The sequence below is a fragment of the Cottoperca gobio genome, chromosome 15, assembly GCF_900634415.1.
Source record: "Cottoperca gobio chromosome 15, fCotGob3.1, whole genome shotgun sequence".
NCBI classification, from domain to species: domain Eukaryota; kingdom Metazoa; phylum Chordata; class Actinopteri; order Perciformes; family Bovichtidae; genus Cottoperca; species Cottoperca gobio.
In genome coordinates, this window is record NC_041369.1 from 4,253,386 (window position 1) to 4,325,474 (window position 72,089).

Below are 72,089 nucleotides of genomic sequence, written 5' to 3' on the forward strand. Positions count from 1 at the left end.
TGGTCAAGTTTAAAAAATGTTGGATTTGCTGTTCATGCTGAGTATCATGTAGCTGGAGGTGTGTAATTAAAAAAGGTTGCATAAGATCTTTATAATTAAGGTTTGTTGCCTTGTTAAAACTGTAAGTGCTGCTCAAATCAAATCTACTCTTCAGCAGAGTGCTGCATTTAAAACAATCATTTTCTACTGAACATTTACTATGTGTTGCTGCCATGACTCAGTGAAGCATGTAAGCATTCATCTCATTTTTCTGTTGTTTTTCCCCCTCCTGAGTGTGCCAGGAACACCCCTCCAGCTCTGTCTCACTGCGTGAGCTCGTTGAGGCCTTTCAGCACAATCTTGATATCCACGCAAGCTCGCCATTTATCTGATACAACAGACTCTAATAGCTACTTCTGAGAGATTCTTCATTAGATATTGCACTGTGCTGCGAATCCTCCCCTCCCTCGCTCGATCTTTTCGTGAGAAGAGTTGTCAGGGCAGAGCCACCGCACGTGATTATTGCACTGTAACAATAACTCGTCGACAGCTCATCTTACCTCTGAACACCCTCATCTGCTCCCGTCTACTGAGCAGCCAAGGCCAAGTCCTGCTATTCATAAATCATGCGTACGGTTGGAAAAGTAAGCTCTTAGTATTGACAACAATCAATGCAACATATATGCATTTTAATTGTCGATCTTTACAAAATTCAACCCAAAATGTACATGCAAATTTCTGAGGCATTTGAATGAGTTTGAGGCTGCAGAGCAAATATCCCAGCAGGTGTGTTTGCGTGCATATATGCGTGCGTGCCTGCAAGAGTCTGAAGGTTACAGAGCGTTGCGTGTTTCTGCCACTTCAACCTCGTCCATCCAGTTTGATGTGTTCCATTCAGCCTGACACACATACACGCACACTTTCATTACCTGGTTACAAACAGGATTGTATACTACAGAGAATGTCAATGCAAAAAAAAAAAGACACTCAACACACACACAAGTTAGAACACAGAGACTTTTATGAATGGAAAAAGCCTTTCTCACATACCATTCATAAATCCAGCTGAATGTATATGCTTCATGTGTGCCTGAGTAAACGGCCGGCAGAGAGGGAGTAATACAACAATGTTAATTAACTTCATTTTGTTATTTTGGCCACTTGCGTCTCTAAAGCTAAGACATGTACATATCTCACACAGACAATAAGCTGAAGTTGCAATAGCTTTCCTTCCTAGAAAAGTGCAAAGCTCATGCACTGCAAATGCACTTGCCAGTTGAAGTGTCCTTTCCATGGGAGCCAATCCAAACACAGAGAGGAAGCGTATGTTCCTCCAGCTTGTAAAAGTTATCTGAGGCTGTCAGTGCACATCAAAGCTCTGCTGAGACAGAAGTAATCCAGAGTGACAGGCCAGCCTCTCACCTCTCTGCCAGAGTACCAAAGCCATGACAGCACTGCTTTTTTCCCCCAATCTTAAATCAGAAAAACAAAACAATCCCACACGATCCTGGCAGTGCTTTGTACACCTTGTTCGCACCTTGGCAACCATGGCGCCTGCAGTTAACACTGGGTGTGTATATGAAGTGTTGGTGTCATGGTAAAGCTGCAGATGACCCCAAAAGAAGGGACTGTGTGTTTGAAGGCCTCAGCGGATTGACCATGATGCATCAGTGTCATGAGAGTATGAGGTCAAGAGGATCCAGACAAGAGGATGGGACTGAATCCGACCAAATGGAGACCAACCAACGCTAGGATCTAATTAGGGTTCAGTCTGAGTTATTAGAGCATGTCTGTCTTTGTGCCGTCGACCGTTAGACACACCCAAACAGTGGCTGAGGACTGGCACCTACATACGTTTGACCTGAATCAGACATTATTTACACAAATAGGAGTACTTGTTTTTTAAATGCTAAATAAAATAAATATACAATCATAACTAAAATATATATTTATTAAGTTTGATAAACCACATTTTATACTCAATATTCCTATGTTCAATGCGATCATTAACTACCGTAAACTGTCAACTGCCACAACAAGCGCAACGTTACTTAAATATACTTAAATAATAGTTAAAATATTTCAAAAGATTGTACGTTATTGAAAAAAGTTGAGAACCACTAATTTAGATTTTAATGACAGTCAAAGAAATGCATTTTGTTTTTTCAATTATCGCAGGATGGAAACATGGCTTTTGAGAGGAAAGGATTCATTTGTTGTTTCTTTCTAAAACTGTAACAGTTCCAAAAAAGTGAAATACATTTAGAAGACTGTATTTGTACAGTACAAACACAGAACAAACATTCATTACCATATTATAGCACAAAGTCTTTGTTGCCTATTTACACATCCAGCAGACACATGGTAATGTTGGGAGTTGTGTTTCTGATCACCTAAAACCTTTGAGTTACCAGCTAGTCGCTAATTTTGTTTGTTTGCTGTTAGCTGAGTAGTTTTTGTTTAACAAAGCTTTTACCATAAAAACTTCTGCCTGCTGTTGGTGAAAATGACGCCCATCAGAGCGTAACGGTGAGCAGAAAAACAGTACGATTTAGGGCCGTGAAACCAAAACAATGTGCTGAAAGATGCTAAAACAGTTCGTAAGGTCAGGGGGACTGCAGAGTCAGGTGATATTTGCAAATTACATGTAATCATTTGATCAATCATTATTACAAAGATATTTACAACGGCAGCTTTAATGTTTAAATGTTGGAATTTCTCTTCTTCATTTGAAATGAAAGACACCTCACAGTGTAGAAAGACTTTGTAAGGCGATCATTTTTGTGGCACACCACTACCGTTAACAAAATGGTTGCCCCCTTCCGTACCCTCAAAATCCATTCGCCGCTTTTTCAGACTGATTGTCCAAGTGTGCCCGCAACCCCGATGTCACCTTTATCTGCAACATGTTGAGGAGCTGTGGCATTCTTACAATGTTGTGGCAACATGATGAGAACATCATGCTTGAGAGATCTGTCGCCACTGTCTCACAGTTAAGCCTTTCCTCCCAACACAACAGGGGACCAATATGCTTTGTGGGTTATTTATTTTTGCCGGGGTCCTTTTGTTGTAAAGGGGCCAAATCACGACTGTGGCACAGCCATCTGAGGCCGAGAGTCTGAGCTTGAGCTCTGCTTTAACGCAGAAATAAAACTGAAACGTAAAGGGCTGAAGCTTCAATTATTTAAGTCTCAGATAATGAGTGGAAAAGATAAAAAGTGCTTCAGTGTTTGTTGTTGATAAATGAATAGTTGCTCCTTTATATTTGCTTGGTTTCCTCTTCTGTGACGATCGCTGCTCTAAAGTCCCAACCTGTATCTGAAGTTAACAAGTTAACGCTACACCTCGTACTGTACCTTGTTTACTCTAGGGATTATATTTCACTATTCATGAGAGAAAGTGTGTCACCCAAAGTAAACATGCATCCACTTCCCTGACGTCTGTCCCTCTCAATGTGGTACAAGTAAAGACAACTTTACACACGTAGTTGCTTCACATGGTTTTTTTTAACTAACACACAACCCTCTCTAACCATTGATGGTGATGAATCTTAAGAAAAATGTAATACTATCATAACAGTTTTAAAGGATTCAAAATGTTTTATTTAAGCATATATTGTCTGTTTATTAATAATTAATTAAAAAAATATTTTTTTCTCAAATTAAGCAAATTAAAACAGAATGTGTGTGTTTTGAAAAAACATTTTTATCTCAAATGATAAGGTATGTTTTGCCGTGTTGCTCTTTCTATATCCCCCCCACCCTTCCTTCTCTCAATAGAATCAGATCCGGTGGGACTCTTGGGATTTTATTTCTGTAAAAAGGGAAGGGGAATGTGGGTGGAGAGGAAGAAGTTTGATTCCCCTGCAGGTTATAGCAACATATTACACACATTTATTTATTTTTCTTAATAGCCTGTTTTTAAGTACAGAGGACCACCCACCTCTTTCGTTCATTCCTCTCAATTAGCTTTAGGTTTCCCCTCTTGACTACAGTATATACTGTATTTTACATTAAAGCAGATGGAACATCCTACGACCATTGGTTAAAAGAAAGATAAAGGTTGAGCTGTACAACATTTAACTTTAAGAATGCCTTAACTGAAATATTAAAAAACATATTCCTGTGATTATTTCTAATTAGAATAAATATAAATATTATGGCGTCATTTCTGATATTCAAAAGTGTATGGAAATTAAACTAAAAAATATTTCATTTTTGTTTGAGCATTGCTTAATCATGTGCACTATCGTGTTATTGTAGCATCATGTTATGTTTGTGCACAAACTCCAAAGATTTGTATTTAGTTCATTATGCACATTTGGTAATTCATGATTTCTCTCCTTTTTTTCAACCCACAGCCCATCCTGTCATTTTGAACCATTAATACATAAACAGAGCAGAGAAAAAGGACAAAATTACAAAAATACTTTGACACATGCAGCGTTTACCTGATGCCAGCAACAAGCAAAAACTCACATGACCCCATAAGCCTCTATATGACACTATCTGGTGGACTGTGAATGCTGTATCAGCAACAACCACATCAGGCCCAAAGGAAATAGCAACCCCCTGTGAAACAATAAGCTAAGGACGTACAGTGCAGAGCCTGAGCACACTCTCATATGGGACCGTGAGGGAGGATCTCATGTGGCTTCCTCATGCAACACTCATTGCCATGCGATGCCCTCGAAAGAATAAACATTTATCAGAGTGTGAGCATTTCATTTATTTAATATTTAAACATTAAAGAAACTATTTAAAAGCAATGTGACCTTTATTCAAACAAGAGCTCCCTTTTAAAATATCACAACATCCCAGCATCATGTTCTGTTTAACATTAATATCTCATCTTTAATTTCACAATCAGATCCATAACATTAAAGATTTAAAGACAGTTCCAGTAAGCAGACATATGGAGAACAGAGATGTCAGATCACAGAGAAGGATCAAAAGCAAACTGCTTTGTAATTACAGATTTAAACTTCACTCGTCACAGCAGGCGAACACGCAGCTCCACAAACATCTCTGAGTGCACAGGCGAAGATTCTAGAAATTAATTATAAAATCTTAGTTCTAATAGTAAGTTATTTAAAATGTACTTAATAACCGGGTAGAAAAAAACAATGGTCAATCATCCCTTTAATCGTCCAATAGTGTTTTAAAAAAGCAAATGTATGCTTCTTCTTTGATCTACTTTATGATGACATGAAGCGGCTCGCTGAATAATAAAATCACAAAGCTTAAACTGATGCAAACATTTATCACACAAAGTCTTTGTCAATTCCCGTCTTACTTTTGTCTATTCCAATGTGTTTCAAAAGAGCAATATCGACTGCAATGATTTCCTGTATCTTCATCAGGACTTTGTGGAGATTAGTTAAACCAGGATAAGTCGACTCACTGTTCACTGTGTTTTATTTTTCCAATGTTGTATTCCATGATGTCTGGTAGTAGAAAGAAACCTCAGGTGAAGAACAGCTGAAGAGCATTTCTGGAGGTAGGAATAGATCCAATACTTGAGAAAACTGCTCAGAGTCGAACCCCCCGGTTATACTCCTTGTGATGATCTTTATAAAAAGGTCCCCAAACATTAAAGAATAAAAAAAAGTACAATCATCACCGTGTAAACAAATGTGCTGCCTGCAACATTCACTTTCTTGGGCTCTGGAATCCGATCATCCCACAGTTGTGGCTGGGCATTTTATACACACTTTGTTTTCACATGACTGGCAAAATAAGTCACAGTTTAATGCATCAGAGGACTGAGGCTGGATTTGTTTGGGCTTTGCGAGCCATGAAGACACAAACATAAGACAACAATGTGTAATGTGATACAAAGACTGGGCGCTTTTACATAACAGGGACACTTGTGTTCTTTTGTTTTTGTACTGTTGCGTTCATACAAAGAGATTCTACATAGTATTGCCATCGTCATTGTAACTTCAGCATTCACGTTGTTTAAAACGTGAACTGAAGGTGAAGGTCCACTGATTTTACACTTCAATTAGTGAAAACAGCTGTATATGTCTTCTTTGGCTCTTGAGGAAGCTTTCCCAAGTCTGAGAAAAACACCACCAATGATGTCATCAGATAGTCTCTCTATAAAGAAAATGCCATTGAGTTGCATTATGGGAAATGTAGGATCCAGTGTTTTTGGAGCTTGGCCCATACTAGGGACTAAAGGTTTGGATTTCTGAGCCTCTGCTGCTTTGATTCTGACCATTCTTTTTAAAATACGTCTCTTGTGAGCTGCCCAATATTATCAAAGTGTAATCTCTGTTGTACGTCTTTAAAGCTGCTTTTATCAATTCTTCAAAAGTTGGTGTTTTTGCTGAAGTTTCTACTTGAGGGCAAAGCTTTACTTTTACTGCATTAAGAGACAGACAGGTTGTATAATCTGAGGAGTTGAGCTCTCTGCTGGACTAATTACTTCTCATCACACCTCCCTTTACTTTCCATTTCTTCCTTCGTTGCTGCTTCACCTAATATGGTAGAGAAGAGCTCTGCCTGGGACAAGACACAGCACCTCGCGTGACTTCCACCTCTGCAGGCCGCAGCCCATCGTGCATGACTGTCCGTCATCATTACTTTCTTGTAAAAACACCAAAGACAGGCCCGAGGAGGGGGTCCCCGAGGAGAGGCCTCGCCTTCCTTTGAGTGCTGCTTCACCTTTGACCTCTCACAGGGGGAAAGAGATAAACACAAGGGGGGAGACAACTAAGCTTCAGTGACTTTTAATGACATACCTCGTTTGGGTTAGAATAGCAACACTGTCATCACGCAGAGACGAGATAAAATTAGGCTTCATCAGGCAGGGGAAGGAGGAGTGAAGAGGAGAGAGCAGTGGACTGTTCTGCTGCATAAATCTGTATGTGTGAGTAAAGATGTGAGTTTTGCGTGTGAGGTGGATTTTGCAGTTACATATGCACAGTATGCACCAACAGATCACTGTCTGATGTGAATTGTGCTTCTGCTCTCATTTCTAAGCACACCACTGCTTGGAGCAGCATTTGTTCGATGCAGTTTGGGACAAAACTCACAAAGAGCAAAAATGTGTCCTGATCAAACTTGTCATCAACATTCATTTCCACATAATCCTCAATTCATTCCTTTAACACAGTAATCCGCAAAAACAAAACACCTCCGCCGTCATTAAAAGCTATTGACATTCTATTCACTTGTCATTTTCCATGGGCTTCTTGTCCGTCTCCTCAATTAGGCCAATAAAAACAAAGACTGATGACAACAGTTACAGGGATAGAAGCGGGCAAGGCTTTTTTAGTTGGCGTGGATTTGAAAAGCGCAGTCATGCGGTGGAACACGTAATAACCCTCCCATTCTTTCCAACAGAGTACAAACAGTTCAGCTGGACTCCACAGACCCCTGAAAAGGTTTTCCTCCAGTAAGACAAAAAAATCTGACATGCACGGCGTTTCAGAATTCAGGGGCAAAATGCCCTTTTAGTGTGAGAATGGAGGGGAGACGCCTTCACGGGCTGCTGACTACGCTTTGGCAAGGGCCTCCGTAGCACTTTTCTAGACAAAAAAAGACCACCATACAGATAGAGGTACCTCAATGAGCACTCAGTTAATCGGAAAGGTCATTAGGATACTTGAAACACTCATTAACATAATTCTCATGAGCGTCGATGGAGGGCTGGTTTTTTTCCAGCATCGGTAAAGAAAAGAAAAATACAGGATTTGTGGACTTCTAGGAAATATTGGGGCGAGTCGGGGGGAGTTGTTGTGGGTCAGTTTGACATTTGGAGTCACTGGGGTCATTCAGTCGTAATGAGGCGCTCGCGGTCGGACCAAAGTAAAAGGGTTTGCCCCAGCGCTCAACTCTCCCTGATTCACCGCCAAGCTGGATGACAGTTCTGTTTCGTGGAAATCAGACCAACCACACGGCGGCAGTTTGATTCATCTCTAATGGAAGTAATTAACAAGACCGGCCGTACGGACAATCCTGATGTGTGTGTCTCTGTGTTTCTGCATATGTGTGTATGCACTTGTCTAATCCTACATATATTTTCCTGTCTGGTAAATGTTACAGATATACAAAATACTGTAATGTAAAGACCTCATGTATCTGTGAAGCAAAGACTTCTGGCTCATTATAAGATGAATGTCAAGCAGCAGCATTCGTCAACTCATTATCGACACTACATGATGCGTCATTTCAACTGTTTTTGGCCTTTTGGCTGTTTTTTGGCTCCTTGAAGGCAGCAGAACAAAGACGTGCTTGTGCTATGAGCTGTGTAGGATGATGGTATGTCCCAGTTAGCAAGGTACCGTATGCTAACATTTTCTAGTTCAGGAAACATTGATGTGCTTTCCCTCTGAACTCTGTAATAGAAAACGTTTCTCTAGTGTTGTGTGATGTCATTTCTTAGAGAATCTTCAAATGGTTCTTATCCATAAAATATGTACAACCTAAGGTATGTAAGTCAATATACTGTAATAATTACAATTATTGAACTTGTGTAAAAACTAAATACAAAACTCTGACATGCGTTTTCATCAAATTTGATTAAATAAACACACAAAACATATTTTTTCGAAACAATGCTGAATGTAGAAACATCCATAAGTTATTTGTCAAAATTATCATTATTTGAAAATATGAATGAAAATATGAATGAAAATATCTATCATCCAACATATTAGGCTAATTGAGGCCCACTTTGAGTGTCAAATCAAAGGGTTAATCTGAAAGTTTATTTGTTCTATTTGTCAAATTACAAACTCCTCCTATCATTTTGTCCTCCTACTATAAACGTGACGATGCTGTTTAAATGCATTCTCTGGCACGCCTGACAACACAGTTCACGAGGTCGACTTGTGTTGTGTAGTGAAGTTGTCAGTGGCTTCTCCTTCAGTTGTCACCCCTGATGAAGCACATGTGCGTGACTGCTCAGCACCTTTAGAATAGCCTCGGGCCGTCCCCTCTGTTCCTCTGTTTCCCCAGAAGTTCACAGCATTGATTCAGAGAGTAAGATAAGTCCTGTAAGTGTTGCAAAAAGTGTGCAGCTCTTCCGAAGGACCTGTGCATACTTCCACTAATTACTGACATAAATTAAAGTAATGGCCCGTTTCATTTGTCGTTCCTGTTTACAGATGATGTAACTTCCTGCTATGGCTTACTCCGATTTCCCCTGGACCAAAATATGCTCTGAATGTGAGAAATGTTGTTTGAATCAGACGTGATTGCTGCCCTGCAAGGCTGAAACTTTACAATGTAACTTTACTTTTACTGTCTGAGCAAATCATCACCTGCACACACCTTCCTGAGCTCCTCCCTAAACCTCCATGCTCACTCACACGCGATGAGCAATTGAGCTGTCATTCAAGTGGGAAGGGAAACTGGTGTGGAAACTGAATCAGCTAGCAGTGAGGAGCTTTGTGGACCCAAGGCAGAGGCCACCGTGTGGGCCCGTCTATCCTGCAGGTCGCTCTGCTGCTGAGGTCACCAAAGAGTCTTACCAACAAGGCTCGGCATACACACACACACACACACACACACACACACACACACACACACACACACACACACACACACACACACACACACATGGGTTTAAGGGCTATATTCAAGAGTCTTATACAGAAGCAGAGCTTACTGGTGATCGAGTCTATGCATGAAGCTGCACTGATATCTCACATTAATGTTTGCATTATAATAAAAATCATTTAAAATAAAATCTTGGTCCACTACAGTCTATTAATTGTTCCTTTTATACAGATATACAGCTGACAAATAGTCATTCAAAATAAAATACAATAAAAATGTCAGAAACAGGAATAATTTAATTGGCTAGATCTTTCAAGATGTTTTAGAGTTTTATAGGGGAATGAATTGAAGACTAAAACTAAGACTTTATTGAATGTTTTAAATGATTTTTTAAGCTAATTTGAGTTATAAAGATGATGATGGCCCACTTTTATCAGACAAAGCAGCGTTTTCCATCTTTAAGACAATAAGACATTGAAGGTATTGGGAAATAATTTAACTGCAGGACTAATAAAAAGAAGACATTTTGAGCTGTTATGGATTCAGGAGACACTAAAGATGAATAAGGTAATCGGGTAACACTTTGAACTAATATATATCACCATGATATTCCCTTTTGTATAACAAATTTCTAAAAAAATTATGTTTAAATCTGCAAATGAGGCATTATCTTATAGGCATTATATATTATATGTAATAATTTGCATACATTTCCCGAACAGAAATGTGAACATTGGATAAAGCAGGTTCAAGATTCATGTTTCATTTTGAAATATTAGAGTCAAATGTTTTTACAGAGGGGATTTTGGATATCTCTTTGTATCACTCCATAAATCATAAAACACTGTCAACAGCCATTACAAATCTTTTTTCGCCATGCTTTTAGGAATATAATGTTTTTATAAATCCGGTTATGAATAAAATATGAACAACCCCCTTTGTTAAAAGCTTCAGAATATAGTAGATATGAATTCAACTGTAAAGTTTGGTGTATGTAAGAGCTGCTGAATTGGAGATTTCTGGCTCAGAGTCTAAGAATGATTATTTTCTTGCCTGTAATGTCTGGCCTTCAACTGTGGAGTGAGATGTTATCGCCATTTAAGCACAGAGTATGTGGGCTTTCAACAAAATAAAGGTCTTGTGATCAGGGGATGTTCAGGATCACTAGTTAACCACTGACCCACTGACCACACACACACACACACACACACACACACACACACACACACACACACACACACACACACACACACACACAAACACACACAGATATCTGATAAATATAATTATGTTGCAATTTTCTAACATTTATTGAATTATCAGTTATGGATAATATAGTTTCAGTAATTACAGGTTGAAACAACTTAATTTATAATTTAGTTGTTTATGATCATATAGTTACATTTACATTGTAATTTAAATGCATTGTGAATCCGTTTTTATATGTAATAATGATAAGACCACATGATATTCTACAACAGATATATATATATATATATATATATATATATATATATATATATATATCATAACTACATAGCCTATTATTCTGTAAACTACTACAAATAATGAACTGTATTTATCACCACGGCACAAGTATAAAGTACATAATTTCCTCTAGGTTATGATGATATTATAGAGGTCCAAATATTCTATTAAGTACAATAATATCATTATGTTATAATCAAATTAGGATACTACAATATATCTTGGTGCTACTAGAGAGCTTTATTTGTTAATTTCATTAATTTAATTTTTTTAAATATAAATAATTTTTTTAAATACCAAAACACATAATCAATAGCATCACATTTGGCGGTAGTTTGTGTTGAAACTAAAAGATGCTGGAGCTGAAGCTCAGAGGAGAAGTTGAGGGCCAGAGGAGATCAGCAGGTTTATCTGAGCCGCTGTCCGCGGTGCTGAAGCCGGATCCCCGAATCACATCACAACCACAGACCTGAGCGGAGGCCCGAGCAGAAGCAGAGCCACATATCCTGTACAGACTGAAGGAAACACTATAACATAAACACATAAAGAACATCTAAGAGACATGAATGAGCGTTATCTAAAATGACGAGGCAGGTCTGAACCCCCAACACACAGCAAACATTATTATCATCCAGCCTTGTAATTGTTATTATTATTATTATTATTATTATTATTATTATTATTATTATTATTATTATTATTATTATTATTATTATTATTATTATTATCAAGCTTTGGCGCATTTTCAAACAACATTTAGAATTGTTTTACAGAATGAAGAATTCCTTGTGATATGCAGGCTGTTGGCTCTGTGAGCAGGTCTGATGTTCATCATGTTTGTTAATTAGGGGGATTAATGAGTAACAACACGGGGTTCGCCTCCTCCTGGTGGTTTGATGGGAAAGCGCACCTTCCATTATAATTTCAAACCTAAAACATTTGAGACTGCGGCATCAGAGGAAACACAGCAAACACCTCAATGTGAGTAAAAGTGTCTTTCTTTTATATCATGTAATATTGCTCTGAGGGGAAGAAGTGTTTTATGTCAATTTTAACAAAACATAAATATAAATAATATTTATATTTATTATATTTAAAATGTATTTATTATTTTAAGGAGCTTGAACTCCATTGACTTGTGTTAGCCTGCCTCAGGCAGCGGCGCAAGCCTGCCTTACTAACACTGCTGAGGAAGCATTAACAAAGAATGACAAAAGTCTGCATGTTGATAACATAATTATGTAAATAATAATGATAACAACAACAACAAACACAATTATTATTATTATTATTATTATTATTATTATTATTATTATTATTATTATTATTACTAAACGTGTTTGTTTTAAAATAGTTAAACACCAACAAGAGGCTCATGTGATATAACAGCAACAACACTGATAATAATAATAATAATAATAATACTAATAACAAGAAATGGTTTAGACTAACTATTAAAGTGTGTATTGCTATTATAAACATTTTAAATAGTTAAAATGCACAAGTGTAATAGCGCTTACATGGTCCTACTTTATTATTATTATTATTATTATTATTATTATTATTATTATTATTATTATTATTATTATTATTATCTTAAAACGAATAGCCAATCACTTTAGTTAACTTTACCTTTCTCTACTAAACACTCCCATTTACAAGTCGGAAAAAAAAAGCCAGGGAGGGAGGGAGAGAGGTGGGTGGAGGAGGTGATGGTAGGAGGGTGGGGTGACATCCTTTGCAACAAACCTGCCCACTGAAACAAAGCCAGCGCGCACACAGAGACGCTGACGGGCCGTGATGCTGCGCTGCGTTTGTGGATAAATGATTTCACTCGGTGCAGTGGGGCTTCAAAGCATGGGCAGGCTGCGGACACAGAGCAGGGAGCACACACACACACACACACGCACGCACACACACACATACACACACACACACACACACACAGAGAGACAGACAGACACACACACACTCTGCTTCACACACTCTGCTTCACACACTGTGGATGCTCAACAGGCTGCTGTACACTTGACTGTTTATAGTCTGAGTTTTCTAGATGGCGGATCTGTTGTGTTGGGGATTTCTTTCGTCTAACTACCGAACATTTTAAGTTTAAAAATGTAGTCTTCCCATTCAGTGAATGGATTAAAACATTTAAAGTAAAACAGAAACATTAAATATTTCGGACACGTCGTAAAGGCTGTTCCCCCCCCCCCCCCCCCCCCAGATGAACCGAGGATATAAGCAGGTATTTAATCACCTCCTGATTCGGAAGAATTTTGTCTTATTTTATTACATTTAATTTTACAAACATACATCGCATACTGTATCATATATTTAAAAAAAACTTACATAAATGTGTATTTATCATATTCTCCTGCAGGATCCCCATCATGGATTTTACTTTGGAGGGGATTAACCCGGGAAATACACGAGCTCTGTTACTGGCGTGTGTGACTCTGTTGTTCTCCCTCCACCTGTGGCACTGGCTCCGGCAGCGCTGGATCCCCGGCCCGCCCGGTCCGCTCGCCTGGCCACTCATAGGGAACGCTCCGCAACTTGGCAAGACACCGCACCTGTATTTTACGCGCATGGCGAAGAAGTACGGCAACATCTTCCAAATTAAACTTGGCTCTCGCACAGTGGTGGTGCTAAACGGGGACTCCATCAAACAGGCGTTGGTCAAGCAGGGACCCGAATTTGCGGGCAGACCGGACTTCACCTCCTTCCAGTACATCTCCAACGGGAACAGCCTCGCGTTTGGCACCATCACAGACTGGTGGAAGACGCACCGCAGAGTGGCTCAGTCCACTGTGCGGATGTTCTCCACGAGGAACCCAGACACCAAAAAGACATTTGAGTACCACGTCTACTGCGAGTTCAAAGAGCTGCTGCAGCTGTTTGTGGAGAAAACCAAGGAGCAGCAATATGTCCAGCCCATGACTTATCTCGTGGTATCCACAGCCAATATAATGAGCGCTGTGTGCTTTGGGAAAAGGTACTCTTATGATGACGAAGAGTTTCAGCAGGTGGTGGGCAGGAATGACCAGTTCACCCAAACAGTGGGGGCAGGCAGCATGGTGGACGTGATGCCTTGGCTCCAGTACTTCCCCAACCCCATCAAAACCATGTTTGACAACTTCAAAAAGCTCAACCTGGAGTTTAATATATTCATTGAAGATAAAGTTATTGAACACAGAAAAACCATCCAGTCAAGCACCATTAGAGACATGACAGATGCTTTTATAGTGGCGATGGAACAATTAAGAGATACTTCAGGGCTCTCCTCCGGGAAGGACTACGTGACCCCCACTCTGGCTGATATATTTGGAGCAAGTCAAGACACACTGTCAACTGCACTACAGTGGATCATCCTCATTCTGGTCAAGTAAGCAGCCTCTCCTCTCATTTTCATAGACATAATGTTAAGATTCTGACCTTTTAGATGCTTGAAATTGGACATTATATGGATAATAAATGAGTGTGTCCTCATCCTGCTGCTAAAGCTGTACAGACATGAGGAAGTTGAGTGGCGTTAGTGTTATGTAACAGTGGGGGGAGCTGAGACAGGCTGCAGGTACTGGCAGAATAACATAAAGAGCTGAAAGTGACAGTCAGCATTTCACCGTACAAGTAGCAAGATCGTTGGCAGATTGTACACATTCATTTTCTAATCTTGCTTCATTGTTTAATCCCATCAGTTTAAGATGCCTTCATTAGTGTTATGCAGCGCCTTGAGACACTATTTTCTTATTAGTTTGAGGTAGTGATTGTACCTCTGTAGCACAGTGTGTAAAGTGCTTAATAATAAATGTGCCTATGCATCATATCCTGTCTTTGGTAACTAAATGTCACTTAATGTCAGGTACAGTTTTGGTGGCCCATTTATTATATCATTAAATAAAGGGAAAGCATATTGAGTGCTGCAGGGTTGAAGTATTTTTGTAGGCCAACCCGGATGTCGTCATCACCATGGTTCCCTCGACAACAAGCCAATGGGATTTTTCATCAGGTTTTGGATAATTGCAGAAAATAAACTCTGTGGCAAACAAAAGTGTACACATATTGTTCAGCAAGATAATCTACCACATATTAACACCACTTGAAGCGTAAATGCAATGAGCAGAAGTACAAATATAACATTAGGCAAACTAACAAACTACCATGGTATCATGACTTCAGTGTTACCCCCACCAAGCTAAACTCGTGTTCGGCGTTTAGTAATTAGCACTAAAAGCCACTTGTTGGCAAACACCTTTTATAAGAGACATAAAAGCTTCAAAATTCACAAGTTTGGTATATCTCCACATATTTTATGTTGTAGAACAAAACGTTAAAATATCCTAAGCTTGTGTAAACCACAGAACTTGTTTCAGGCACCAAAAACCCATTTAAAACCCATTGACTTTAAAACAAAGGAACCAGAGGGGAGAAAATGCTAATTAAACACATTTCCGGGTTTTGGTACTAATCTCTGCAGCACTCAGTGTAACCTCCATCATGGAGGGCGTCATGTTAAACGCAGGTCTCACCTGTGACTGTAGGTTTCCTGAGATGCAGGTGCGTCTCCAGCAGGAGGTGGACAAGGTGGTGGACCGCAGCCGGCTGCCTTCTATCGAGGATCAGCTGCAGCTGCCTTACATCATGGCCTTCATCTACGAGGTGATGCGCTACACCAGCTTCGTGCCGCTCACCATCCCCCACTCCACCACCACGGACACCTCCATCATGGGCTACACCATACCAAAGAACACGGTCATATTCGTCAACCAGTGGTCCATCAACCATGACCCAGCACTGTGGCCCCATCCTGGGACCTTTGACCCCCAGCGTTTCCTGAACCAGAATGGAGTGCTGAACAAGGACCTGACCAGCAGCGTGCTCATCTTCTCCCTGGGCAAGCGGCGGTGCATCGGCGAGGAGCTGTCCAAGCTGCAGCTGTTCCTCTTTGCGGCTCTGATTGCCCACCAGTGCCACATCACTGCGGACCCGGCCAGGCCGCTCAAACTAGACTACGACTATGGCCTGACTCTGAAACCGCATGCATTCTCCATAGCTGTGACTCTGCGTGAAGACATGAGGTTGCTGGAGGCGGCCGCCAGGCAGCCCGAGGAGGCGACGGACAAGCCCTCAAAAGACTCATAAACAAAAAGAAAATAGTAACACTATGACGTCCGTGTCTATTATGCATCTTAAACAGACTTATAATGTGTTATAATCTGCCTATATTATGGTATAATTATAGGTTAAGTAACTCATAAATATTCATAATGCTTTACAACAGTAGCACATTATAAAGCATTTTATAACGACTAATTAGGTCAAGTATCATAATACTTCATAATTGCTGCTCACTGACATTTGTTTTGCAAGGATCATGTAATATTTCCAAAAAAATAAACTCACTCTAAAGACTTCAGCGCTATAAGAAGAATATAATGATTATAAGTACAATGCATCATAGACATCAGATGGAAGTCAGTGATGAGCAATTATGAAGTATTATGCTACTTGACCTTATAAGTCATTATAAAATGCTATATAGTGTGTTAGCATTATTGTTATAAAGCATTATTAATATTTACGAGTGCTTTTAACTATACTTATAAATTACATTTAGCTGACGCTTTTGTCCAAAGCGACTTACAATGAGTGCAAACAAACAAACAGCAAGAATCTTGCAGGTACATTATTATATTATACCGTGCTATAAGCAGATTATAATGCATTATAAATATGTTTATCCTGCATTATAGACATGGACGTCAAAGAAAGTGTTACTAAAATAAAGCTGTAACAATTGAACAAATGAAGGTTGAAACAAAAGACTTGTGGACTCTCGCTCATGTTTGTGGGATGAAAACTATATTTCGAAGATGAAATCTCAGGCGGAACTTATTACTGACTCATTTTTTAGTATTATAGTGCCAGAGGGTAACATATGTGGCATCTGTTTCACAGAACACAGGGCGGTGTGGTGTGTCCACACGTCACTTAGATCAATGTGTTACAACAAACCCAACCTGACATAGCACTTAGCAATTAGCATCTTCGTTTGATACATCAAGGTGGAGGTCTGCAGTCAGCTGCACATCACTGGAGATCAGCCTCACAGACCTCAGGACAGTCAACACTGTGGTTACAGGAGTTAGCAGCCTGAGCAGCTGCTGTAACTCACCCTTGTGATTTTAGTGTGAACGCTGTTGTTGTAAGAATTGATTGGAGAGTAGAAACCATCACGGTGCCGTCGTGCTTTCTATTAAAGTTGTTGCTGTCGGATCAAAGAAAACATTGCTTCTCCAAAATGTCAGCTTTTCAGGAATCCATTTAATTTGGCCTCCGTCTTAATGTTTTTCTTCTTAATAAGGGTTCCTAACTCTCTGTAATGCAATGTAAATATGTGATATTTGAAGGTTTTAAACTGGAGGTTTTTATTTGATAAAAGTATTACTCCACCTAAAGTCAGACTGGAACAAGCTCAGCAGCCCTTCAGCCCGATGTCTACTGAAACAAAGTGTTTAGTACTAACCAGTAGTTTTCATACATTGTGTAAAAGCTTAGTTACTCAGGAATACGACCGACAAAATGTCAAATACTATTTTAACTAGAAAGCTTTTGAAAGTGAGCTGATATATTCTGAATCCACTGTAGATGCTATTTGAAAGGAGCACAGACGCGCTGCCACACTGCTTGTGTCTGTGAACTGCTGTCCAATGAGAGTATAAAAAGAATAATATTAGATCAGTGTTATTTTGTCATTTATTTCTCAGTTTTTTTGTTTAAGTTTAAATGTTGTAGAATGCTGCTGTATGCAACACTGTTTAACTCTGTCATTTAATGTCAATACTCAAGATGCCAGTAACCAAATTGTTTGATTTCATGTTGTTTTATTTACATAAATATTCTTGCTGTATAAATTAGGGTTGGGGCACTGGGGCTACTTATTTAATTTGTTGTAGACTCATCTATTTGCTGCCTCAGCATTAAAGACTAATGTACTTTTGCATTTTATTTGAGCATGTGTTTTTTTTAGACGGCTTTAAGCAAGTGTTAACATACCTGGTCAACGTTATTTGTATGTCTATAAATAATAAAATAATAATAAATATTCATTAGTAAATCATGACATCTATGAATGTCGCCCAGTGAGACGACAACGCTGACGTACAGCTTTCTGAAGACAATCTTCTCCCTGTAAAATCATATCTGTGAGATTGCACCACTGATGGCATCGTTTAGTTGGTAAGATGGAAAAATGTTGCATAAGTTCCCTTTTCTTCAGCAAACCAAATGATAAAATGTTAACTTCCACCCACTGGTTTTGTCAAAGTTTAACTGTAAATAGCGTTGGAGTGACGCCTCATGAAATGACGTCCTGCAGAATGTTGCAATGGATATATGTCATATGTCATGCCATAAAATATTATGTATTGGAGCTGCAACAATTCAAAGTCATTTTTAATGCAAAAATGTCAGAAAATGCTGTTTTAAGTCTCTTGAATATGGAGAGTTCCTGCTTTTCTCTGTTTCACATCATTTTAAGTGAATATCTTTGGGTTTTGGACAAAACAAGACATTTAAAAACCTTGAACTTTGAGAACCTGGACATGGACATTTGAATGATTAATCGATAATGAAAGTTTTCACTTTTAAGCCCCTATATTACACACAGTACTGTGTTGTAAACGCAGGAGAAGAAAATAACATTTTCAAAACTCAACAAAAAAACAAACCAGTTATGTTGTCACCAAAAAATGAATTAAAATGTCCATTTGCTTTAAGTGTATCCATTCCTAACAGGGTGAAGAAATACCTGAAATCTATTGACCTCATATGCTTCTCATGTAGAAATATAAAAAAGAGTGCAACTAAATACATTTATTGCTGCTCACTGTAGCGATGCCCAGACACAGACTCGTACTGCAGTTTTACTTCAACCTGCCTGCAAGTTGTTTTGAATGATATTGTACATCTACATAAAAAACAGACACTTCAACTGTTTTTCACTGATGTACCTTTCTGTCAACAGGCTTAAGGTGACATGATGGACACATTTGACACCAATATGACTCCGTACAGTGATGCTGATAGACATTACAAAATTACACTGTAACAGTTAACTGTGAACTTATAAAATATAAAAAAGCAATGAAGTCTTGGCATGTTGCCAGGTCAGGTGGGAACAGAAGGAAAGTGATTGGGAAATCCGTTCCCCTGCTCAGCACTTTATCTCGCCCAGCCAGAACATCCTGTAGTTGATCAGCGAGAGGCTTGCAGCCAGCCGGCCCGGCAGCTTCTCGAGACAGCGCATGACAAGTTTTAGATAAAATTACAGCAGATGATTACCGATATGGCTCGCTCCATTTCTGTTTTTAACAAGTATGAAATTGCACCTGAATAACAAGTAGCGTCAGAGAAGTCATGTGTGGCAACGTTCCAAGAATATCTTTTATGAATCGGAAGGAAAACACTAAGTTTTGCTTTCGCACCCGAGTCAAGCTGAGCTGACAAATGATCAGACACAAAGGAGCTTCAGAGGCGCTGACAATGTCACGAGTAATAAGCCTGAATCAGTGGGATAATGACTTGAGTTATAATAGCAGACAATATCAGCCTTCAGGGGCTCTTGTTGTTTCCCCACTTGCATTACAGGAAGCTGCAGAAGGGAGCAACTATTCCTACAGCACAACCACAGAACTGTGATATTCTGCAAATTATGGAAATGAAACACAAAAGAAAAGATGACTATGTGAGGTATGTGCTGATGAAAAAAGATGACAGGGGAAAGGTCACGTCTTGCAGCATACAGCAGGTGCCTTGTATGAGTAAAAAAGGGCTGTGGTGGAATAAACCTGCTGAGAAACATGAAAAATATCCCATGAAATGATGGTAAAACACATCCTGTGCATTAGTTTACACTTGTGAAGACTGTATTAACCAGATTAATGTGAATCTCTCCGTTTAAGCTTGTATCCTGCATCGGCCGAGGATAAAACATGTACGCATGCAGCACATGATCAGTCTGCTGTCGACCGTGAGTTGTGTAACTTTGACATAACTGAGCTTAGATTGTGAATGGAGGGATATATGGAGATCTGAATGTTTACAAGATTGTACAGAGGCTGTTGAGACCGACTGATAGGAGCTCAGGAATGAAGGCACAATAGTGCGGAAAGATCGGGGATGTATAAAACACTCTTAACACACACCTTTGCTGACCATTGTCAGAAGGGGGGTATCAGGTCCAAAATCGTCTCGACTCGTGTGTAGTATTAGTATATATTATATATGTTTGTTTAATGCATACAAATCTAAAGTGTCAGAATTTCCATTATTTAAAGTAAGTATGAGAGAGGTATAGATCACCTCCCTAACTCTCTGCCAGAAAGCGTGCATGTACAGTTCACACATTTCAGTCCGGGAGTGCCAGAGGAAAAGTGACAAAAAGTGGCATTACAACAGACAGGAGTACAGGACCACTTCGCTTCTGCTCTTTTGACATCATAAAGAATCAAATCTGAAGCCTGCAGTCTCTGAATCCTTACACGAGATTGGGTCCTGTCTTTTAGGCCAGCATGTACAGACATCAAGATTAGATCTCACACAGAGACCTACTGTATGCCTGTGAATATAAAACATCTAAAGTTTCCTACATATTTAAGGAAAAAACAGCTGTAAGTGAATTCTGCAGCTGTTGCAACGGAGGCCTTCAAGTGAAGTGCAACAGGAGGCTAATAAAATCAAGTTTACATGACTGTGTATACAAACACCTGTGCTCATTTAGAATGGTTCTACCATGGAGAAGAAATAAGGCTGAAACATGACTAGACTGGTGGCCTGAATGTGATCCCGTACCCTGGCACAAAATGTACAATCTGGGGAAAAGGGAGGGATGCATCAGAACTCCACAATCCTTGAAAGTTATGCAGGAGCCGTCTTGTTGCATTTGTACTCGATTTTGGATTGAGATCAATGTAGTTTATGACTAAAAAAATCACCAAACATTTTAATTACAAGTTAGATATTATACAATGTATTGCGACTGGGTATTTTTCATGAACTACAATTAAACTAACAAGCACACAAACAAGCAAGACAAGTGATAAACTGACACCTCGTAACAGGATTGCACAGGTTTAATTACAGACTACAGAACCTTTAATCATTCAGTGCACACTGCCGAGGACACTGCTCACTCTCCATGTAGTGTATAACATTTGAGCAATCGTCTACTTGCTTTGGCATTTGAAGAAAATCAAATAGCCTACATTCGTAGTGTTGGTAGAAAAATCTGTAATGTGACAAATAAAAACAACAATTTCACGTAGTTTTAACAATTCACAAATATACAATACAGTCAACTTAATCAGAGTCTAAATCCTAAACAGATCTCAAGAGTAAACCAAACTAAAGCATCATGTCTTAAATGCATCATACTTATCACATCATGAAGTGTAAAATCATTACGGTTACAGACAGATCAGGTCACATTTTAGCAGCATTATCTAACCTGGAATGCAAACGTACAGTAAGCACCATCACATCATGCCAAAGCACTAGGTCTGCATCCTCTGCTGTGCTCATTAGAGAGTAGAGAGCCATTGGTCTTATATTATTACTGTTACAGGGACACAAACATGACAATAAACCACAACGTGCCCTCGACTTGTTCGTCCATCACTCTATTTACACGGGCACCAGTGAGGTCATATTTAAAAACCTTAATCTAAATGTGTTATTTGCTCTTTAGCATCTTTCATCACTTTAAGGATGACAGACTGTGTCCCACGTGGATTTAACCGTGATATTTTTTTATTACATTAATTGAAACCTGAGCAAAACCTTAATTGAACCTTAGGTATTGTATATATGCAGAGTAATAGGATTATTCTATAAACATTATTATTAGATGCCTCTCAACTTCCTCTGGCATTGGAAAAGTTCATACTAAAAAGAGATGTCTCAATAAAAAATGACAAAACAATATAAGACCAATAAAATGTAAGGCAGTCAGAGCTCCATGTAAATGTTTAAAGAGGAACACAAATCAAAGGATTGAGGAAGCCCCCCAGCAAGACGCTCCTGAAAAATTACAACAGGAACTCAGGTTTTAAAAGGGGCTTTGCTGCAACAGCTGTACGGATGTTTCATAAAACTCCAAAATATGAGTTATAAATAAGGTTCTGTAGTGAAACTTTGATTTACAGAAGCAACCTTACAATCACTTCTTTTCTAAAAATCAGATATCAAGGGTCGAAACAAACTGAAACTCAGATTTATTCTGTTGTGAAAAGTCCTACGGAGAGCTGTAGGTAAAAGGATTCAGTGAGGTTGTTGACAGATCAGCCGGTAATTGAATAAGGAATGTCTTCAATGGATAGATGCCAAAGTTAAGAAAAGAAAAAAACACCATAAAGAACATAAACATCTGTGTGCGTAAACTGTATGATCCCATCATCGTACAAAGTCTGCATGTGAGTGAAGGCAGATTGGAGAGGGCAGGAGGTCATCAGCCTTCCACTTTGTTTGGGTACGCCATCGTCTGATGTGCTTTTGTTATTGCCACTTGAAGTAGTGGGAGACACAACAACAGGACGGAACAGGAAGGAACACCAAGTCCCTTGGGTTACTTCCTAAAAAGCCACAAGTCTTTGTTGTCCAGTAAACTTAGTATCCTTCAGACACACTGGAGTGACTTTTGCATTCAGAGCTTCAGAGCTTCAGAGCCTCAGAGCCTCAGAGCTTCAGAGCCTCAGAGCCTCAGAGCTTCAGAGCTTCAGAGCCTCAGAGCCTCAGAGCCTCAGAGCTTCAGAGCCTCAGAGCCTCAGAGCTTCAGAGCCTCAGAGCCTCAGAGCCTCAGAGCTTCAGAGCCTCAGAGCCTCAGAGCCTCAGAGCCTCAGAGCTTCAGAGCCTCAGAGCTTCAGAGCCTCAGAGCTTCAGAGCCTCAGAGCCTCAGAGCTTCAGAGCTTCAGAGCCTCAGAGCCTCAGAGCTTCAGAGCCTCAGAGCTTCAGAGCCTCAGAGCTTCAGAGCCTCAGAGCCTCAGAGCCTCAGAGCTTCAGAGCCTCAGAGCCTTACTAGAACTTGTGATGAATCCAATTTCGACAAAAAACCTGTCATGATAATTCAAAAGAGGGAAAACTATTTGTTTCACAGCTTTTTTACAGCCAGGTGTGAATTATATGTTTTCTACTATTAAAAAAAACATAGTTCTGGCTACAACACTTTCTATAATGTCTTTAATGCATTATAAACATTCTTATGTTTTATAATCTGTTTAAAGCGCTGTATAATTAACCTTATAAGCACTCAGAAATATTCAGAATACTTTAAAACAATAATCATAACACATTATAAAGCATTTTATAATGACTTACTCAAGTGTCATAATACTTCATCACTGTTTTTTATATTGTGCTATAATCACCGTTATAATACAATAATGTGATAAGTTACTCTAAGTGCTCGTTGTTTGCTTTAAATAAAGTAAAAATGTATTTGACAACATTTTGTGTGTTGTTCTTGCATAGATTTAATTAGATTTGTTTCACTTTACTTAAAGCAAACAATGACGACTTAGTAAGTGAATATAATGCATTATTAAAAGATTATAATGTATTACAACTATAGGAATTATAATATACTATGATCATTGCGAAAAAAGAGAATAAAATGGTGAGTGATCGGTATTACAATTCTTGTCATGATAAAATGCTTTATAATGTGTTATGATTATGGTTATAAAGCATCATGAATATGTATGAGTGCTTTTAACTATAGTTATACAGAGCTATAATTACAGAAGGCATTATAGACATGAAAGGGTCACCAGATTTAAAACTACGTAGGACGGTTCTGACTGTGGCAGCCATTGATGATATCCCTCCACACACACACACACACACACACACACGCACACACACACGCTGTCATCACACTCCCAGCGCTGGGCAGAGTAAGTCCAGCTCCTTTTGTGCCTCTTCATCCTGGGAGGAAAAACATATGTGGAAATGATTCAAAAATGATGTTTTTCTTTTTTAACAGTGTATTAACTTGCAGACGGGACACCCTGCGAGATATGAATACAGTATTGCAATAGTACAGTACCTCTTTGGACACGACGTTCATTGAACAAGCAGCTTCACACATCTTCCTGGCTTTATCCCTCCGCCCCAGGTCTTTGTAGCACTGCTCAAGAAAAGAAACTAAAAGCTGTCATCGTTTCGTGTCAGTGGGATCCCACAGGACAGTCCCAAAACAAACAATGGCAATGAAAGTTCAACTTCAAGTTGTTGGTACTGACCTTAGTTAAAAACACATAGTTGAGTTTGGAGTACCCGGGCTGGATGTCTTCAACCTGAGTAAAACAAATAGAGTTTTCTTTCAGCTTTTAAAGACAATTCATCCATGTTCATAACGCAGACCACTAGCAATGTCTCCTTTATTTAAACAGCTCCCTTTTAAAATGTCACAACATCCCAGCATCATGTTCTGTTTAACATTAGTGTCTCATCTTTAATATCACAATCAGATCCATAACATTAACTGCTCTTATGAAGCGCAGAGAAAGTTCCAGTGAGCAGACATATGGAGAACAGAGATGTCGGATCACCAAGAAGAGACGGAAGCAAACTGCTTTGTAATTAGATTTAAACTTCATTCGTCACAGCAGGCAAACACGCAGCTCCACAAACATCTCTGAGTGCACAGTCGGGCGCAGACAGACATTCATTTTTATAACATAAACTACAGTTCTGATAATGAGTTAAAATCGCCTTAATCGTTAGTCAATTAGTCAACAGGTCAGCCAGAGGCAACAGTCTGCTGGACTCCTTCTCTTGCCCCTCTCTCCCCTTCAGCTCCTACAACCTCACCAGCTCACCCACACTTGGTCTAGTACAGTTAACCCGAGTTAGAGTCTGGGGACTTGTTATACCCTCGCAGGATGTATCTGTTACAGCTCCACAGCCTAACCGGAGGCTCCCCTCCGGGTCACGAGCGACATGTTGTAACAGGGACCACTTAAATCAAATTAATGGGTGAGATGCACAAGACGATGACGAAGAGGCCTGAACAGGAATATTGGCCAGAAGCTAAATACATTTCTCTACTATATAAACATTTGGAATATACAGGAACGCAGATTAAGCTTTCTAAATACGGAGCGTTTGGTCTTTGAAAACTGGGTACGGGAGAGAGCTGGAGGCAAGTTGTGAGTGAACGCTAGACAAACACTGTGCTTACGAACACTGAGTTAATCAGGGCAGCTCAGGTGTGAACATGCAGACAATGAAACCCTATGAAAAATCATCAATAATCAATAAAAAACTGGAGTATAAGTCCTTATTTCTGCAGGGCTCGACATTAAGAGTTGCCAGGGAGCCATTGGCAACCAACTCTTGGCCTTTGGCAACCAATTTGTTGCATTAGTGATATTTAATATTGCTGTAACAGTCAGAACCAGAACCGCACAACGCTGCACGTGCATTGGTGCGTTTACTTGCGTTCGCACAAGGATCTGTTTCAGAGACAAGATGTTCTACTAACACGTTCACATCACAAACAAAATGAGCAAAGTGATTCAACTGACAAAGAATTCAAATAATGTATCAGACAAACCACAAATCAGTTAGTGTAATAAAAGATGTTCCTTTAGATCACACCTTCATTATTAAGCTGTGTAACTGCAAAGTATCTTGATTTAAATTAATTAAAATGTCAACCATATTTTCAGTTTTGGCAACCAAAAGTTGTTGCCTGGTTGTCAGCCTGGCAACGACTTTTAGCAGTTAGTGTTAAACCCTAATCTGCGTCCTTTTTTTCTAGTTTCTAGTTTTTTCTAGTCCCCCACACAACGTTCCAACATCAGAATTGTAAAGTACGGCCGATAAGTTTTGTAACCTTCTGAAAGCAAAAGTCCCGGACACTGCATGCAGTCTTTGTCCATTTGTACGACTCATTACCGCTCTCCCCTCTCTGTGACGACAGGTTACGTGTCGCTAAGACTTAGTAAGACCTAAGTCCGCGCGCTGTAAACACTCGTTTGTTTTTACTATACTCACAGCTTTAAGAAGTCGAATGCATGGAAAGAAGCGAATGGTTGAGAATGAATCATAGTACCTTCAGAAAGTTATTCAGTGCATCTTCCACTGTTGCACTTGGAGGGTCTCCAAATAATGTTGCAGCAACTTTCCTCTCAATCCAGGACAACTGAGCCACCTGCAAAATAATCAAACTCCTCAAATTAAAGACAATTCTGAACATTAGTTTATATTAGAATAGGAGAGGCCTGGGTCAAACATGTTCCTGCCCCGCACCATTCATCAAAGCAACGTCTAATTGCAGGTGTAGCGTTGCTTTGGCGTCATCATGGGACCTTTCAAACAGAACCGCTGGCTGAAAACAAACAGTAGATCATTGTTGAACATGAACGCACTACAGACAGCCCATAAAAGTCATCCCTAGAAGATATCAGGTGTTACTTCTCCACTAAATGTGCAGTCCCTCACTCCCTCTCTGGCACCGACAGAGAAGGTGAGTATCCAGAGAAATATCTGTAATATCGGACTTCCTTTCAGGCAGATAGTTTGACAACTGGAACTGAGTTACGTGAAAAAAATCTCATGAAACAACAGGAACACTCACCAGCAGAACGTCTGTAAACCTTTATATGTAATATAAATGTCCTGTGACATTATCTACATAATGGCCATAACTGATTGTTTTTCCCTGTTACGTTCAGAGGAATGAAAATACGAAATGGTTTGCCATCACACATAAAACAATTAACAAGTACAACTGTTTTTAAAACATAAAAAACATGCCTGAGGGCACAGACAACCAGAACCTCTCCAAATGTTGCAGCATAATATTGGACAATATAATCATTAAGAAGGAACTTTCTTGTTTTTTATGTCAGTCCCTGTGTACGCCGTTTTAAATGGTACTAATATTATCTTTGAGCTGTACCAAATGTTTACCTGACTATTTAGATCTAGTGCGGGTACTTGTTGTCATCGTTGTTGTTTTTGTTATGAGCTGTTTTATTGTTTTATCGTTTCTTTTGCTTTTTGTTTCCTTTTTTGCCTTGGATCTTAATGACATATCTGTTTTTATGTTATGATGTTATGTTTACTTGTGCGGACCCCAGGGAGAGTAGCTGCTATCATCACAAATAGGGGTGTCACAATATACTGGAATTGACGAAAACCATGATATTTAAAAAAATCTAAAATTTGTGAATTGTTTTGGCCACAATAATCATGTAGTTAAAAAATTATATTGCGACAGAAAAAATATCAAGATTGTTATAGAAACAACTGCTTGCACTGAAAGAACACGAGCCGATTAGATGCAGGATGAACACATCTCCCTGGTACAATCTGATTTAAAGTTAACAATGGCTGGTGTTAACCTCCCATGGCGCTTTCTGCGAATATCTCAGAGGGAAAAACAAACCTTGGGGAAACCTAAACAGTGGGAAAGAATGAGGGGAAACTGTGGGAGGATTAGCAAAGGGAGGAGAGCGGCACGCAGACATGTCAGCCTCCATAAATCTAATGCGTGTGTGTATGAGCAGAGATGTGAGAGATATACGTGTTGCGCAGTGTGTCAGGAGATTCACATACAGCGTAGCACCAGCGGCCCAGCAGGTAGTAGGACATGGGGTCCTGTGGCTTCAGCTCAATGGCTTTATCCAGATGATCCTGGGAGGGGAGGCATACAGACACACAGAAGATTTTCACTGTTGATTCATGACACGGCTGCTATTTCCACTGCCTTCTGTTCTGACCTGATCTGTCCTGCTTCACCAACCCACAAGTATTTCACAAACACCTCTCACACACGCGATCTCGCAGAGCGACCACACACTCCTGGCTGTCACACACCCTCCCTCGTTCTTTTCCATTCTCCTTCTCTCTGATTCAGGCTTTTTTTTTCTTTTCCCTCTTTCATGTCTCCACTCTCTCCAGCGCTCTATGGCTCTCTCTTTCACCTGTCACGAGTATTGCAGGTACACAGTGTTTGGGGGAAGCTGTTGACAGAAGATAAAATGCTACGTGCTGTTGTTCCACACTCTGTCTTATGCAACTGAAGGGCTGTAGGAGTGGCTTACTGGCTTAACTGATATGAGTAGCAATTCCCCTCTACTCTGAGTACATGAGAGAAGCAATGTTTACCATATACTGTATATGAAAAATGTATACACATAATAGTGCCACAACACGTTTCAGACACAACATATAACTACAACTTACCTTAAAGATGTATCCGTTCTTTATCTTGTTCTGCACCGTGTCATATTCTGCCATTATTCCACACATGATGGCATACCTGTGGAGAGACAGTATTATGTTAGTAGGGTGTCAGGTGACGAGGTAATATACTGTTTGGATCATCGTTAACAGTTGTTACACACTTTCACACATTTAATAAAGGAGAACAAATATTTGAACAGATTTTATGTCCCCTGCACCAAAAACGTTGCCGTATTTCCTGCTGCAAGAAGACGACGGCTACTTTAATTAAACGTTAAACAAGATCCTCTTTTAAGTAGCACAGCTGACCAAACTGTCCGAGCAAAACTTGGGAGAAAATGCAAATGATGGGTAAATAAACAAAAGGGGAACTTGCAGTACAAATAGTGGTTTTAAAATCTCCTTTTTTAACACTTAAAATAAACACAGATAAACTATTGGAGGTTTTCCTTTACAAACAGACAAGCTTTGTCCCATTAGAGAGCATACACTTGAACACACAGATGAATACATTCACAAGTGTTGCACAGATTGAAGGAGTCAGCATGCTTGTTGAATGGTTGAACAGTCACATCATAACCGCCACATCTTTCTGACCCAAGAATAGAGCGCTGAAGGAATTAATCCCAAAAGCTTTTTGAGACGACAGAGTTTTCACGTTAAACGCCATCACACCGAACACAAGTTGCAGTTTGTTTATAGCCTAATTAGCTTTTTACTGCCGCTTCAAAAATCATGTTGTTCATTTTAAAATATTATCTTGCTGAACAAAACGTCTAAGTATCATAAACATACAGCCGGAATTCTGGGATATTAACTTTCAGAGTCTTAAGACAGTCGAATGTCTTACACAAGGGCACCTCAACACCATCACTTAATCAACCCACCCAGTTGCTCCAGCACTTTGAATCTTTGACAAGATCACCTCTGTCCTCACTTTCTCTTATCGTTACGATGCAGGCAGGCTCGAGATCAGTGGAGTTTACTGGACTGAAAGCAAATAACTTGTAGAAGAAAGTAGGAAAAGATGGTAAAGACTCACTGCACCATTAGGTACCCGATTACTCTCAGTTCATACTGTAACTGTATGTTTATTAAAATCCAATGATCCAACTGGAAGAATCTAACATGCGATCAGAAGTACAATGATAGCAACAGGCACAGGTTTTGAACCCCCAGTCCTGACTGACTACAGTACAAAAGTCAAGTAGTGAAGTTTTGCGGTTGGAGAGAAATTCACCTTTCAGTCACACCACCTTTTCTCTGGGTCACCAACATTGAAAAACCACCAACACTCAACCTTCTTTAGCAAGACTCCTCATTAGGCAACATCAGCAGAGATAAGCTGCATCACCTTATTCCTTTGCCCACTAATTAATACACTGACTTGGACCAGTGGGCAGGTGGAGGGGAAACAAAGAACAATTTCAGCTTGGGATCTGTAAGTCAGCATGACGCTGTGGGTTTGGAGAAGAGAGGAGAGAGCTGATCAAAGTCTTTTCACCGCAAGGCTGCTTTAATCCTGCTGGTACTCTGTCAAACACCACAGAGCGACATAAATACCTTTTTATATGAAGGATCAGCGTGTACAAAGGTCATCCGACAGTGTCGTCTGACATGGTGGTGCTGATGGTAGATGGAACGGTGCGTGTGTGCACTGAGGTGTCTGGTATGTGTGACTGGATTTTTTAACAGGGCATGATTTGGCGGAGGGCTACTGTTCTCTGTAGTCGCTCTCACTCTTTCTGCCTCGGCCTCTGGGCTGTGATCAGGCCCGGCATGCCGACACAGATTACACCACGGAGAAAAAAAAGCAAAGGAAAAAAGGGGAGAGAAGTGCTGTTGCAGTTTGCAAATTGTACTGCGTCATTAGCAGGTAATTACTAAATTAGGTAAGACAGACCTGCCGATTTGACTTCATTTGTCAATGTTAATATAACTACCTGATTAAAATGTATGAAAAAGAAAAAAAATGATACATAGTTCAGGTGGTTGTAATTGGGGTGAAACTTCAGGCAAACATTAATCTTTGTGCTTTCCATCATTATACTTACTGTAGGCAGTGTGCAAAATTAACAGCCATAAGACAAGTATTAACCACATCTCTTCTAAGTGCCCAGAATATTCTCTGCACAGAAAATGCATGCAGATGAATTGTGTGTAGCTGGAACCAAAAAGATCTGTTTATTTTCTTAAGGTAGCACAGGGTGCGGCCATGCTCCGCCAGTTGGCGCTTGATGAGTGGAGAGCTCCACAATATCACAGGAGCAGAGATGCAATCTGTCTGCAGTTGTGCTGCCTAGCTTCCAATGAAAACAGACTGCTGGAAGTAAAGGCTTTGAGCAAATCCATCACCAGCTACTAACTATTTGCTGTGCGGAAATGTAGCCGGGACACAGCTGGTTTGCACTTGGCCACTACATTTGAATTAAATTTTGAGCTCCTGTCACACAAGTAGTAAGAGTCTCTCACAGCATCCAGTGGTTCCACGGTCTGACTCGAAACAATTTAAACTACAATTACCGCCTTGCGGTTATATGCATCCGCCAACCAGTCAAGTCCATGTCTGTCCAAAATGTCATCACCTCATCATTGTATTCTCTTAGTGAGCATCTGTGGCACATTTGAATTAATTCTCAAGTGTTCTTGAGATATCGCATTCATGAGAATGGGACAAACGTAGGACATAATATGCCTCCAGCCTCGGCTGTCGCCGGTGCAGACGCATAGCAACAGTGTCTCAAATATTGTTTGTGAGAACATTCCTCATTTGGAGCTGGTGTACTGGATGACCATTTTACAAAGAAACACTTAGCTAGGGGACCATGTGCTTTATGAAAGACTTTTTAGCCATGCTAGCAGCTAACAGTGGTGGGTGGGTGGGTGGGCAACTGGCGACCCGCCAGTCAATTTCCAAAAGTCAATCGGTCGGAGCTCCGCAAGGAGGGGGGGTTCTGTTAAACCTCAGAATGTTCCGCATTAAACTTAAAGCACTTGAAGTAATGCATGCATTCACTATAGTTGAATAAACTATTTGTCATTCAAAAAATTGTCAGCCAAATATTAATTGAGAACTATTTTTTTGATTATCATTTACAAAAAAGTAGTTGTTATAACTTCACGGTGGATATCCTTTTACCGGAAACGAACGTGTGGACCTTTGGCAATGACGCAGGAGTCTTTTTTTATTTTTTATTGCTGATTACAGGATAATTATGAGGCTTCATAGGTGATTCAAAGTTATGATTTTGAGTGTGCTTGCTAGTTTGAAGAGCTGATTGTACCTGCTGTTGTGATTTGGAACTCAAAATCTAAATAGACGAGATTGTAAGCTTTCTAAAAATATATGACATGGGTACCACATCCAGCATGATGGAATGTACACGACACATGGCAAAATAAAACTCCTGCTGGGCCCGCCAGCGGGACTGCGCACGATAAGAGGTTAATTGCTGCTCGAATTTAATATAAATGGACAACATATATAATCAACCACGATGCTCTGTGAATCCAACAAGTCAATAACACACTAATGAGCTCAGATAAGTGCAATCTTCCTTCAGGAGTTATGCTAACCAACTTGTCAGTCATCTCTCTCTACGAGCATGCTGTAATAAGTTGATGTGATTAAATGCAATAAATCATGCATCTTGCTAGTGTTGAGAAGAAGAGAGCGACCAGAGCAGCATACCAGAGGGGAATAGTAATCAGAATAGAGATCAAGCATTGCCCAAGTGAGGGCTGTGCCAGAGATTGCTCAACATCCAGGCTACCTCAAAACATATTTTTACTTCCCTCTGATTGGCCAGCTCTAATATTATTCAGAATGTAGCAATTCTTGCAATGTTTATTGGGAAGTATGTGGGCCCAAAAGTGCCTGTGCCAGCGCTGCACCTGGACTTTCCCATGTGGAGTTGACTGGGGGTATTTTGTATTTGACTAAGTTTGTGAGGTCTTCAAAATAATTTTCAAGTAAACATCTCAAAATAAAAAAACTGAATTTCTGAACCATGCAAAAGGTGTAGTGTGTGTTGTTTTTGGTCTTACGCAATACATCTATTGTCATTGTGTGAAAGAGCAGCAGGCCTGCAGCGGAGAGGCGGAGAGAAGTAAGGGGAGTGAGTGTATAAGGATAGGATGTGAAGTTGTAGAGAGGTGCGTCTCAAGGCCCTGTCACACATATCTGTATGACAGAAACGTATGCCGGCACATACGAAAATTTGTCAGAGTCCAAAAACTTTTCATCGGATCAGAAAAGTGAACATATACAGATACGCATGTCTAACCCCTTTAGAGTATCACTTATTAATACAAAATGTATCAGACGAATACCCAACAAATGCATAAGATATACACAAATATGGCGTATACAAAATATCGGCAACACGCTGGTGTACGTTGATATAAGGTAAGGTATAAGTAGTATTTGTTAAGAGCTCACTGTGTTACGCTGGGGTGCGTTGTTGAACGCTGATGTTTTGAGCATGTTCAAAATTACCGGACGTACCCGACGTGTGCTTCATAAGATATGCAGACGTTACGTTACGTTAGACATACGTGAATACGGAATACGTATGTGAATACTTACCTACGTAAATATAGTACGTAAATACATACGTGAATACCTACGTGACTACGTTAGAGGTACGTTAGATATAGGCTACGTTGGCTGACGGTGAATCCTACAGCCAATTTATTGATAACGAGTGGATACCCTATTCCTACCCTATGTTAAGATTTTTAAGATGTTTCTACAGTACAGCTAGCATTCAGCATTCTAGCCGTTCTCCAGCATCAGCATGACGTGAACCAGATGACACTTTTCCAGCTCCGTTGGCCAGACGCTCTGATACGTTTTAAATAGGTAAGTGATAAGCTATCAATGTTTGACATACGAATAATAATTCGTTATGTATGCGTCAGCTACAACACCGCTGTGGAAAGGTTGGACGTATTTGGACTCTGACACATTTTGAGCAAATTTTCATATACGCCGGCAGACATTTCTGCCATACAGAACTGTGTATGTCTGCCATGTTCAGCGTATCGTCTGCGTTCTTCAAATGATCACAACTTACTCTTAATTTATATCAAGGAGGAGGACAGAACAGTTAATTGTGCAAGGTGAGTCCGTGTTTTTAGCGCGGCTCAGTGAAATCCCCCACTCTACTGGGCAAAAACAAAGGGGCCTAAGTGTCAGCTGCTTGGCGGAAACAGCAGATTGATTTCAGCGTTCAAATCCAAACAGAGAACTTATTCAAGACAGAGAGGGCTAGGCAGGACTCCAGGCTAAAACTTGTACAGAAACAGGAGCAGGAACTCGAGGAATTCAAGGACAACCTGTGCGAGACAATGTCTGCAGCGCGCCGATATACTTAGCCCAGAAAGACAGAATGAGCCGATAGTGTTTTCTTTGCATGGGAGGTGGGATTTGTGGCTCTGTGTTCCTACAGCCATCAACCAGTGTAGCACCATGAGTACAGTGAGGTCTGAAGTTTACGCACACACAGGGTTTCCATAGCCACTGGGAATAGAGCACAATGCTGCCACAGTGACACGAACGATGACTGTGGCAAACAGAGGCACGTGTTTGAAATTAAACTTGTCTTTTGTAGAGGTCAAACTGAACCCATCCTGCCCCCTCATCTGACTGGCACTTCCACAGGCTCCCTGCTTAATCCGCAGACCTTTGTACCAGAGAGGCCCCTTAGCCAGGATTTACACGAGCTTAATTCACACGGTGGGATCAATGAAAACGAACCGATAAACAAAGACGGCGATACAAAAAATGCAATCACATCTCGCAGCCATCAGTCTGCTGAGATTATACAAATAGGCTTCACACTCACTGTCACGAACGCACCGCACCCCCCATGTAACCCAACACATCTGTACTGTATGCTCACTCACACACATTCATAGACCCACAGACAAAAACACATGTTACGCTATATCCCACTTGTGGTGCACATGTCAGCTCTCTTTGTGGTTTACTAGAAAGCTCCATGGGAGACGTGACGGCTACATATTACTGGAGCGCTTTTGAAGAATGAAACCAAAGAGGAGAGAGTAAGAGGTGTGTGCTCTAATTTACACACATAATTAAAACAAATTAGGAAGGGACAGTATCCAGGTTTCCATCCAAATGCATCGCACATTTGAACCAGATTTTGAATTTGTCAATAAATGCTTGTTTCCATCAAATGCCGTTATGTGATTATTAGGATTATTGCTCATCGGGGTAAGCTGAATAAAACAATACACAGGAAGAGGGCGCACCTAGATGATGTAACTAAAAAAGCGCCAGTCGGACCTCAAACAGTAAAAACAATATAGAAAATTAGATTGAAAATTATATTTCTGTTTGTTTCATGTATTAATGTGAGGAACGCTATGTGATAACGATCTATGTGGAGCGATGAGAAGAATATTCGTAGCGAAGCAAAATCTTTAGATACGTGCTTCAAGAACGTCATCATTTAGCGAGGTGGATAGAAATGCACCCAGTGTGGAGAGCTGTGGAGATACTGATAGTAACTATCTCAATGGTGCTCTTTGACTGCCTCAATACAGTCCTCACCCACCTCTCCTGGGAAAGGTTCAGAGGTTTGGTGCATGACAGAGTGGGAAAGTATGCGTAATCTCTTGTGAAGTGATGACTGTTTTAGGGATTCATCATTCATTCATCACTTCAGCTCTTCAAACGACCAATGTACAGCCTCAGGACACATGTTTTTGACTGTGTGAGGTTCGCAAATGTCTTGCAACTTGTAGCTGCACATCAACTGTTTTTCATAAAGCTTTGGGTTATTTAGTGTAATCTCTGGTTTTATGACATAAATAAATAAATACAAACTCATATCATGTGCTTCATAGGTTTTCAACTTGTAGATAAATATAAACGTTTGTGAATGTGGACAGGACACTGAATATGTGTAAATATATGAATTACTTCTCATTATGCATATAGCCTACATTTACTACATGCATGTGTACATTCACCTCTCTGGGAACCATCACCTTATCGTGGTGGAGAGGTTTGTGTGTCCCTATGAACTTGAGAGCTGTGTTGTCTGGAGCCTAGTGCTCCTGGTAGGGTCTCCCAAGGCAAATTGGTCTCAGGTGAGGGGCCAGACTAAGAATGGTTCAAAAACGACTTCATGAAAGAAAGGGAAAGGAAAGGAGAGACCCTGCCCGGAGGAAGCCCGGGGCCCCCGTCTGGAGCCAGGCCCAGAGGGAGGGCCCAACAGCGAGCGCCTGGTGGCCGGGTTTGCCACGGAGCCCGGTCGGGCACAGCCCGAAGAAGCTACGTGGTGCCTCCCATCCATCCATCCATCCTGTGGGCCCACCACTCATGGGAAAAACCGCTGGGGTCGGGTGCGCTGTCACACGGGTGGCAGTGATGGTCAGGGACCTCGACGGACCAGACCCGGGCAGCAGAGGCTGGCTCTGGGGACGTGGAACGGGGAAGGAGCCGGAACTAGTGCGGGAGGTGGATCGCTACCAGTTGGATCTGGTGGGGCTTACCTCCACGCACAGTCTTGGCTCTGGAACCATACTCCTGGATAGGGGTTGGACTCTATTCTTCTCCGGAGTTGCCCAAGGTGTGAGGCGTCGGGCCGTGGTGGGGATACTCACTAGCCCCCGGCTGAGTGCCGCTACGTTGGAGTTTATCCCGGTGGACGAGAGGGTCGCCTCCCTACGCCTTCGGGTTATGGGGGGGAAAACTCTGACTGTTGTTTGTGCCTATGCCTCAAACCGCAGTTCTGAGTATTCGGCCTTCTTGGAGACCCTGAATGGAGCCCTGCAGGGGGCTCCAGTAGGGGACTCCGTAGTCTTGCTGGGAGACTTCAACGCACACGTGGGAAACGATGGAGACACCTGGAGAGGCGTGATTGGGAGGAAGGGCCTCCCTGATCTAAACCTGAACGGTCGTTTGTTGTTGGACTTCTGTGCTAGTCATGGAATGGCCATAACAAACACCATGTTCGAACATAAGGATGCTCATAAGTGCACGTGGTACCAGAGCACCCTAGGCCAAAGGTCAATGATCGATTTCGTAATCGTATCATCTGATCTGAGGCCGCATGTTTTGGACACTCGGGTGAAGAGAGGGGCGGAGCTGTCGACTGATCACCATCTGGTGGTGAGTTGGATCAAGGGGTGGGGGAAGACTCTGGACAGACCTGGTAAACCCAAACGGGTAGTGCTGATGAACTGGGAACGTCTGGAGGAAGCCCCTGTCCTGGGGATCTTTAACTCACACCTCTGGCGGAGCTTTTCAGCCATCCCTGTGGAGGTTGGGGGCATTGAACCTGAGTGGGCGATATTCAAAACCTCTATTGCTGAAGCTGCGGTGATGAGCTGTGGTCTCAAGGTCTTAGGTGCCTCAAGGGGCGTGGTGGACCCCGGTGGTCAGGGAAGCCGTCCGACTGAAGAAGGAGTCCTTCCGGGTTATGTTATCCGGGAGGACTCCGGAAACAGTTTCAGGGTATCGAAGGACTATAAGGGCGGCAGCTTCTGCCGTGTCAGAGACAAAGCAGCGGGTGTGGGAGAAGTTCGGAGAAGCTATGGAGAAGGACTTTCGGTCGGCACCAAGGTGCTTCTGGAAAACCATCCGGCACCTCAGGAGGGGGAAGCGAGGAACCATCCAAGCTGTGTACAGCAAGGGTGGGACCCTGCTGACTTCAACTGAGAAGGTTATCGGCCGCTGGAAGGAGTACTTTGAGGAACTCCTGAATCCGACTAACACACCCTCTATGGTTGAGGCAGAGCTGGAAGCTGATGGGGGATCATCGTCAATTTCCCTGATTGAAGTCACTGAGGTAGTCAAACAACTCCACAGTGGCAAAGCCGCAGGGGTTGATGAGATCCGTCCAGAAATGCTGAAGGCTTTGGGTGTTGAGAGTGTGTCTTGGTTGACACGACTCTTCAACATTGCGTGGAAGTCTGGGACAGTGCCTAGGGGTTGGCAGACCGGGGTGGTGGTTCCCCTATTTAAAAAGGGGGACCAGAGAGTGTGTGCCAACTACAGGGGTATCACACTTCTCAGCCTCCCTGGTAAAGTCTACTCCAAGGTACTGGAAAGGAGGGTTCGGTCGGTAGTCGAACCTCTGATTGAAGAGGAACAATGCGGATTCCGTCCTGGTCGTGGAACAACAGACCAACTCTTTACTCTTGCAAGGATCCTGGAGAGGGCCTGGGAGTACACCCATCCGGTCTACATGTGTTTTGTGGATCTGTAGAAGGCGTATGACCGGGTCCCCCGGGTGATACTGTGGGAGGTGCTGCGGGAGTATGGGGTGAGGGGGTCACTTTTGAGGGCCATCCAATCCCTGTACGCCCAAAGCGAGTGTTGTGTCCGGATACTCGGCAGTAAGTCGGACTCGTTTCCCGTGAATGTTGGCCTCCGCCAGGGCTGCGCTTTATCACCAATCCTGTTCGTGATTTTCATGGATAGGATATCGAGGCGTAGTCGTGGAGGAGAGGGGTTGCAGTTCAGTGACCTGAGGATCTCATCGCTGCTCTTTGCAGATGATGTGGTCCTTATGGCATCATCGGTCTGTGACCTTCAACAGTCACTGGATCGGTTCACAGCCGAGTGTGCAGCGGTTGGTATGAGGATCAGCACCTCCAAATCTGAGGCCATGGCTCTCAGCAGGAAACCGGTGGATTGCTTACTCCGGGTAGGGAATGAGCCATTACCCCAAGTGAAGGAGTTCAAGTACCTCGGGGTCTTGTTCGCGAGTGAGGGGACAATGGAGCGAGAGATTGGCCGGAGAATCGGAGCAGCGGGGGCGGTATTACAGTCACTTTACCGCACCGTTGTGACGAAAAGAGAGCTGAGCCAGAAGGCAAAGCTCTCAATATACCGGTCGATCTTCGTTCCTACCCTCACCTATGGTCATGAAGGCTGGGTCATGACCGAAAGAACGAGATCACGGGTACAAGCGGCCGAAATGGGTTTTCTCAGACGGGTGGCTGGCGTCTCCCTTAGAGATAGGGTGAGAAGCTCAGCCATCCGTGAGAGACTCGGAGTAGAGCCGCTGCTCCTTTACGTTGAAAGGAGCCAGTTGAGGTGGTTCGGGCATCTAGTAAGGATGCCACCTGGGCGCCTCCCTAGGGAGGTGTTCCAGGCACGTCCAGCTGGGAGGAGACCCCGGGGAAGACCCAGGACTCGGTGGAGAGATTATATCTCCTCACTGGCCTGGGAACGCCTCAGGATCCCCCAGTCGGAGCTGGAGGATGTGGCCCGGAGAAGGGAAGATTGGGGTTCCTTACTGGAGCTGCTGCCCCCACGACCCGATCCCGGATAAGCGGTAGACGATGGATGGATGGATGGATGTGTACATTCAGTTTATTCATAGTACCAGCATCCTTACTAGCTAGCATCTCTGCTCTGCATGCCTAAATGTGGTGCAATACATCCAAGATGCGGTCTCATGAGCACGGGTCTGTGGCGAGTATGAGCTCTACCCTTCCTATGGGCTCGAACCAACATAAAAATAAAAATAAACATTTTGTTTTTTGTTTTTTAAATGTGGATATTTTTAGAAAATTATCAAGTTCACTCATCAAGTTGACTTTTGACACTTTGGAGGTAGTGATGGAATAGACCAATGTCTCTGCTCCTGTGATTGCACCAGCCATGCCAACATCCAGTTCACTTTTTGAATGACGAATACAGACTACCGAAAATTAGGAGGAGCTATTGAAGGGAGGACAAGCTTTGTAAAGGCCCTGTCACACATATCCGTATAGCAGAAATGTATGCCGGCGCATACGAAATATCAGCAATAAGTTGATATAAATTAAGGGTAAATTGTGATCGTTCGAAGGATGCAGACGATACGCCGAAAACACGCCAGACATACGGCCATGTCACACAGTTCCGTATGGCAGAAACGTATGCCGGCGTAACTTTTCCACAGCGGTGTTGTAGCTGACGTATACATAACAAATTATTATACGTATGTCTAACCTATTGATAGCGTATCACTTACTTATTTAAAACGTATCAGAGCGTCTGGCCAACGGAGCTGGAAAAGTGCCATTTGGTTCACGTCATGCTGATGCTGGAGAACAGAATGTACTCTTGTCGCAGCCTCTCAGCATCCTCCATGCTCTCTGATGATGGGTTGATGTATTCATCAAGATGTGGTGTGAAGAAGTGAGGATGAGCTACTCACAGGGACCCTATATACTATATTCAAACCCCAATAAGCTTCCAAAACGCTAGCTGAACGCTAGCTGTACTGTAGAAACACGTTTAATAAGTTACTCCGTCGCCAGGGATAAGCTTAACATAGGTTACGAATAGGTTATCTACTCATTATCAATAAATTGGCTGTAGGGTTCACCGTCAGCCGACGTAGTCTATATCTAACGTACCTCTAACGTATTGACGTACTGTATTGACGTAGGTATTGACGTAGGTAGGTATTGACGTAGGTATTGACGTACTGTATTCAGTATTCGTGTATGTCTAACGTAACGTAACTTATGTATAACGGCTGTGTATGAAGCACACGTTGAGTACGTCCGAAAATTTTGAACACACTCAAAACATTTTCACAGACTCAGCGTTCAACAACGTACCCCAACGTACCCCAGCGTACCCCAGCGTACCCCAGCGTAACACAGCGTGCTCTTAACAAATACTACTTATACCTTACCTTATATCAGCGTACACCAGCGTATTGCCGATATTTTGTATATGCCATATTTTTGTATACATTATGCATTTGTCTGATACATTTTGTATAAGTAAGTGATACGCTATCAATAGGTTAGACATGCGTATCTATATATGTTCACTTTTCCGATCAGATGAAAAGTTGGACGTATTTGGACTCTGACAAATTGTGTACGTTTCCACCATACAGATATGTGTGACAGGGCCTTTAGGACCCTAAGACATGTTGGGTCGAAATTCAAACATATTGGGGGAAACAGGTCCCTAAGTGGTGCACAACTATCTTTCACAGAGGCACAGCCATTTACTAACATCCGTGACTTTCCCATCAAGCTACAGACACAACAGAGCAGGTTTGTTGAGAAGGTCCCCTACCCACTGAGCTGTCACTCAATGACCTCTGTGTGATTATGCATTAAGTCACTGTGGTTTACCAGATATCAATTCTGTATATACTTTAGCTCCAAAAAAATGACTTACATAGATTTCCACAAATTAAATACAGATACAATAATTATAAACTCATGTGGTGGGAATTTTTTAAACATGCATGTATTCATATTAAAAAGGTCATAAACAGTGATTAGACGTGATGTATATAAACTGGTTTAACACAACAGAGATTGTGTGTCAACAAACTAAACATATGGAAGAAAAATGGTAAAGTTATTTATGTCTGTATCTTTAAATAACAAATGTTGTTTTCCGTTAACAGGAAAAAGAGGATAACGGCCAAACATTTTATTTCCTCCGTTTTCCTGGTATAACGAGTTCATTTTATTTGTTTTCTTGAGATTGTGAGTTATATATGTAATTTTCTCGAAACCACAAATGTCGTTTTCCCCAGATAATAACATAATTCATTTTTAAATAACAAGAAAACATTGTTTTGTAAATAAACATAATAGTCCTATATCTCATTATCTCAGGATACCTCATTATCTCTTTTAAATTACATAAATAACTTGAGAATACAAATAAAATGAACTTGTTATCAGGGAAAAACAGAGGAAATAAAATGTTTGAATCATGGCCGTGAAGGGCTTCTGTATAAAAACACTTTTCAGAATAAATGTTTTGGTACATCTGCCTTGCTAGGATTTTAGCCCGTTTGGTTTGCCTTGTTTTGTTTATCGTAACACACAATGAGCACTAACACTCAAGTTGTAAACAACTTTGGTTAACTGTGGACAATGAACATATTACAACAATAATTGTGTTAGTTACAGTGCATCCAACAACAGTTCCCTTCAAAAACAAAGTTACACATTAAAAATCTGTAGATCTTTCACATTCGAAAATAATTAATAATCAGCATTAATTTGGACCCATTCCAACATATCAATAAAGTTCAAAGTTGGCAGAAAGGTTCAAAAAGCCATTCATTCACTTGTAAAGATACATACACGCCATGTAAAGAAGTCCCTATAAGTAGTTTAAGTGGAAGAGCAGGAACTGACTGGCAACCTGTCTAAACAACATCTGCCAAATTGTGACAAGCTGGGCGGCATTCAGGAAAACAGGTGACAAGTTTTCTCACGGCATCGGTACACTAAGTAAACAGTTACCTCAGACATTAACTTCCTTGCAACACTGCCTGGCACCGTCCCCAGTCCCTGCCTCCTCCCTCCTCAAAGTGCGGCTTTACCTACTTTGCCCTGTCCATTCGATTTAGACAGCGTTTCGGCTCGGTTTAAGAATCTTACAAATTCCATTAGTGGATATAGGATTAAGCATTAAGCTTTTTTTTAAAGCTGTTGCTCTTAATTAACTAAACAAACACGGCCTTCTATTTCAGTTGACGTCTTCAGTGCTGCGGTATGTGCATGAGCTAATTATTCCCTAATGAACAGCAAACAGGGCTGCAGGCGGTATGGCTCTGTTTTCCATGAGGAAACTTCACACGCGCGCGTATACAGAAAGTAACCACATGATCGCAATTACACTGATTCAGGGATCGTTATTAATGGTACACTGGGGAAACTCTTAGTATTATGCAAACAAGCAAACAAAGTGCACGGTTTACTGTATTGACTTGATATATGCTCGGTGCTCAATGTTGAACATGAGAAAAGCTAAATAAAAAAGTGGCTTTGTATCGTTTTGTTGTAGCTGCATTAAGAAGACTGTGCATTTGTTTTCAAACCTCAACATTTGCAGGCTGATCTCAGAGCTGTATCTGGTGCAATCTTCATCCCTTTATTCCAGCCATGTATGATCAGCAGTCAAGTTTTGACATGAGCAGTGTTTCAGATGAGGAATGCACCACTGGGGCCGGCACAAATACAAACGGGATTCATGCCATCAGGCCCACTCTGCACAACTAATTAAAAGCAAGGGGATTTTTCCCTGAGTAACAGAGCAACCGGGGAAGTATACAAGGGGTGACGAGGTTCTCACGATTACCTTTGTCTGAGAATCACCTATGGCAGCAACATTCCCTTTAAGGTAAGGTTATACTCAGAACTGCTCAGAGAGAGAATTATTAGCCATTGTGAAATGTCCACTCGCATTAGACAAAGACACTACACAAATGTAGTTTAAGTTATTGTTTTAGAAACTTCTGTGTCAGACAATAGACCACAGACACAATAATAAAGTACATGAGATGCAGACAAATGTTATGAGCTGGACACAAATCCACAATGTAAATATGTACGGCTCTTGCTGTGAAGCGAACATCAACATACAAGAACAGCAATTGCAATGAAAGGAAATGTAAGTCCCCTTATTCCAGTGTTACTGTCATTTACACTGGAATAATGTGATAAACCTAACCGGACCACACCGTGGTAGTGACCTGTCAGTCACAAGGTAGACCCGCTCTAAAGCACACCTTGCTTTATCGTCTATATTACTTTAACTGGGGACGTGTCCATCTACTAAATGAACATCCTGCTGTATTGAGGAAGACTTGAATCTAGCGTATGAGACCATGAACTCAGTAAGAAAATATTTACTGAGGAAAAAGATAAAGTGAGAAGTGTAGCAATTCTCTCATAGACTTCTATACAACCGGACTTCTTTTTGCGACCAGTGGAGTCACCCTGCTGGCCATTAGAGAGAATGCAGGTTTAAGGCACTTGGCATCATTTCTCAGACCCGGAGGTTGCCTCTCGTTTGGTCCAAAGAGTTAACTGACATATTTGACTTATAATTCACCCTGTCTTTTACCCCTGTGGTCTGAGATGTTCCTGCTAAACTGCCCAAATAAATGCCTGAGTAAACACTGAGGAATGGCTGCTCCAGGGCCGAGACGCCACTCAAAAGTACAGCCCCCTCAACACCTCTCATCTGGGGAAAGTACCTGTGTTTATGCTTTCATTCTGTCTCATAGCATTTACTGAAACAGTTTGGATTAGAACTCAACCATGCTCAATGACAGCAAGTCACGTGCAATCAAACTGTATCTGTACCAAGAATCTTTGATTGATTTGCTTTTGAAATGGCAGCTCGAAAGACTTTATTGAACAGATTAAAAAGTAGCTTTTGAATGTGGATAGGAAGTAAAGAACTATAACCTACCACTGATGACTTTCAGCACATGTAGGGTTCAGACTCACTGCTTCTGCACCAACTTTCTTCCCTAAGAGGAAAGAAGAGAGACAATAGATCAGGGGTGGCAAACTCAATCACAGAGAACTTAAAAACTGGGACTAAGTCGAGGGCCAAACAAGGTCAACATTTATTGAACAGGATAAATGTATTGGATTGGCTTCGAGTTTGATAATGCTGGTCTACTGGAACACAAATTCAACACACGCATTTCACCCAGGACGTTCTCACATGACAAAAGAAGAGGGCGTGGATTAGTAGAGTGGAGGGGTGTGTTGACTGAGAAAACACAACAGGATATACATTAATCAAGAAACATCGGCGGGCACTGGATTAAAGCAATGAAAACAGAAGTGATATGAAATGCAATCGCAGAAGAGAGCTCCCTTTTAAATCCTTCATCACTCAGTGGAAAGTTTCTCATTCCAGCAGCTCTATTAATATCTCAATGAATGTCAAATATGATGTGGTGCTGCTTTGAATATCTCTCTTTAACTATGTCAAATGCTTTAACACAGGTGTTAAAGAAAGCACCTGGCCAGCTCTAATTAGAGGCACATTGATGAGAAAGGATTACAGAGAAACAGGTCAATCCAGTCGGAACTTCAGCGGAATCACAAAACAGCCTCTGTTTGAGATGAAAGGAAAAAAAGCATTATGGTCTATGGTACAAAGTCTTAGTGTAACACAAGACAAGCTCCCAAAGTCCTTTAACCCCGCTTTTAAAGAGCGTTTTGGAGATCAGCGAGAAAAATGTTTTGTCATCATGAAGACGGCTTTAAGACTGTAATGTTTCCTCTTTGTTGAGTGCGTAACCTATTTAAGTATGCGGAAGACACATCTTGTATAGCACTTTCACGCTGATAGGTCAGTCAGGGCGCAATGAAGTAACAAACTTGAATGTAAACTCAATGTACTTTGTATGGGATGGCTCTTATTTTGCCCTTCTCTTAGGTAAGAGAACATTTACTGGCTGAGAGCACTCTTATCAAAATAATAAAAAAGCTTCTTGTTTCCGCAAATTGTTTGTCTAACAGAAAGAAACATATGTTGCAAAATTGAGGAAAATACAAAACAATGCATGTGATTTTTACATGTTTTAGAGAAATTCTAATGATTGGATTATTACATTTGTGGGCTAAATAAATACTAATAGTCCATTGATCCCAATTGAGACTATAAAACCCTTGCAGGATGATATTGTGTGCGTTCAGCTTCTGAGTACTTTACAAACTGCTCTTAGATGCTCTTTGATTGTCCTGTAACGCCGCTACAGATGCTCTGGAAAATCACATGTTTACTTTGTTTAAGTTAATATAATAGCACTTTGATATCAAACTGCTGAAGTTCTTCTTCTTACAGCCTTACTTTGGAGGAATTTTTCCAATTCTTGGGCATGTCCAGAGTATTTGTACACGTCACAACGCCTGTCCTTATTTGGTGTTCAGGGGGCGTTACCTTCGCTAATAATAAACATTCAGCCACACAACTTCAATGTATGATCCAGTGGATTCATCACATAATTACAAGGGCATACATTGGATTAACAACCATGATGTGGCTGTTGACGGAAAGGGTACTGCACTGTACACTAATCAAGGACTTGAACTTTAACTTGACTATAAATGTTAGTGTCAGAACCATTAATCAGTGGGCAGGATGTGACGTAACAAGGGCTTCTACAGGTGTTCTTCATTTAGCATCAGTGCTATGTTGTAGTAGGGATATGTATGTAATACAAATCACGCTAGTATGACACATTCACACCAATTCAGACCTGATACGTGCTTCCCTACTATGACTATGCAACATTTAAATATTACACCTGCAGTTAATCCTATCTAGGACCATGTTAATGGTCAGTTGCCAAACATTGTTTCTGATCGTTCGTTGTGGGTGAACAACTCAAACTAACTGACGGAGGGCATTTCAGGAATACAGACATGGATTTGGGATTTCCAGGTGAAATATATAACAGCTTTGGTTATGTCGTTATAGCACCTGTCATTCAGAGGTACAACACAAGATTTAGTAGATTACCAGTTTCTGCGTGAGTCTTCTTCTCCTCCAGAGTGGAGCTGATGTCATGAACATCACAGTAAGCTCGGATCAGCCGCCAAATAAATGTTGAGTTCTGTCCAAACTACAGAAGCACATCAGTGTTAAGACACACTGTTCGGTATTCAGCTACATGATTACTATCTATTAATTGAATGTGTGCATGACTCAACAATGTAACACACCTCCTCTCTTTGCTCCAAAAGGAGGTTGAGACTTTCCCTTTTGTCAGATTCAGCGCCCCGATGCAAACTGTCGATTCTCTCGAGAAGGACACATAGCTTGTCTGCGGGTTGTTCTTCATCCCCCTGCTCTGTATCACTGGGCTCTTCTTCCTCAGAGTCTGTCAGTGCAGTCATATACCTGAAAGTATAAACAAACAGAGAACAGCGTGTCAGTAAAAGAAAAGGTGTACCCTCAGTTTGCTGTCAGCATGTGCAAGTACATTACCGGTGTGGATTAAAAAGGTCAAGTGAATAATACCTAGGTGGTTGCAAACAGCAGGCCTGGCTGTCTCCATCCTGTCATCAGCAGGATGCGTGCAACCTGGCCTCAGGAAGCATCAATAAATGCCAGTTTACCTAATTTGCCTGTGTCCAATCTTCAACATGTGAGGTGGAATGAAAACCCCTCAACAAAGGAGGTTTTTTCCAATCAATCATGTCTTAACGAGCATTTTTGCAAGCCATTTTCCTCCAGGTGCTGATTATAACAGATCAATCTTCACTGTCTGTTTACACACAAAAGGCACTGAGGTTTGTTTGCATAAGTGGGTCACTTAATTGTTTATAAATACTAGCTGTTAAGAAACTATTGACGTCTTAAGGTGGATACCTGAAGGCTTTTGTACGAACACAGGGAGACTTGTTTGTCAGACTGAGGCACGCAACACTGGCATTAGATGTTTTATGGTGCCCTTTTAACTACTGTAAGTATGTACAAACACCCTGAGCTAACACTTAAGACGCAGCAGTAAAAAAAAAAAAAAAAAATTTTTAAAAAGCTGTATTAATAGACAAGGGTGAAAATATGAAAAGCCTCTATTAAGTGTTGGCAGCGGCTGCATGTGCGTCATTGGTGGTTAAGGGAATACTTTGGGCTGCGAGCCATGGTTCTGGAGGGATGTGTCAGAGCGGGCCATGGACCCAACAGGTGCCTCGTGCCGGAGGCTGCTTCCTGACTCCACCCCACAACACACACCTTCAACCTTGAGTGCCGTGATTACAGGAGTAATAGGAGGGCATTTCAGCTGAAACTTTCTACAGTCAAGACAGGAACTGTCAAGAATAACGCAGCATGGCTGACAAAGTCAACAACACAAATAATTCCGCAATGGTGAGATGAAGGAATTTTGTCCTATTTTAAAGAATACAACGATATGTTTTCTAAATTAAAAATAAATCTGCTTTAAAGCAGCTGTATACAATATTGTTATATTAACAATTACTCACATGACTGCATGTATGTGACAGGTTTCACTCATTAGTGACAAACCCATAGAGAAGACTCTGCTCTTCCCCTCAGCTGTACGGAGACAGAGACTTATTTCTCTCATTGACTAATTGATTAGTGGAGACAGAAAAATAGTCGCAAATTATTTGGAATCGATAATGAAAATAATTTCTAGTTGCAGCCCCAACTTTCCTGCTTTAGATCATGTGTGTAAGTAAGCCACTGTTTGATAATAAGTTCTCCATATTATATATGTATAAATATATATACCTAATAATGATAATATGTCTCTCTCCCTCACAGCTGTTTTGCTGTCAGTGCACTCTCTCTTCCGCTCAACCGCAATCTCTGCAGTATTACAATATTTAATTTTAAAAAACGATATTTTTACACATATTGCGCCTCCTGCGATCTGAAAAATGTAATATTGATAAAGGTAATTGTTGAGCCCTAGTTCAGACATTTCGTTATAAAAAGTGATAAACTCTGTGACCAGTGTTTGTACTTCATCCAGTAGCTTAGTATGGAATGGAGAATCACTGTTACCGTAAGAGAAACCAGACTTTATACTATCTTTATTTTAATCTCCATCTGCATTTATACCGTCATTTTGAAATAGTGTGCAAAAGCCACTCTACTTACCCCCTCTCTGCACAAACCCCTGAGTAAACCCCAAAACCTGCAGGCAAGGCTCAAACCATTTATTGGCCAACACACCCCAGCTTAAAACAAATCTGAATGTGTGTGCTTTTGCATTTACTCTGGCTGTTGTGGTCTTCCTCTTTAGTCTGCCCGCACCATATTGTGCAGGGCTGCCTTGCAACGAGCAGACCTGGCTTTTAACTACAGCAAGATTGTCACATTATTGGACTTGTGTCATTCATTCATTCATCCTTTTGTCCTTTTATTCATTCAGCAGTCCATTTTCCCTCCCTCCCTCCCTGCAGCTATTTACACAGTGGAGCTGGAGAGACACGCAGCGGAGTACTGAGTGATCAGCGCATTCCTGTCACGCCATTCCACGGCTCACGAATCACCTGAGTTGAAAGAAAAAGAAGCGAAGGATCTATTTGTATTACTGTGTGTGTTTATGTAATATGTGTGTATATATATGTTTGTGCAGGAACCATTATTGCCCATGCAGTGTTACTAGCAGTGCAGAGCTCTGAAAGAACAAGTCTCAATGTTTTCATTAGCATTTCAACACTGACTAAGTACATAATATACCAGCATGACTCACACATCACAATAAATGATATTATTTTCTGCAGGCAAATTCGGTTTGTAAGGGCAGAAAAAAGAACAAAGAAAGGCACTGAGAAAAACATTTGGTTTGTGACGCACATGCAGGATCGCAGAGGAGATGACAGACAGCAGTTGAAACACATAAAACACAGAGACGGGACAATCACTTTGTGAGCTGATACTTTTCGTGCACATTGGTTGGAAGAAGTTCACGTTGGTCTGTGCATTGACACCTCTGGCGGAAATAAAATTAGACTGATAATTTGACGATTTCTTATAATCTATTAATCATCACTAAATCAAAAATATTGTGGATTACGGTTTCACAAATGTAAGCAGTTGCTTCCTTTTCTCTGGTTTATGTCACTTTGAGTTTTTTCACTGCATTTCATAGACCAAAACATTTAACTAGTAATAAAAAAATGCTAGTTTCATTGATAATGAATATAATAGATGAAGCGTTTACATCTATAGAAACTCTGTGTCCTAAACTAGAAGGGAACTCGGAGAGCGTAGACCTCCAGCAAGGCCAAATGCCCCATCTCGTAATGTAGTAATACGTCTATCCGTGTAGTCGCCCTGTGCTTCGAATCTGCTCCAAAATTGTTTGGGTTCTTCATCGGCCCATGAAAGGTAACGCCAGAGTAATAAAGCAAAACTCATTATACCAAGTCAGTGCCAGAATCAAGAAATCAGTTGCTTGTTTAATACACAGCCCACTGCAACATTTGGTTTTATCTTGCACTTTGTATTCAGCAACAAGAAACAGTAAAATACATCTAACCACTTGGTCAAATGAAAGAGTGGAAAGCTTTAACCTTCATTTCCAACAGTCTGTGAGCTCTGATCAGCCATTCAGTACACAGACACCAAGGGGCAATGATGGGATCTCTCAGTACAGCTTAGCAATGGTAGTCTCTGCGGTTACACCGCTCAAAACAAACCCGAGTTACCATCCCAACATCACCGGGCTTTGGAACATGCAGACCAGCTTATTCAGCCTGTGTAGCTGTGGTGACAGTACCAATGAAAGCCTGCTCTACAACAATGGCTGAGTGACTGGAGAGAGTCCAGTTATTTATTCTCTGCCCCCGCCCTCCCCCTCCCCTCCACCCTCTAAAAGGCTGGGCAGGGCCCGACTCTTTAGATGTTAACTCCTAATTTCCCACTGATCAGTTGTGGACAACGTCACTTGGTTTCTAACTATGCCCTCCTCTGGTGTGGTACATGCGGAAAAACATGTAGGTGAAACATTAAATTGTCAAAGACACATGATGACACGCCAAGTCAATAATGAATGCAGCAATTCATCTGGCATGTTTATGCCACCACACTAGTTTCAGTTATATTGAGCTACTCTACATAGCAATTATGTGAGGATGTTGTAACACTTTGTTCCTAAAATAGCAGGAGGAGGAAACAAAAATAGCAGGAGGAACAAAGGGTTTTAAAAACCCTTTGCTAAATGGCATTTGACTCGTCATTATGACGACAGTATGAATCTCAGGAAATGAGTAAGAAACAGAAAATAAATATGAAAGAAAAAGAGTCACGGCTGGTGAGTTTGAATTAAAACTATGTTTGATTACCGTACTTTGAAAAACTTACGGTGAATACTGCAATAAGCAATAAGTAAGCAACAGTCTTCCAGACGCTAGTCTCACACAGCCATGACATCTCTCAGATAGCTGCTTTAATGCAGCGTGGGATTGGACCACTTCAGCAGCAGCTACAACACATACAGTCTGTGGTGTAAATAAATATTTTAATAAATTGAACATTTTCAATATGTAGGGGGAGGAGAGGTGGTGGCATTGTATGCAGCTGTATGCATCACATGAAGAGGAATGAAGTATAGAAAAAGAAGGTATCAAATTAAGTACTTTATTGGTATCGGTATCACTTTAAGGGTGCTGTATCGTTCTGTTACAGGCGCAGCATTCAAACGCGTGTTTGTTTTGCAGAAGGCCGTGAAAGAGCTCTGGAGATTGTGAGGTCATATTTTGGTTTTAATATTTTTGCTGAGTGAAACTTGAAGATGGTCACAATGTCTTCGGGAACATGCAGGAGGAAAATTGATGCGATAGGGAGCAACACTTCAAATCTTATGGGTCATCTTCGTGACTTCCTTCATAGCTCATTTTATTTGTGGTTTTCAAAATAAAACGGAACAATTTTTCCCCACATTTCAACAACACCGCAATAATCGTGATATGACATTTTCACACTGTTGCATCTCTACTCTGTTTATCTGCCTTGCAGACTCAGACGATCATTCTCTGTGTAGCATTTGACATAAAAGGAGAGATACAGGTCAGAGACAGGCCATGTTTACTGGGGACATCAGGCAGCTGAATGTGTCTGCTCTGCGTGCACGGTATACATTGTATGCAAATTCAATAAATGTGTTTGTTTGGATAAATGCCTTTTATTGAAGCATGACTCTGTGGATATAGATGTGAATGTCTCGGATACGAACAGCTGCTGAGCAACACGTTCTATGACATCACAGCAAAGTTGTGCTAAAGCTTTTAATCACAACGCAGACAATGAGCTGCCTTTTCTCTTTCTTAACATTTCTGTGTGTGTTGATCAGGCTTGCCCGTCACTAAACAAAACTCCTGCTTAAATCAACAACTAACCAATGTCATAGATGCTATTTTTTTTTGGAAAAGGAAAAAAGAAGTAACATCCTTGAGCCACAGGGACTTGGTGTACACTGAGTGGGATCAGTGGGATCCGTTCAAGGAATTACAAGTTTCTACAAGACACTTTGAAATGAGGCCTCTGACAGCTTGGCACACAGACAGGGTGATTGATGGGTCTCCTTACCTAAAGAGAGGGAGCTCTGAGGGAGTCGCTGTGACACACGAGGACTGAACGGAAGAAACAGCTGAAACCTTCAGCCTTCCAGTGGCTGGGTCCACATGTTCCCTGTTTTGATCAGCACTACCCTGCTCTATCATTTTGACATGATGTCACACTAATTGTTCTGAGCATTTCTGCAGAAGTAATATGCATCATTACACAGACTTATGTTGGAGTTACACTGTCTTATCAGAACATTTGGCAACACTGGTCACTGGAAATATATCTGCAAACATACAGGACAATTTCTTAAATTATTTAATTTCAATGTAAAAAAGTGAAGTTAAAATGTATTTGACAAAGTGTGTTGTTTTTGCATATATTTAAGGATATTTTTCACTTGGTCTTAATGCATTATAACAGTGATTATAATGCGCATTATAACAGTGATTATAATGCATTATAACAGTGATTATAATGCATTATAACAGTGATTATAATGTGCATTATAACAGTGATTATAATGCATTATAACAGTGATTATAATGCATTATAACAGTGATTATAATGCGCATTATAACAGTGATTATAATGCATTATAACAGTGATTATAATGCATTATAACAGTGATTATAATGCGCATTATAACAGTGATTATAATGCATTATAACAGTGATTATAATGCATTATAAAAAGATTATAATGCACAATGATCCTTGCAAATTCCCAGCAATCATGAAGTATTATTATACTTGTCCTTATAAGTCATTATAATATGTTTTGTAATGTGTTCTGATTACAGTTATTAAGTATTATGTGCTTATAACTATAATTATACAGCGCTATAAGCAGATTATAACACGTTACAACTATATTTACGATGTATTATAGACATGCATTTCATAGAAAGTGTTACCAAACATTTCAACACAAATGTTAGAAAGCCATTAAGATTAAAAAAGCAATGATCTCCCTGATGCTATAAACACAAGGCTTGCCTATTCATGATGAGCATATATCAAGGCTGCAGGATTTGTTCAAGGCCCTGATCAAACTTGCACAATTCCTCCTGTTGGAAATCTGCTGCACCACTAAAGCTGTTGTTTACAGTTTAGTAAGTTTAGCTAAGTGTGCAATTGAAGATATGTTTTCCTCGAATGTATTACATCGATTGCTAATTGTTATTATTACTGACATAACACAGTTTTAGCTTTTGGATGCAGTAAAATGTTTAAATGAGATGTTTGCAAACTCACATTTTGCACTAAGAACAAACGCATTGATCTTGCTCATCTTGAATGTATTCTCGAGGTTTTAGAATTCAACAAACATGCAAAAACTATTTCACAACCATTAGCATCACGGCTCTTGCGCCAAACATTTCCAAGCCCTTTAAATGGATGTGAGGATTAGGGGTGTAGCTGGCTCCTCTGGGGGAACGCTACACATTCCCTAAGGGGCTGGACTTTCTTCACTGCACCAAACCCAGAAACCCCCACACCCTCTGCTCATACAAATAACAGAGCGGCAGGAAAGGCTCTTTAATTATGGGAGGTGTGTGCGTGATGTGATTTCTTTTAAAGCATAATAACGCTGGCTGTAATTAAGAGCATTTGATGCGGCCGACGACTGTCACTCAAAACCTGTGAACCACATCTGCTAGAGGGCAGTCTTACACTTCCATCTGCTCCTCCAGCCAATGAGGAGGGCGATGGTAACATAAGTAGAGGGAGGTTGACCTGAAACCTTTATCCATCATGAAAGAAGACTCATATGATATGGTGTTATTACCTGCCCAGGAGCTGTCTTACTTCCAATGCCAAAACATGTACATGACCTGCAACACTTCAGGAGGAATATCTGTACTTTTCATACTGGCTCTATGTCACACGGTTTGCCAAGTAAAGTACAGACAGAAAGTTTAGTTCTTTCTCAAACTGATATGTTTATGGACACATGCATGTCGTTGCATCTGAATCTCAAGTATCTTAAACATTATACAACAACTGACTTTAGCTTCTTACTTGTAGAAAGCATAAACAAAAAGACAACAAACACTCGACACGACCTTTGCGAGGACCATGATTCTTAGAGGACACAGACGGTAAAACACAACAATGATTCATTATCAAGGGTGCACTGGTTGTTTAGTTGGCCTACTTTATGGTGTAGTTGTATAAATGTGCTCCAAGGCAAATGATTAATCATTGCTAGGACAGTAGCAGAGATGGGGAGGAGCTGTACAGCGCTGATCTAAGACACACAGCTCACCTACAAACTGTGTTTAGCATGTAAAAGCACTCCGTGTTATTATGTCTTGGCACTTGACATGCTCTACTTCCTACACAAAGTAAGCAAAGGTCAATCCAGGTTAAGCACTAGAGTGACGGACAAAATGTCCATCAAAGTCCTAAAATATCCAAACTCAGCAATGTCTGATTTGATCGAATGTTTCAAATGCATTCAGTCATTACCAATAAAAAGTGAAGTCTGCCTGACTGCTGAAAACATTAAAGCGTAATTATAATCCTTTAACTGTTGATATTTGTTTTTATGAGAGGGCATTGAAAATGATAGTCCATTCAAAAGAAACATATCTGTTGTTTATGTTATCCGAGTTTGGCACGGGTTTAAGGCATTTGGCTGAGGACGGAGGTGGGTGACTGGGCATGTGGTGCTTGATTAGTCTGCTGTTCTCTGCAGCATCTGAGGCAAACAAGCATACCGTCAGAACTATAACTTTACAGAAAATGAGCAGAGCACAAGATTTTTGATGTGCACACTGATCAGCGGATGAGATTATTAAAGTGGAAACTAACCTGAAATAAATTGACAGTTTGCCACCTGTTGAGATATTTAGCTGTTGCTTATCTACCTTGTGTTTATCTACTGCGATTGTTCACGTTAAGAAATGACAAGAGCCCAATGACATTTTGTGGCTGAAGCTGATATTAATCATTTGATAATAAGATTCTGCTTCTAATGTTTTGGTCAATATTAACAGAAATGCAAATAGTTTTACACAACATCTGCTCATCTGTTATACTGTGCCAACTGATGAGCAGCAGCTCAGTATTGTAAACAGTGGAGTCTGCTGGACAAACTAAGTAATGATCACACTCATTCTAAATCGTAACAAGCATCGTTTCTGCACATTGTCCTAAAAAGGACTATTTTTTATTCGTTATTTCAAACTTCTCAGTCACCCGTATTTACTCACTTATTTCCCCCTGATCACAGCTGGGAATAAACTCAGCGTTAGAGAATCTTCCTTCTTTAACATTCATTAAAACACAACAATGACTTCCTTCTCTTCTTTAAGTGGACGACCTACAGTACATGCAGTCATACACCGCACATCCACTTCTGTCATAACCTTATTCTTTATCATGCTAGTCACTAAGCGAGAATAGTGCAAGAAACTCTATTCTGTATCCATACAGTTTACATGTGTATTAAATCATGACAGGTATAACATATTTATTCCAAAGTCTTGTGATAGGCAGCCTCTGAAGTTACATACAACCTGCTGAAATTGTACGTGTGCTTTAGAATAGCACTAGATTACGGTATGCTTCAATTTGGGCATAGCAGCAACAATCAAAAGGTTGTGTATGTATATATAGTACAATTAAGTCTCCAAATACTGAAGGTGATTCAGCATTATTAATGAGAAGTGAATGGAATTTGAACTGGGAGGAAGCAATGAACAACTCCTGATACTGTTGTGATCAGCTGGATGGATCAGTCCACTCGTGTTGTTTAAGGTTGGAGGTTTATACTGGTGGGTTCAAATATTTTTTCACATTTGCACACTTGTAATGTCGTAAAGTAATCATTTTTAAGATTTTCATTCAAATAAATGTCAGTTAAGTCCCAATCTAACGCCAGAAAAAAATCACAAGCGGTGACACTGTTTGGATCTCTGGGAAGTGACATCCAAAAGCACACCTGCAATTATTGCTGATTGACTAAAGGTCCTGTCACACATATCCGTATGACAGAAACGTATGTGTAAAATTTGTCAGAGTCCAAATACGTCCAACTTTTCATCGGATCAGAAAAGTGAACATATAAATGTAAGTGACATGCTATCAATATGTTGGACATACGTATATTAATTTGTTATGTATTTGTTATGTATACATCAGCTACAACACCGCTGTGGAAAAGTTGGACGTATTTGGACTCTGACACATTTTGAGCATTTGACACATTTTCATATACGCCGACATGTTTCTGCCATACGGAACAGAGTGACAGGGCCGTATGTCTGCCGTGTTCGGCGTATCGTCTGCGTCCTTCAAACGATCATATATATATATATATATATAAGTATGCAACAGTGTCTGATTACTTAGTATACAAGAAGATCGCAAGGGAAATTAAGTCACCATGTTATGAGCAAAGAGTGTTCTGGCAAATTATTAATTGTCATCAGAGGTGTGATGCCCAGGTCTGCCATGTGAAATTAATATTTAGTTCAAAAGTTAGCCAAGGACAGTGTGTGTGTGTGTGTGTGTGTGTGTGTGTGTGTGTGTGTGTGTGTGTGTGTGTGTGTGTGTGTGTGTGTGTGTGTCCGGGTCACAGTATGACATTTGTGGCTTGCTCAGAGGAAGACATTTATGGAAACACATCACTGGCACAGAATCTCTTGTAGCAAAAGTAAGTTTGGATAATTTGAAAGAACCATAATTTAAATTTCCCAGCTTTTAAAGTACTCACCCTCCCTCACTCTCTGCTTCCTCTGAGCTCCGACCCCCAGCTATGGCCCCGGCAATGGTGCCTGCAGCCCTTTTCCTTCGTGTTGGTGTGGTCCTGTGGAGGGGGCTGGCTCGACGGGCCACATCGCGACCCATCAGCTCCTCCCTGACTTGGTCCTGCAGTGTCGGTAGAGCATTCTTCAACGACTTCATCTCATCCTTCAGCTCGGACACACACTGGATCAGGGCCTCGAGGCGCTGCAGCACCTCAATCTGACCCCTGGGCAGCCCTGGACCATCCACCAACATGATGCCAGTCCCCTGTTCATTAGTGCGGTTGAGGTAGAACCCCGGCAGCGAGCCTCTTGACCTAAAGCCCCGGTAGCACACCACAGCCAAACTGATGCCAGCCACTCCAGCCAACGCTCCCAGAACCAGCACCTTGCTGTCCGTCTGGGCCATCTGCAGGCCTGCAGAGAATGGACAGAAATAACAAGTTTTATGCTACAGATCTCAACATCTTGCTGACATTACATAATGGAAATTTGAAACATGTGGGGATTATATATTACATAATAATACATTGATTAGTCTACAATCTTATGTTTATTTTTAATCTTAATTTTATGACACTGAATATCTTTGTGTTGTGGACAAAACAAGACCTTTGAGGACATCATCTTGAGCTTTGGGAAACACGTTTCACTATTTTCGTACATTGTATTGTCCAAACACCTGATTAGTTAGTGGCAGTCCTAAATTAGTTGCTGTGTGAAGCACAAGGTCACAGCAACGTGTGGCTTCTTTATTAAGAAAACATTGGTGTCTTATCTATGTGAGGACATAATTCTCCCTGCCCGTGTCCTCCTGTCATGTGAACACCGTTCGTTGAAACAGAAACATATTTATAGCAGCTACGCGACAGCACGTGAATTAATGTTGTTGTTTTTTAACGTGTTCCCTAAAAGTCGTCATACCATTTAACGCAACATTTCAACTGTCCTGCTTCGGGTGTCCCTGTTGCTTAAGCAAAGGCTATAGTGAAGGAAGGCTAATGTAATAAACGACTGATATGAGCGCGACTATCTGTCTGGGAACTCACGAGCGTTGCGTTAGGAATGTTGGCCAACTAGCTTAAGGTGAAAGAATCAACATACTAATCACACAGCGAGCGTGTTAGACTAAAGTCAGAGAGTAACAGCAGCTCTATAACACCTGAACACATTGAGACATTCAATGTCTGACGGGGTCTCAAGCATACGTCATCCTTATTAACTTCACGCTGTTATTATTAAGCTTAAATATGTGAATTAGCCGTCAATGACAGAAGTCTTGCTGCTCACTTAGCTAAAAGTCGCAGTGCTAACACTCAAAACAAAGTTACCTGCGAAGGTTAAACGGCTAGAAAACATTCAAATGCAAAATACAGTATCACAGCAACACGTTACATACACATGTTATGTCTAAAGTATAAAAATATTTACAATATTAGAGTCCTTACTGCACAGGTAAAAGGGAGGCACTTGACAGCTCGGTGGTGTAACCTTCAAAACATTCCGTAGGGGCTCAAGCGCCAGAATCAAACGTTCCGTTCTGCATCAACCTCTTAGTTCAACTGGCGCAAATAAATCCTCATCAAAAAAATTCAATTTATCAGTAGATTAAATATTCGACCTAAGTTTATTTTTCACCTCCAACGTTTTAAAATCACGTCATCACTGCTGCTTCACAGGTGCTTTCAAGCATGTTTCCAGTGGGTGCCCCCTCCCTCAATACAAGATGATGCATGTGAAAAGGAAACTACACTTCCATTAGGTGTGGTCTGGCTAAACGTGTTATGTAGGTCTCTGATCGAATGCTGGCCTCTTGCCTTCCACCTATTCCTAGAAAATAAACAAATGAACATGCAAGTCCTTGTTCATGAAATATGGAACCTTTTATTTCATTTTAAGGACCCCACCGTGTACTTTTGTTTAGAACATGTTATGAATTATATTGCACAAGAACATATATTGTTATTAATGCCATATTGTTATTAATGCCACATTGCTTTCTTTTGTCTACTACCAACAAAATAATTTGTTTTCAGTTGGATTTTTCAATGCACAATATAATAAGCAGTGATAAAGCATTTGATTATTGCACACATTAAGGTTTGTTTAGTGATACCCTATTTTGATCTTTCGCTTCAGAATTATTCTCTTCCATCAACCTTTATCAACAACATGTGAGGGAACGATCAGCGAGCAAAGTTCAATACAAGACGACAACAGTGTAAGGAGTGTGTTACATAATACTAGCTATTAAAACAGGTAATAATAACTTTATCAATCGCTACAAGTATGTAATGCACCTATACCGATGAACATCAATATATCATAATCTTGCATATTATAAACTATAAATAAATGTTATGTTTAATTAATTATTCTGTAATAAGAAGTTAAAAACAAAGACTTACCTCTGTGATTCACTCTCTCACCACTGTGTCCCTGCACTGAGCTTGGACAGAATGTGCACCAAGAGATTAAACAGTTACACATGTTATCACATCAACCATGAACCTGCACTCAATATCATGGAGCCGACCTTACTGGCCTTTATTCAACTGTTACAAATGGCATTTGGATGAGAGCTAGAATCATTCACTAATGATTGAGTTGATGTTTTCTATATTCTATAAAACCTCTCTTAAGATGCAACAATGTTTGTCTGTATTTGTGATAAGTTTTTATTATTTTTACAAACTTTTTGTACTTATTTGGACTTTTTTGTGTTTTGCTTGTGGTTTTCTTTTTCTTTATTTATCTTGTTTATCTGCACGAAGAGACAAGTTCATGATTAACAGTTTGGGAAACTTTCCATCTGAAAAAACAAACAAAACTACAACAATGACCTTAAAGACCTTTAGAGTTAGTTTATTACGTTAATGGGAAGATCATGTGTATTTGACTTGGCAGAGGTACATGAACTATCTACTTTGTGTGAGTGTGTGTAAATTCTGTTAACTTCAATACAGTTGGTGGGTTGAAATAAAAGCATTTCAAATATAATGTGTGTGTCATTATGTGGGAGTCGCAGTATGACCTGTGTGGCTTGTTTAAAGGGAAATAAATTAGGAAAACACATCACTTACATGGAATCTATCGTGGAAAAAGTGAGTTTGGATAATTTGAAAACTGACTTAATGTGACGTAAGACCTATTTGAGGAGACATTTTAAATATATGTATATTAATCATTGATTATAAAACTGGAAAATTGAATATCCCAGCATTTAAAGTATTCACCCTCCCTCAATATTTGTGATTCATTTATTATTTTACATATATATTGTACTTATTTTTTCAGTTACATAAATGGGACTCTCGTGTTTATTTAACTTGGCAGAGGCACCTGAACTCTGTAGCCTATAGAGAGCTAGACAGCCATACGTATGCTTGGAAACAGAGGTAACAGGGAGTTCCCCTTGCATAACATGATGTAAGGATTGCTACGTGCAGTTTTTTCTCTGCTCTCTGAGTACAGTATTGTTCCTTAGCCCACAGCCTGCATTCTGCCTGCACAGGGAACAAAAGCCCACCTGAAACCCGGAGGCATGCCGCTGCAAAGAAACAAGAAAAAGAAAAGAACAGCGGTTCTGGGTTGGCCCCGCAGACGTAGATATGTCGATAAGGCAGACGCATCCAGCCATGGCCTTGCTCCCATCAGGTCAAAGCCAAAAGATAAGAAGATATTGTCAACACTGTCGTTTTATCCACCCACACCACACATATGCCTAAACTCTCGTACCACAGGGGGAGAAATCAAAACAGCCTCAGATCTGCCTTTGTGCACAGAAATGAGCCCATTAGTCAAACAATACATGGGAGAAGAATGAGGGTGAAATAAGGCATCACTATCAGCACTGTACTGACAGACCACAGAGTGTGAAGCCCAATGGTTCCCTGTCAGTATTCTACCCGTGTGCATGAGACACCTACGTCAGTGGGAGGAAAACTGATTTCTGTAATAGTTGCGTGCCGTGTTTACAGATTTAAAGACTCAGTCAGCCGTAAAGATGTGCGAAGCGTTATGTAACAGAAGACGCAATAGCACTCAGCTATAGCGTTCATGAGGAATTGGGGAAGTCCAACTCATAGGCCTGCACTTGTTTTACTGATGTCTATCGCAGCTGTTTGTTGATCGCTTGATTTTCTAGCACTGCAATGATGAATGAGTACCTTTTAAAAGCGCTCTATAAATAAAATGTATTATTATTATTATTATTATTATTATTATTATTATTATTATTATTATTATTATTATTATTATTATTATTCACTGTCCTGTAAATAGTGATTAAGGAAAGACAAATTATATCACAGAAATGGTCCTCTTCTAGAAACTAGTTTAGCTGAAACTGAAAGTCTAGATGTGTTGCTGGAATGGCAACTAATACCCCGAAACTAATTGTCTGGCTTTATCTTGATCTTAACTCCTGTTCAAAGGCTAAAGCTTCAGGCTTCACCTCCCGAACGTAGAGATCACAAACGTCTGATCAGTGAACAGTATTCCTGGCAGAAGAAGTTTAGCAGAAGACAGTTTGCAAAAAAACCCAGGACATTATATTTTAGGTAAATATAAGATGATAGATGTCCAAAAATCTATATTGCTGAAAGCAGGTTGTAATGAGCCTCATATATTATATAATATTATATATATAATACACAGTATAATATTACAGTATACTGTATATATAATTTTCATCAGATATGTGTGTTTATATATAAATATATGTTCTTGCGTTTAGCAACTCCTTCATTTTTTTTATTCCCAATTTCATTGATATATGTACTGATACAGGACGATTGATCATTTTCACCTTCCTTCTTTTCCAAAACCAAACATAGCCAGTACACCCTAAGATATCGTGGTGTACAGATATATATTGCAAAAGTAAATGTTACCAGGAGCTCGGTAAAACATTTCAAAAGGAAATGGTCATCACATTGAATTCATGATGTCTAATCAAGTGTTCATGTGTATCATTTCTCTTCCTCTTTCCTTCCATTTAGTTTTTCATGTATTTATTCATTTTTATTTGATTGTTGTCTACTGATTGTTTAGTTGTTGTGCTCATTGTGTGTTCTTCTTGTTGTCATTTATTTGTTCTTGTATTCTATAAATTATATTAGCTTAGTTCTTTTTCACTCCCCCTTTTTTGTTATTGTTTGTTTTTCTATTTAAGTTGAGGGGAGCTCCGTTAACCGCTCCTGTCACATTTCTATTTAGATTCTATTTTGATTGTATGCAGTTTTACGTGTGTGCAAAAAAAAAAATATATATATATATATTTATTAGCTGTAATCATAGCCTTCTAGAATTTGTTCACAGATGCTCTCAAAGCACTTTAGCAGCAGCTTGTTTATCAACAGAGGTGGCATGTTACCATTGTTAATTCATTGTTAATTTATTGGTAATACAAGTTATGCTGGCGTCAGGTTTCCTCTGTTTGCTGTCGGTTTTCCACTTCAAAATACTGTCTTCACAGAAAAAGAGGCTAAACAAGAACTGGATCGTGAGAATACAGCTTATATGCATGTATTCTCTCTCTCTCTCTCTCTCTCTCTCTCTCTCTCTCTCTCTCTCTCTCTCTCTCTCTCTCTCTCTCTCTCTCTCTCTCTCTCTATGTAAAACACAGACACACACATCCACCTCACCTACATTACTAAAATCCTGTTTCCCCTGTCTGACAGTCACTGCACCCTGGTGTGGCACACAAAAGGAATTATATTATAACATGCTAATGTTTGCAGATCAGACTGTATATGATGGGATGCCACTAAGGACAGGGGTCTGCACTATCATATTATGTATTTATTTGAGGGACAGTGCCCAGCTTCTTAGCTGTCCCAGAGTTAGCTACACACCCATGTACATGTGTAGTCCCTGGACAGGAAACAGAGAATAACAATCTCTGTTAATAAAATAAACCCTGTAGTATAAAAACACGATACTATACAGCACATACAACAAAATCACAGCAACGCTGTCACCTCTATTTGTCCTCCCATTATCTGAGCGCAGTCATATGAACTCTTTTAATGTTGGAGCAGCCAGAGCATTAAAAACTTTGTACACTAAAGTAGTATCAGCATGACACAAAAGCTTGTCACAGGTCAGGAGATTACACTTCTGCATTATGTCAGTGACGGTAACTTCAAGGCTTTTTGTCCAGTGCCTCGAGTGTTTGTTTGTGAAGTGTTCACAGTGGAGCAAGTGTCTTTTTCCAGCTTGCGACCAGCTTGTGATACAGTATGACGTGTGAGAAGAACCCGAGATCCATAGATTGAATGTTACAGTGTTACACACCTGCTTCACGTCTTTCTTAAAGGACAGCTTTGCAACCTTTCACCCTTAACACATGATACTGGGTTGACTTCCTTCTGTAAGAGTTTTTGTATGTAATGTACTATTGTATAAGTGAAAGTGCATAAAACACATGTTCTATTCTTTCAAGTCTATATTGATGATTTATTTAGCTGCAAATTGACTCTCAACATTCATTTTTGTGAAGTTTTACTTGGAGTGAAATGGACATATTGTAAAATATGTGAAATAAGGGTAAAATAAAACAAGCACGCTATATAACATACTGTACACTATATTATATGAAAGCTACAACAGTGTAGCACCAGTTTGTATGGACTGCCTTACAATGCACTGAACATTTAAACATGTGGAGTGCATGATATGGGCATTATGTAGGCTTTATTTAAACTGCATCCTGCAATGGCTAAAAGAATGATTATGACAAAATGTCATTACTCCCTAACAACTGATGAATGCTGGGAAAAACAGAGGCAGGCAGATTGCATCAGTGACCTCTCTGTAATGATTTCTTCCTTCCCTTCTGTCCTCTGCAGTGACTCAGGGACATCAGTCATGCCGTCAGACATTCCTCCCAGACTAGACACACATCACTTACACAACAAATGTGGACCATTTTCTTTTGAGCGATGCCTGTCCCTCACAATAAAATGAACGTTTTACGGGTTTTCTAAAAGATCAAAAAAATACCACCAGCAACACATTCCAGGCCCTGAACTTTGATCAGCCCTCCCTGTCCTCTCCCTCCACTAAGTCAACACACAGGCTAATTACACTTATCTCTTCTCCCAACTCTACATTACAATAAACTGCTGGTATCTGAAATATTCTTTTAAAGGTAATCTATTGGAAGTGGATAAATGTGTCCTTAAGGACCATCAACATTCTTCAGCATTACTGTAGTCTGATGGGTTCTATGAGGAAATAGCCTCATACAAGCAGTTTATGGCCAGCAGGTGGCGCCTAAAGAATGATTATTGAGGGCCAGAAGTGTGGTGAGGAGCACAGGTAGAGGATTAAGGATACATAACATGCTCATTATTGTCATCCTCAGCGTATTCTGTTTAGTTTCATCATTAGTCTGCTTCAACCGATACACAACAGCTCTTCTTGGTTCAGGGTGGAATAAGCCCAAAATCAAGATAATCTGCTGTTAAACACAGTCTGGGTTTAATGTCGACAGCTCCAGACACATTACCCAGCCTGCATCTGTGTATATGTAGGTTTGGTCTGAGTCACGTCTATCTGGGTAGTTACCATATGTCTGCTCACCTCAGGTAGACCAGAACATGATTGAACAAATGGCTCCACGTTCAGTGCTTATGTAACACAAATTTGAAGGTGGAAATGTATATAGAGCTTCAACATTTTAAATAAAACTGTCAGGTGTCAATACAACAAGAGTCTATGGGCATGATAGCAACTCTATGAGGGTGTATTTAGCGCTACATTGAGCTTTATACTAATATCATCATGCTATCAAGCAATGACTTCACGTGCTGATGTATAGCAGCTATAATATTTACCACCTTAGTTCAATGTGTAAGCATCAATCGAATCTCCATTAATATACATTTCACCAACAGTTCCTCTGCCACTGGAAGCTGGCTCCAAAAGGAAGTCAATCCCAATAGCCCCCCCATGTTAAAATACCCAACTTTGCAGCAGAAATAAATATGTTTATCCCCTGGTAGAAAAAACAGTTTTGGTCTCTGTAGCTCATTTTCCCAGTCGTGACAACTGTGCGGATGGGAATTTTTATATACATAAGTCACCTGTTTAAATAAATGAAGGCTTAAAGTATATTTTAATTAAGGTTGTGGCCACTTTGAGTGACAGGTCACAGGTTGCTAATCACTAGCTGTCTGCGCTGCTGCGTCACCCCGGCCTGCTTCAAAACCACCAATGATCCACTTCTTTGCCCATTTTGGGATTAGGCGGGAGTTAGGCAGCGTCGCCACTGCCAAGATGGCGACGGCCGGAGCCATCCACTTTGAGCTTCACAAAAGCTCATCAGAAACCTATGGCCGACCTCACGGAGACGACGTCCATTGACTATACAGTCTATGGAGGGCATGCAAACATGCTGAATTGTTTTTGAAATTTTGAAATTGTAACAGTGCTCGAAGGAAAAAAAGTGGATTACCAACATTCACCTTCTGTGAATCTACGAACGGTTAATGTCTGTACAAAGCTTCTTTGCAATCAATCAAATATTTGATGAGTTATTTCAATGGGGGGCCAGCAAGACGGCTGCCCGACAGACCACATGTGGCTGATAAAAGTCTTTGTCTAGGTGCTCTCAAAACTGTTGCTGTTGCACCTTAAAAGAGTAAGTAAGTCAGCGTCTGTTGGAACCCCAGGAGACGCGGCAGCAGAACATCCGTCAGCTTCAAAGAGCAACTGAATTTGTTTATTCTTTCTTCATCTTCTTTTGATCAATGTTTAATGATTTCTCACAGGGGGAACAGTGAGTGAACTGCAAATAAAAATTGATTCACAGGTAAAGAGAGAAATAGCACTAAGGTAGTGTCGCCATCCTTTCTCACAAGTACCATAAGATGTCAAAACAATCCATCTCTGTTAATCCTGTCTATCATCAGTCAGGTGCAAAATATCTTTTCAATCCTGAGGGGAAATTGTGTGCAGTTCAGAAAGTGATTTATTGCAGAATTGGCTGCAAGCAGAGCTGATAAGCCTCTTCAGAGCAGAGGAAGGTATTATCATGAGGCTGCAGAGGGGCGGGATCACCACGTTACAGACAGTTACAGTGGGAGGTTGAGAAGATGCTTTATTATCCATGACACAATGAACAGCATCATGCACAGGCTTGTATTGTCTGAGGCCAGTGAGGCCTCACAGGGGAAGTAAGGAAATATTTGTGTTTTTTCTAAAATATAAGATAGTAAAAGTTGCTCGAGGTGTTTGTAGTTATGGTTACACTGTTGGAAATAGAAATATACTCATTTCCATTCATTGTTCTTTGGAACATCTTAGACGTTACTATACATGACATTATATATGTCATACATACATACAGTTTACATACATACATACATACATATATACATCATACATCAGTAAACAGTGTACCCTGAGCCACCAAGGATTACAATAGATCCACTGCACCAACAAATGAAACTGATTTCCTTTGTGTGGCTGCTGTTTCTCCCACTCTTAGGTTGACTCTTTCCACTGGAGTCATAGGCTGCGATAGTTAATGTTGCTTATCACACCAGATGTATTTATAAGATGTATTATTTCATTATTAAATTAACTGGTACCCAGTATTACCAGGTAATAAAAACTAGTGGAAATGAGAAATTGGAGGCAGGCAGAGAGAGATTTAGAAAAGCTAGGAGAGTGTAAAAATGTCTCGTATAGCTGTATCAGTATATTTCTTTGTGGCAACTGGGTCTGAAAACGAATGCGAAAGTATATTAGTGTATAAAAGTGACATCACCCATTGGTTTGTGGACTACGGTTTCGAAGCCAAGTGAGAAGTATGGTCATTTTCTCATAGACTTCTATACAATTGGACTTCTTTTTGCAAGCAGTGGAGTCGCCCCCTGCTGCATATTAGAGAGAATGCAAGATTAGGGCACCTCCATCTGGTTGCATATGAAGTAAGATTGTATAAGAGTCAATGAGAAAAGGACCCCTGCTTCTCGTTTGATTTCAAGTCTTCTTAAATACAACATGATGTTCAGTTTGTAAATTATGGTCCCATAAATAAAGACGATTGAGCAGGGTATACTTTAGGGCGTGGCTACTATCTGATTGACAGGTTGCTACCATGGCGTTGTACGATTTGAGACCTTTTCACAGTGTGTTTTGAGTTCATAAAAATAATGAAATTAATTGTAACACATTTGTTCAGTTTTCAGTTGTACTTAGCTCCACCCTCTTGTGTCACTTCTCCAAAAAAACAAGATGGCGACGCCGCACTCGAAGCTTCAAAACCGTGCTGGACAAACTAATGGGTTACGTCACAGTGGCTACATCCACTTCCTATATACAGTCAATTGTTCAGCTTGAATGTTCTACATTTCCATTGTGTAGGGAATTTAAATGTTACATAATGTAGCTTTAACTTGGGCGGTGCTTCCTGGATCCTTCTTGATTATTACAACTTGGGTCTTATTTGCTTCGGTTTGGCCATCGTTCCTTTCAGGTATGATAATACTGTACACCAAGAGGATTGTAATACGGTGACATTACTAAAAGGAAATCCAAGACGGCAATAAAAACGAGTAGTAATATGATTTCAGGTTTAAAACAACTGAACCTACCTCGACCTACTGAACTTACTTTGGTTAAGCACATGAAGGTATCACGTTTCCAAGTATGCTCACTTTTCTTTAAATCTCGATTAGATTACGACATGTGTGATCGTCTGACTGCTCATGTTGCATGCCCCATTGAACTTTGCTGTATCAATGTATCACCCTCTTCTCATATCTAACACTTACTTTGGAGATTATAATGTTAACACAACTGAAAAAGCTCCAGATTTATCCTAACACGAGTGCTAAGGCCAACGTATTGTAAACTGCAGCTTGATGTCTATGTTTTTGATGCCGCATTCCCATAAATCAGCTCAGAAACCATATGATGGTAAGAGATAATAAAAATCAAGACAAACAGTAAACAATGCACCTCCTCCCCTCTTCGCCTGAAGCTTCAATTTCTCATGTTTTTCTCTCTCAGGCTTTATTTGTGTGGTTGCTGAGTGAAAGCCACCACAGTGGTAGAGAGGCCCAGAATAGCCGAGGGCGGGGAAGGCCAGCGGCCTTGCATGTGGGCTGCTGAGCTGTGTGCTCTGTAGTGTCTCTAAACCATCCACTGGCCTGTGGAATGGAGGCTGCTTCCTCATGCATGCCAGTGGTCAGAGCACGGCCTACACACCCTCAACTATTTCTGTCCTCTTCTCTCACTCTTTTTTCATTTTCTTTCCCTCCGTTTTTCTTTACTGCTGCCTTTTAGAGTTATACAATATTAGGAAAATACAGGAAGATGAAAGGTGGGAGGGAAATTTGAGTTGAGATGGAAAATAGCTACATTAACTTTGACTTTGCCACTTGATCGTGCTGCACCAAAAATGTAAATATACATGTTATCCTACTCCTCTATAGGGAGCTGCAGGGATGACATACAGTATTTTTGTAATGTCCCCAACAACCTCTGTAGTCTCATTTAGCCACTTGTTACTAACCACCTTTTTAAAGACACGAAAAAACAGTGGAGTATTTACTGACGTATTTTATGTCTAAACTAAACATAAAAATCTCTTAAATTTGCATTAACCACTTATGTCAATCATCTAACAAAAGACTATTTGAAAAACTGAGACGCAGGAACCAGAGGTGGTAAAATGCTGACTCATTTCTGGGTGTTAGTTCTCATTCCTGTTCTATAATTTATAATGAGATGAAAGACTTTTTAATAAATGTATTTGACTTATTTATTCCACCTTATATCTCTTCTGAACCATGCACATCTTATTGTTGGCCAATTTACTGTAATATAATACTAGTGACACAAAATGTATTTATCTGTTTTTTCCTTTGTCGGACACGGCTCTGTTGGATGAGAAAATCTTAAATGCAAAAGGAAGAAATAACACATGCAATGAGTTAAATGCGTGATGCTATTTCTGGATTTAAAAAAGCAGTACGGGTAAAAAGGATAAACACCCCCAGTGGAGTTGTTAATCACAGCATCAGTCATCAGATTGAAATGAAATGCACTTTTAACGATAACACCGACATTCCTGGGGCGTTACTGTTGCTGATCACACAATTATGTGTAGCCGATTGAGTCTAATTCAATGACTAATGAATGTTAAGCTACCTCCAGGCAGGGCAGTATAATCTGAAAGAAATGTGAAACATTCCTTTTGTTTGGTATCTGAATGTGTCGGTGAACTGCACCGCTGGGAAATATAAATTCTAAACAATGTAATGACGGGCTCTTGGGAAATTCTTCAGCCGTGCAGAGAGCGCTATTGTTTCAGGGAGGTTAACATTTGTTATTCTCCAGTTTTCTTTGCTGACTTAAATGTGTAGTGTTCAGCAACACAAAGGACCGTATGAGTGAAATATAGCCTGTTTGTCCGGATGAATTCCAGGCACCTGGTGAAGCACAAACACACAGACACTCACTGAAGAAGAATGCATCCACCGAACACAACCGCTGCCGTATCTCCCACTCAAATACTTTCACTGCCTCTTTCTCTCCCAAACTCACACTTACTGTACTTTAGTGGCCTGGAAACATGCCAGCGAGGCCTACTGTATTTCTCTACCATGCATTACATACATCACATACTGCAGAGGCCCACTCTTTACACTGTAAAACCCCAATGCATTTCTCTTTTCATGCTGTCATTTTCTTTGCAAAGACAGTAAAAAAAAAAAAAAAAAGTAAAAAAATTGATTAAAATACAAATATTGTTCATGAAGAAACCTCCTCTGGTCGTATTATTATACTGTGAAGACAATACGATCGCTTTCTGTTTTTCTCCGCTCGTAAATCTACAAGTAGATCGATCTACTTGATCTTGTATCATTAGCAACATTGCTAAGCTAGCAATTGCATATTGAAAGCAATGTTTATAAGGAACAAATATCTAAACGCAGATGGTGTCATTATTCTGCAGCCATTACATTGTGCACGTTTACTTCATAATGATTACTTAAAAGGATAAAAACAAAGACTGCATAATTCAGCAAGTTTCGAGTTGTACAAAATTGATAGAAATGTACAATTTACTTAGAGATGTAAAGCCATCCCTTCGCTGTCCATTCCCCACAATGCACCCCAGTCTTGTCATCACATTTCAGCTCAGACCCATCCGACTGTATCAGCAGCTGAAGGCTCTGATTGACGGCTAGCCTTGGCCCCAGAATGGAAGGGATAAGCAGGCCCAGATGGGACAGGTCAAATGTGTCTGCCCACATGATTTAGACCCGAGTCTGGGACAGTGGAGAGGACCAGCGCCGAGCTTATGCCCCCACCCCCGCCCCATGTCAAATACATACCATATGGGAGAGGTGTAGATCACCGTTTGATCTGCCCTGTGGGGGAATCAGGATATCCAGGTCTCTCTGTCCTCAGCCTCTGTGTGACCCAGCTACCACGAGCAGTGAGCTTGAGATTTTTACTGTGACGGATAAAATATATGGTTGCTCGTTGTGCCACAGAGGAAAGCCGATGTGTTGATCTTGGACTTCAGTCTTATCATTTTACAGTGCGCTCTGTCTATATATGACCTTGCTGACTGGGAGAAGTTAGGATGTTGCATTACATTGTGCTGCAGAAACATTGAGAAGGGCTGAAAATGGATGCTAATCACAACACAGAAGATGAATGATGGCCCAGTAACAGAAGCAGATGTTATCGCGTAAGAATAAGTGTTTCTGTCTGACCTGGATGAATGGTTGGCCTAATAATACCCACCAATTATTTTGCAATAAACTATAATGGATAACAAGTCAGTGTAGCTCCCTGAGTAACATATAGGGGGTTACTAAGGACAACAGCTTTAACAAAAACACCCTAAGTGCCTATTCATTTTCACACATTACAACATTACAACTTTGGTCTTCCTAAATTATAAATGCACACAATTAAGTAAACATGTTACAGAGATATTAAGCTAAATTGTAGGCGTTGTTAGAGCTAATGCTAACGTCAGCATGCTAAAATGCTCACAGTTACAATACAAACATGCTGATGGTCAGCAGCTGTACGCAGTGGTGTACAATGACTAAATACATGTATTAAAGTACTGTACTTAAGTACAATTCTAAGGTACTTGTACGTTACTTGAGTATTTACATTTTAAAAACCTATAATGAAATTAAACCACCTGACAGCATATAGATGAGTAACATTAGCTCCTCCTCAGTCAGCTACAATATTGAAATGCTGCTTGCATCAATAATAATAATCCAATAGTATTATCAGACAGCCCATTTCTTTCCGTGTAAAGAGTAATATTACATTTATACTTAGGGGACCTTTTATAATGATTTACTTACCTAAGAGAGAGTTGATCAGTAGGCTACTTAACAGATTAAATTATGTTGACATCTTTTTAGTGAAATGTACTTTCTAATGATTTGGTCAACATTATTAAATGTTAGAAATGTTGCCAAAAAGTGCAAATACAAAACTATGCTTCTAAATTACAGCAACAACAGAAGTTGTATTTCATTACTAGCAGCCTTGACCTTGTGTTAAGATATTCTTTGGGATCTGAGCCTCTCAGAACCTCCCACAACTCTCATTAACTAAACCTTTCATCCAGAATATTGAATGCTTACAGGCAACATTAGATAATAACCACAGTGGAATTATTCTGAACTTCTAATTTGTTTAGTAGAAAGACTTTGAAAAATGCATTTGTCAGTTAATTATCAGCTTGACTTCCAATCAGCGTGCTCTCTTTGATCTTCTCTGAGTTGACGCCACACACGCTTTGTGCCCGAGCTATCAAATGTCCTTCCTTTCACATGATCAGCTCTTTTGTTGCCACTCTGCGCCTCTGCCTTTTGCACATGCTCAGTTTCACCGCACACGCTCGGTGTCTCAGTACTTCTGTGCAGCCTGGCTGACACTGAATACAATAAAGCCTGAGGTATCCCTGGTATTCGTCTGGCCCCCGCATCAGCTCCCTCTGCCTCTGACACATAGAGTTTCTGAGGAACAAGCCGTTATTACAGGCCTTCGGGGAAAAACCTTTCTGTGTTAATTTCTATGTTTGAGTTGAGAAATGTAGAGTGTGATACTGTGTGTGGCATGGATTAATGTTACATAAAGGAAAGGGGACGTTTTGTGAAGTTGAATAGAGGCTGAGAGGAGAGTCAGGGTCAGTGGACTTCACTTAAGTAGACACAGTAACTGAGGAGGTGTCAAGTTAAAATACCTGCAGTGTGTTCCCATCCTGTCGACAGGTTTGGACAGGACGCACTGTGTAACCACAGCTTTCAAAATACAGGGTCAGCTTAACTTAATAGTTCCTGCAGATAGGAGTTGAGCAGTTGCTTTAGGCAGCTTTGTTCTGGGGGAAAACATTTTAGAAACATGCCCTTTATACCCTTTAAGGGCCGACATTATGGCAAAAACATATGTTTCATGCCCGGATCAATTTTCTTTTACTTTTAGACTAGTGTAAAGAAAACACCAAACATACACGTCAAGGTGCTCATTAAACTGACTTTGTCAATTTGTGTCTGTACATTTTCAGCATTTGATAATACTTCATTTGTATATTTAAACATACAATTTCAGAAAACTTGTAACACAAAACTTATTTGTCTTAATGTAAGTAAACAACTGGGAACATGTCATGGTCATATCTATTAGTTAAAATGTTTCCCCTATTCACCTGCAGTGTCTTGCAAAATGTATGGAAGTTTACAATACATAAAGCCATTTTTTCAAAATGAGTTCTTTCTCAGACTCTGAAAAATCTCCACTTCAGCAGCTCTTACATACACCACACTTTACAGTTTCATGTTCTCTATAGTATAAAGGGTTTTACAGAGGGCTTTGTTCATATATCATTCATAGCCTGATTTATAGAAATGTTTTATTCTTATTCTTATGGCTTTTGGTAGTATTTTCTGATTTATGGAGTGATAAAAAGAGATATCTGTAAAAACCTTTGACTCTAATATCTCAACAAAATGAAACAAGAATGTTCACATCTCTGTTCTGCCCCATTGTGAAGGTGCACGTGTACGATGAGATTAACCAATGTCAGCTGTGTGGCTGTGGGATACATTGAGCTCTGCTCAAAGAGGATGTAAAATACATGCTTAGGACAGAGGGCTGGAACTGTTTGGTTTTGTCTCACCACTCTCATCCACCTCGTTTCCAGTCGCAGCAGGAAGCTGTTTTTATCTCAAAGCTCTGCCCATTCTACGCTACCTGTCCTGCAAAGTAAGCAACTCACTGG

General features: G+C 40.4%; 2 protein-coding genes and 1 long non-coding RNA gene across 5 annotated transcripts; 1 reads left to right on the forward strand and 2 right to left on the reverse strand.

Annotated features, from left to right (window-relative positions):
* Window positions 1-11,028: 11,028 nt before the first annotated feature.
* Window positions 11,029-13,465, reverse strand: LOC115020444 (uncharacterized). The gene is made up of 3 exons (XR_003833576.1): window positions 13,332-13,465; window positions 12,729-12,845; window positions 11,029-11,494 (listed from the first exon to the last, which is right to left on the reverse strand). It is a non-coding gene; the product is annotated as an uncharacterized LOC115020444 (long non-coding RNA).
* Window positions 11,455-16,584, forward strand: cyp1b1 (cytochrome P450, family 1, subfamily B, polypeptide 1). Of its 3 annotated transcripts, none has more exons than XM_029450486.1 (3): window positions 11,455-11,960; window positions 13,363-14,367; window positions 15,524-16,584. In XM_029450486.1, coding segments are annotated over exons 1-3 (1,608 nt in total). In that variant the 5' UTR covers window positions 11,455-11,958; the 3' UTR covers window positions 16,125-16,584. The 3 variants fall into 3 exon arrangements, with proteins under 3 accessions (XP_029306346.1, XP_029306348.1, XP_029306347.1); XM_029450488.1 differs by lacking the exon at window positions 11,455-11,960 and adding an exon at window positions 13,188-13,227; XM_029450487.1 differs by lacking the exon at window positions 11,455-11,960 and having other exon boundaries at window positions 13,338-14,367.
* A 6,369-nt stretch (window positions 16,585-22,953) lies between these two features.
* rmdn2 (regulator of microtubule dynamics 2) lies at window positions 22,954-57,336 on the reverse strand. The gene is made up of 11 exons (XM_029449918.1): window positions 57,253-57,336; window positions 55,774-56,221; window positions 45,729-45,906; window positions 45,526-45,628; window positions 43,456-43,516; window positions 28,236-28,311; window positions 27,606-27,683; window positions 26,098-26,196; window positions 24,281-24,334; window positions 24,085-24,165; window positions 22,954-23,963 (listed from the first exon to the last, which is right to left on the reverse strand). The coding sequence occupies exons 2-11, from the start codon at window positions 56,211-56,213 to the stop codon at window positions 23,910-23,912; spliced, it is 1,224 nt and encodes a 407-aa protein (XP_029305778.1). The 5' UTR covers window positions 56,214-56,221; window positions 57,253-57,336; the 3' UTR covers window positions 22,954-23,909.
* Window positions 57,337-72,089: the final 14,753 nt, after the last annotated feature.

What these genes read in the sequence shown, in the direction of transcription:
- cyp1b1 (XM_029450486.1), top strand. An exon ending in ATCATCCTCATTCTGGTCAA is followed by an intron (nt 14,368 to 15,523) that starts GTAAGCAGCCTC and finishes CTGTGACTGTAG; the next exon opens with GTTTCCTGAGATGCAGGTGC.
- rmdn2 (XM_029449918.1), bottom strand. Translation starts at nt 56,213, where the DNA reads ATGGCCCAGACGGACAGCAAGGTGCTGGTTCTGGGAGCGTTGGCTGGA. An exon ending in GAAGACTCACGCAGAAACTG is followed by an intron (nt 43,517 to 45,525) that starts GTAATCTACTAA and finishes CTTTCCTCTTAG; the next exon opens with GGAAGAAAGTTGGTGCAGAA. An exon ending in AGAACGGATACATCTTTAAG is followed by an intron (nt 27,684 to 28,235) that starts GTAAGTTGTAGT and finishes CTCCCCTCCCAG; the next exon opens with GATCATCTGGATAAAGCCAT.